The sequence below is a fragment of the Aquarana catesbeiana genome, linkage group LG02 (assembly GCF_042186555.1).
Source record: "Aquarana catesbeiana isolate 2022-GZ linkage group LG02, ASM4218655v1, whole genome shotgun sequence".
Lineage (NCBI taxonomy): Eukaryota > Metazoa > Chordata > Amphibia > Anura > Ranidae > Aquarana > Aquarana catesbeiana.
In genome coordinates, this window is record NC_133325.1 from 671212613 (window position 1) to 671273560 (window position 60948).

General features: G+C 43.9%; 1 protein-coding gene and 2 pseudogenes across 2 annotated transcripts; 2 read left to right on the top strand and 1 right to left on the bottom strand.

Moving 5' to 3' along the window:
- Nucleotides 1-7507: 7507 nt before the first annotated feature.
- Nucleotides 7508-8593, bottom strand: LOC141127658 (galectin-12-like; annotated as a pseudogene).
- A 7536-nt stretch (nucleotides 8594-16129) lies between these two features.
- On the top strand, nucleotides 16130-42913 carry IFT22 (intraflagellar transport 22). 2 transcript variants are annotated; one of them, XM_073616677.1, is made up of 6 exons: nucleotides 16130-16357; nucleotides 24951-25033; nucleotides 33624-33710; nucleotides 37852-37959; nucleotides 38785-38987; nucleotides 42551-42913. In XM_073616677.1, exons 1-6 carry the CDS (start codon nucleotides 16319-16321, stop codon nucleotides 42697-42699), a joined length of 669 nt encoding a protein of 222 aa, XP_073472778.1. In that variant the 5' UTR covers nucleotides 16130-16318; the 3' UTR covers nucleotides 42700-42913. The 2 variants fall into 2 exon arrangements, with proteins under 2 accessions (XP_073472778.1, XP_073472779.1); XM_073616678.1 differs by lacking the exon at nucleotides 37852-37959 and having other exon boundaries at nucleotides 16132-16357; nucleotides 42551-42907.
- LOC141130876 (U2 spliceosomal RNA) lies at nucleotides 25321-25486 on the top strand (annotated as a pseudogene).
- Nucleotides 42914-60948: the final 18035 nt, after the last annotated feature.

Genomic DNA, 60948 nt, shown 5'->3' on the forward strand with positions numbered 1-60948 from the left:
CAGTTAGTCAGTTCCCACCCAGTGTCCGTTAGTGTCAGATTGCCTGCCACACAGCCCCACTATAAGTCACTGATTACCACCATTACTAGTATAAAAATAAATAATAATTTCAGTATATATACACACCACCATTTGTAGACACTATAACTTTCATGCAAACCAATCAATATAAACATTTTTTTACCAAAGAGATGTAGCAGAATATAATTTGGCCTAAATTTATGAAGAAATTCAATTTTTTTTATTTCTTTTTATTGGATATGTTTTATAGCAGAAAGTCAATTTTTTTCAAAATGTTTGGCCTTTTCTGTTGAAATTACCAGTTAAAGTAGTACAGCGGTGAATAGCAAAAATGCGCTGGTCATGAGGGGAGTAAAATCTTCCGGAGGTCAAGTGGTTATACTTGCCCAGAGCAGTCCCAAATCTACTCTACTTGAGACTTCCGCTTGAGCTTCTAGCTCAGAGGTCAGCAACCAGTATATTGCAGCTAGGTGACCGCCATCCCAGAGCATCAAATAACGTGCAATGCAGAGATACTACTTTTAAAGTGTGAGCTGTAGTAAGGAGCTAGAGCTGCATAAGCCAATGCCTTCTCTGTAGTGCTAGCTCCTGTCCCATGCGGAATGATACCAACTGCACTCCACCTCAAATCAAGGCTAGAGGTCTCCAAAGTAGTGCCAGCAGCAAGAAAGAGGAGATCTTCAGGTTGTTGGCAGAGTATTGAAATCATGCGCTGGAAGCTTCTTGTTTGCAGCAATAGCTTTGCTTTGATGGAGAAATAGCAATGCATGTTTTTACAGCATGAGAAACATGAGCAGGAACTAAACACAAACAAGTGCACTGAACTTAGCTAGATGGTACATCCTGTCATATCATAGAATACACACTATAATACTACAGCGCCACCTGCTGCACAGATAAGTATAATGCATACAGTATATAGTTCACAGTACTTTACATTACAAGCTGTTGTTCTTCCAACACCCTTCTCAACAGCATGTGCTTTGTCAAATTACATGCAGATTCTTCTGGATATAACTATAATGTTCCTTCGAGAAAGGCTCGGTGAGTGCATCGGCAGTCGATGTGTTTGGTCCTAGGATTACCCGTTCTGATTGTGTAAGCTTTATGCATCCCTGGTTGTCTTCAAAAAAGGGAATTGGTTTTGACATATCTAACGCAATGTCCACAAAAAGTTGACTAATCCATATTGCTTCTTGACATGCATGCGCTGCTGCACTGTACTCTGCTTCAGTTGAAGATAGAGCGACAGTTATTTGCTTTGGACTAGACCAACTAATGGTTCCTTCCACATACTGGAAGATTAATCCACTTATGGATTTACGGTCTGTGCATTCCCCGGCCCAATCAGAATCCACATACCCGACCAGTTTTGGATATGATGTTGCTGGTAACTGTAACTTCATCTGAATTGTTCCTTTGAGGTACTGCATCACTCTCTTCATCGCGTTCCAGTCACACTGACAGGGAGCTGAGACTTTCCTGCATAGTATGCCCACTGCTGCGGATATGCCTGGTCTTGTCACAGTGGCAACGTATAGCAGCTTACCAATTGCTCTTCAATATGTATCATTGTTGAGTAGAAAGTTTTCTGCTTCATTGCTCTTTAGATAGCCTGGTTCCATAGGAGTTTACACTTCCTTTGTATCTTAAATATGGAATTGTTCCAAGATTTCTGAGATTTTCTGAGATTGGTTGAGAAGATGACTTCCATCTTCTTCTCTCTCGATTTGGATTCCCAGATATTATCTAATGTTCCCTAGCTCTTTGGGCGTGGCTTAAAGGGCTCAAAGTCTGAGATAACTTACATAGTGCAGAATGCAGTAATGTTTAATAGGGAATGTACAGTGCGGAGTGTCCGGCGGTGGGTAGTATGTGCAGGAGAGGAGTGTATGGCGGTGGGTATTATGTGCAGGAGAGGAGTATGGAGTGTATGATGGTAGGTATTATGTGCAGAAGAGGAGTGCAGAGTGTATGTAGGTGGGTATAATGTGCAGGTGAGACGTGTGGAGTGTACAGTGGTAGGTAGTATGTGCAGGATGGTGTCAGTAGGGCAGTGGACGGTGTCAGTAGTTCTTTATTTTTTTTTTTTTTACAATTTATTTTTCAAAATTCTTTTTAGGGGCCAGTGCATGTTGTCAGTAGAGCAGTGGATGGTGTCAGTAGGGCAATGGACAGTGCCAGTGGACAGTGCCAGTAGAGCAATGGACAGTGTCAGAATTTTTAATATTTTTTTACAATTTCATTTTTTTATTTATTTTTACAATTTATTTTTGTATTTTTTGTTTTTCACACTAATTGGGGATGGGGGAGGGGGTAGTGAACAGTGTCAGGAGAGCAGTGGATGGTGTCAGTGTTTTTTTGTTTTTTTATTTTATCTATTCTTTTTTACAGTTTTGTTGTTTATTATTTTTTTTTAATTATTTTTGAAATATTTTTTTTCACAGTGCTTCTGGGGAAGGGGTGGGGTGTATGTGGCAGTGGACGGTGTCAGGAGGGGAGTGGACGGTGTCAGTAGGGCATCGTCAACGATGGTGTCAGTAGTTTTTTATTTTTACGTATTGATTTTTTTACAATTTAATTTGTATTTAAATGTTTTCACAATGCTTTTTAGGGGGAGGAGGTTGGGGCAGTAGACAGTGTTGTTAGGGTAGGGGGGAGTGGTGTCAGTAATTTTTTTTTTAACAATTTAATTTTTTATCATTTTTTTTCAATTTAATATATATATATATATATATATATATATATATATATATATATATATACATGTATATATACACAGTATCTCACAAAAGTGAGTACACCCCTCACATTTTTGTAAATATTTTATTATACCTTTTCATGTGATAACACTGAAGAAATTACACTTTGCTACAATGTAAAGTTGTGAGTGTACAGCTTGTATAGCAGTGTAAATTTGCTGCTTCCTCAGAAAAACTCAACACACAGCCATTAATGTCTAACCAGCTGGCAACAAAATTGAGTACACCCTTAAGTGAAAATGTCCAAATTGGGCCCAGTACTGCCTTAGTTCTGCATGGAGTTCACCAGAGCTTCACAGGTTTCCACTGGTGTCCTCTTCAACTCCTCCATGACGACATAACAGAGCTGGTGGATGTTAGAGACCTTGCGCTCCTCCACCTTCCGTTTGAGGATGCCCCAGAGATGCTTAATAGGGTTTATGTCTGGAGACATGCTTGACCAATCCATCACCTTTACCCTCAGCTTCTTTAGCAAGGCATCATCTTGGAGGTGTGTTTGGGGTTGTTATCATGATGGAATACTGCCCTGCGGCCCAGTCTCCGAAGGGAGGGGATCATTCTCTGCTTCAGTATGTCACAGTACATGTTGGCATTCATGGTTCCCTCAATGAACTGTAGCTCCCCAGTGCCAGAAGCACTCATGCATCCCCAGACCATGATACTCCCACCACCATGCTTGAATGTGGGCACACTTATCTTTGTACTCCTTACCTGGTTGCCGCCCCACAGGCTTGACACCATCTGAACCATCTGAACCAAATAAGTTTATCTTGGTCTCATCCGATCACAGGACATGGTTCCAGTAATCCATGTCCTTAGTCTACTTGTCTTCAGCAAACTGTTTGTGGGCTTTCTTGTGCATCATCTGCAGCCATGTAAACCAATTTGATGCAGTGTGTGGCGTATAGTCTGAGCACTGACAGGCTGACCCCCTACCCTTTCAACCTCTGCAGCAATGCTGGTAGCACTCATATGTCTATTTCCCAAAGACAACCTCTGTATATGTTGCTGAGCAACTTCTTTGGTCGACCATGGCGAGGCCTGTTCTGATTGGAACCTGTCCTGTTAAACTGCTGTATGGTCTTGGCCACCGTGCTGCAGCTCAGTTTCAGGGTCTTGGCAATCTTCTTATAGCCTAGGCCATCTTTATGTAGAGCAACAATTATTTTTTTCAGATCTTTAGAGAGTTCTTTGCCATGAGGTGCCATGTTGAACTTTCAGTGACCAGTATGAGAGAATGAGAGAGATAACACCAAATTTAACACACCTGCTCTCCATTCACACCTGAGACCTTGTAACACTAAACATGACACCGGGGAGGGAAAATGGCTAATTGGGCCCAATTGGGACATTTTTACTTAGGAGTGTACTCACTTTTTGTTGCCAGCGGTTTGGACATTAATGGCTGTGTGTTGAGTTATTTTGAGGGGACAGCAAATTTACACTGTTATACAAGCTGCACACTCACTACTATACATTGTAGCAAAGTGTATTTCTTTAGTGTTGTCACATGAAAAGATATAATAAAATATTTACAAAAATGTGAGGGTTGTACTCACTTTTGCGAGATACTGTATATATATATATATATATATATATATATATATATATATATATATATATATATATATATATATACAGTGGGGACGGAAAGTATTCAGACCCCCTTAAATTTTTCACTCTTTGTTATATTGCTGCCATTTGCTAAAATGAATTAAGTTCATTTTTTTCCTCATTAATGTACACACAGCACCCCATATTGACAGAAAAACACAGAATTGTTGACATTTTTGCAGATTTATTAAAAAAGAAAAACTGAAATATCACATGATCTTAAGTATTCAGACCCTTTGCTGTGACACTCATTTATTTAACTTAGGTGCTGTCCATTTCTTCTGATCATCCTTGAGACGGTTCTACACCTTTATTTGAGTCCAGCTGTGTTTGATTACACTGATTGGACTTGATTAGGAAAACCACACACCTGTCTATATAAGACCTTACAGCTCACAGTGCTGTCAGAGAAAATGAGAATCATGAGGTCAAAGGAACTGCCTGAAGAGCTCAGAGACAGAATTGTGGCAAGGCACAGATCTGGCCAAGGTTACAAACAAATTTCTGCTGCACTCAATGTTGCTAAGAGCACAGTGGCCTCCATAATCCTTAAATGGAAGAGGTTTGGGACGACCAGAACCCTTCCTAGAGCTGGCCGTCCTGCCAAACTGAGCTATTGGGGGAGAAGAGCCTTGGTGAGAGAGGTAAAGAAAAACCCAAATATCACTGTGGCTGAGCTCCAAAGATGCAGTCGGGAGATGGGAGAAAGTTGTAGAAAGTCAACCATCACTGCAGTCCTCCACCAGTCGGGGCTTTATGGCAGAGTGGCCTGACGGAAGCCTCTCCTCAGTGCAAGACACATGAAAGCCGGCATGGAGTTTGCTAAAAAAACACGTCAAGGACTCCAAGATGGTGAGAAATAAGATTCTCTGGTCTGATGAGACCAAGATAGGACTTTTTGGCCTTAATTCTAAGCGGTATGTGTGGAGAAAACCAGGCACTGCTCATCACCTGTCCAATACAGTCCCAACAATGAAGCATGGTGGTGGCAGCATCATGCTGTGGGGGTGTTTTTCAGCTGCAGGGACAGGACGACTGGTTGCAATCGAGGGAAAGATGAATGCGGCCAAGTACAGGGATATCCTGGATGAAAACCTTCTCCAGAGTGCTCAGGACCTCGGACTGGGCCGAAGGTTTACCTTCCAACAAGACAATGACCCTAAGCACACAGCTAAAATAATGAAGGAGTGGCTTCACAACAGCTCTGTGACTGTTCTTGAATGGCCCAGCCAGAGCCCTGACTTAAACCCAATTGAGCATCTCTGGAAAGACCTAAAAATGGCTGTCCACCAACGTTTATCATCCAACCTGACAGAACTGGAGAGGATCTGCAAGGAGGAATGGCAGAGGATCCCCAAATCCAGGTATGAAAAACTTGTTGCATCTTTCCCAAAAAGACTCATGGCTGTATTAGATCAAAAGGGTGCTTCTACTAAATACTGAGCAAAGGGTCTGAATACTTAGGACCATGTGATATTTCAGTTTTTCTTTTTTAATAAATCTGCAAAAATGTCAAAAATCCTGTGTTTTCTGTCAATATGGGGTGCTGTGTGTACATTAATGAGGAAAAAAAAAAAGAACTTAAATGATTTTAGCAAATGGCTGCAATATAACAAAGAGTGAAAAATTGAAGGGGGTCTGAATACTTTCCGTCCCCACTGTATATATATATATATATATATATATTTTTTTTTTTTTTTTTTTTTCAGCCCTGTTGGGGGGTTTTGGTGAGATATCAGGGGTCTAAACAGACCGCTGACATTTCTTTGAGACAAAGAAAGGGGCTGAGGACAGAGATTCCCTAGTCCCTTTCTCAGCATTGAAGATGAATGGATAGGAAACACAGTCTCCTCTCCATTCATAAACTGAGCAGAGTAATCACAGTTTACTTTGCTCAGTTATTACAGGACACAGGAGTGAACGCTCTCTATGTCCAATTCAGAAAAGGAAGGGGCAGGTAAATGACATATTTACTGGTCCCTTGCTCCGATCTTCATCATGACAGATCCCCCCCCCCCTCCGCAGCTGGCAGGAGAGAAGAGGTGGGGAGTCTGCTGCGGGGGGACGAGGGGGGGGGGGGACAGCGGGCCGGAGAACAGAAGGGGGGGTGGAGGACAGCTAGGGCGGGGGAGGAGAATGGAGGGGAACACATGGATGATACCACTGCTGCCCACCAGGATCAGCCCTGCAGCCGGGAGATCACAGGGCACTCCGGGAGCCCGCTACCAAATGCGGGAGACACCCGCATCTCACAGGAGTCTCGGGATGTCTGAAAACTGTACCTGGCCCTTCTATCGTACCCAGTGAATGGCTGTTCATTGAAGCACTCTCCAGTGTTAGTGCATTTGGGTTGTCACTCAAAATGAATGGCACTGCAACAGACTAGTACCATAATGCAAGTTAACCACAAAGCAAAAATGTGCCTTACTGCGCATTACTACAATGTATGTGTGAATGGTCCCTCCAGGGAGACTAGAAGGGACGGTTCACACCAGATGCAGCCCAGTGTGTATTTAATCAGCATCAAAAATGCATGCACAATGTTTCCAAAGAAATAAAAGTGTAGCGCTATATTCCACATCCACAAATGTGTGTATCACAATACATAAGTGCATATATAAGGTGACTACTACCAAAACATGTATGACCATAAATATGGATGATACCAAATGATTAAACAGTGTTGATCACATGGAAGATTAAATAGACGATAATAAAGCTTTGTTATCAGATGTACCAGTTATTAGTAATAAGAAACCCGTGCTGGTCCCATGAACCAAACACCAAAAAATCAAAAAATCATAAAACATAACAGTCCATACTGAGTACATAAAAAATGTGTGGAAAAAATAATGAAGAGAACGTCACCAAAGGTCTATGGGGGTGATGAATGGCCAGATGATGGAAAAAACTCAAATTCACAGATGGATGATTTCACCAGATCTGGCAAGTAGGCAGAAAGAAGACCACAAGTGTGCAAAGATTTTACATCAGTGCCGGGGCCATCACCAGAAGTAGAGGAGGCTTACCGGAACTACATGACCTGAAATGGCGTACGCCAAACAAGTCAGAAAGGCTTAATAACCAACGATTCTGCGGGGTGCGTCTAGTCAGATGTCATCAACATATGGTGGAGAAAGGGGTAACAGCACGGCTTCCAGATTGGCACTGCCAGATTTCAAGGGCGGGCAAAAAGGATATGGAGTCAACGCGTCATGAAAGGGATTACTGCTGAGAAAGGAGATTTCCTTTATGGTGACGTCTCCATAAATTCCTACAGCGTCCACATCTTTCAGAGGAAGTCGATAGGTAAAATCTAGAAAATGTTGTCCACCAATGCTCACCTTGACCTTGTCTGTAAGGAAGAGAAAGAGGAGCACAAATTACTCTCCTTTTCTTAGTGGGGCTCCTGAAAACTTTAATTCATCTAAGCAATGGTCTTTGCGCAGGGTGTTGCAGATTATGTGTGCATCTGAAGAAGAAAAGCGAGGGTTGAAATGAAAAGCTACATCCGACCGTGGACGTGTGCTGCAACCACACTGGAAATCAATCTGAAATCTTGTTGCACAGGTCCCGACACTTCCGTGTATGAGGATCATACGTCCAGGACGGAGACCCCCAAATATCGTGCATGCGTACGGGATAATTGGGTAGAAGACAGGCGGCTGTGGGACCTGTGCAACAAGATTTCAGATTGATTTCCAGTGTGGTTGCAGCACACGTCCACGGTCGGATGTAGCTTTTCATTTCAACCCTCGCTTTTCTTCTTCAGATGCACACATAATCTGCAACACCCTGCGCAAAGACCATTGGTTAGATGAATTAAAGTTTTCAGGAGCCCCACTAAGAAAAGGAGAGTCATTTGTGCTCCTCTTTCTCTTCCTTACAGACAAGGTCAAGGTGAGCATTGGTGGACAACATTTTCTAGATTTTACCTATCGACTTCCTCTGAAAGATGTGGACGCTGTAGGAATTTATGGAGACGTCACCATAAAGGAGATCTCCTTTCTCAGCAGTAATCCCTTTCATGACGCGTTGACTCCATATCCTTTTTGCCCGCCCTTGAAATCTGGCAGTGCCAATCTGGAAGCCGTGCTGTTACCCCTTTCTCCACCATATGTTGATGACATCTGACTAGACGCACCCCTCAGAATCGTTGGTTATTAAGCCTTTCTGACTTGTTTGGCGTACGCCATTTCAGGTCATGTAGTTCCTGTAAGCCTCCACTACTTCTGGTGATGGCCCCAGCACTGATGTAAAATCTTTGCACACTTGTGGTCTTCTTTCTACCCACTTGCCAGATCTGGTGAAACCATCCATCTGTGAATTTGAGTTTTTTCCATCATCTGGCCATTCATAACCCCCATAGACCTTTGGTGACGTTCTCTTCACTATTTTTTCCACACATTTTTTATATACTCAATATGGACTGTTATGTTTTATGATTTTTTGATTTTTTGGTGTTTGGTTCATGGGACCAGCATGGGTTTCTTATTACTAATCACTGGTACATCTGATAACAAAGCATTATTATCGTCTATTTAATCTTCCATGTGATCAACACTGTTTAATCATTTGGTATCATCTATATTTATGGTCATACATGTTTTGGTAGTATTCACCTTATATATGCACTTATGTATTGTGATACACACGTTTGTGGATGTGGAATATAGCGCTACACTTTTATTTCTTTGATGTTATTTTTTGCCTTGAGTCTATAGGTGTGTTGGCTGCTATCCTACCTTTCTTTGGCTTAAATGCAGCGCTGTACTTAACCACTTGCTTACTGGGCACTTAAACCCCCCTCCTGTCCAGACCAATTTTCAGCTTTTAGTGCTGTCGCACTTTGAATGACAATTGCGCGGTCATACAACACAGTACCCAAATGACATTTTTATCATTTTTTTCCCACAAATAGAGCTTTCGTTTGATGGTATTTGATCACCTCTACGGTTTTTATTTTTTGTTAAAAAAAATTTAAAAAGACAGAATTTTTTTTAAAAAATTATATTTTTTTTATATTTTGTTATCAATTTTTGCAAACAGTTAATTTTTCTCCTTCGTTTATGTACGCCGATGAGGCGGCACTGATGGGCACCGATAGGTGGCAGTGATGGGCACTGATGGGTGGCGGTTATGGGCACTGATGGGTGGCAGTGTTGGGCACTGATTGGGCACTGACTGATGGCAGCACTGCTAGGTGGCACTAATAAGTGGCACTTGTGGGCATTGATAGGTGGCACTTGTGGGCTTTAATAGGTGGCACTTGTGGGCTTTAATAGGTGGCACTTGTGGGCTTTAATAGGTGGCACTTGTGGGCACTGTGGGCACTGGCAGATGGCACTTGGAGGCACAGATGAGGCATCTGTGCCTCCTTCCTCTTCGGGACCGATGTCCCTTTGACATGAGCCGGTGATCGGCTTTTTTTTCCTCCTCACGCTGTCAGCGTGAGGAGAAAACGAAACCGATCACCGAGCTTTTGTTTACATCATGTGACCAGCTGTCATTGGCTGACAGCTGATCACATGGTAAGGGGCCGGGACCGGCCCCTTACTGGGATCTGTGATCACCCGAGTCTCCGTGACTCGGTGATCACAGCGCGCACACCTCGCGCCCTGCAGGGTGCGCGCGGTGCGCGTGCATAGGGGAGGACGTCATATGACGTCCTCCCAGAGATTGAGGTCCGCGCTGTAGCCGTCATTCGGCTATGGCCCGGACCTCAAGTGGTTAATTTTTATTTATGCACAATGTTTTCCAATAGCCATAGTTTCCACCAACGCATTGCGTTCCCGTGCAGTCAACAAAAGTAGAACATGCTGCATTTGAACGCAGCCGCAAAGCGGCAAAATGCATAAAAAATGAACCAAAAAGCACATGTCCTGCACTGAGATAAAGAAAAAAAGGGGAAAAACGCACCAACCGCAATTTTTAAAAAAGGTACATGCAGTAGCGCATCCAGAATGCTGAAATTGTGCTGTGAACTGGGCATACCTCCCAACTGTCCCTGATTTCGAGGGACTGTCCCTGATTTGGAGCAATGTCCCTCATTCCTCCTCATTTGTCCCTCATTTTGGTCTGATCTATATAGTTGTATATAAAATGCACTTTTTATCTTTCAAAAAGTGTTTCCTCGTGCTAAACCTTTCATCCAATTTCAAAATTGCTGCATTTGTACATTTTAAAAGCCAATATAAAGGAATAGTAGTGGTAAAAAAAAGCACTTGTGGATTTAATTAACCTTTTTTTGCGTTAATTGTCCTTTAAGTGGGTGTGGCAGGGGGCGTGTCCTATGCCTACATACATTTGCTAGTAGGTGTCCCTCATTCCCATCTCAAAATGTTGGGAGGTATGGAACTGGGTAGGGTCTGGGTAGAGTTCTCTCTTACATCAGGGTCTGTAGAGTCCACACTTACAGTGAAAGAAAACTCTGTGCGTTCAGATGTAAAAGGGGAACTCTGTGGACTCTGATGTAAAGGGGGACTCTTGTGATTAATTTCATATGATATAGAAATTTTATAGCAACATCTATGCATAGTTTATCTATGCATACTATGAAAAAAAATTGCTGCGCGACGCTGAAGTGTTCGGGTTTGACTTGAAGAAAAGGTGGCAACCCTAGAACTGGGTCCGGAGTGTTCTTTTGCCACATATCATGCAATTGAAGATATGATTTATGAGGGGGGCTCACTAGCCAAAGGAAGACATTACCTGACAAAGCACAGAATGAACGCAGATATTTATCTGTATACATTTCTAGAACATTTGTTTTATATTATTAACCACTTCTGGACCGCCGCACGCCAATATACGTCCTTACTTTGAAGGGGGATATTGTTGTTATGGCAGCATCTAGCTGCCATAACCCCAGTATCCTCATGTTCGGTCGGCAGTCCTGTTTATGATAATATTGGTCTCTGCGGTGGATTCGCCGGAAGATCACTTTTAGCAGCAGCGGGAGAGGACCCCCCCTCCTCCCGCCGCGCTCCAGTGCCCTCCGCCGCTTACCAGAGCAGTCAGCAGCGGCGGTGGCGATCGGATCTTCACCCTTGCTGGGCATGGAGACGAGTGAGGGGAAGATGGCCCCCACCCATCTCCATAACAATGCAGGGCGGAAGCGACGTAATAACATCATTTCCACGCATAGCTCTTAACCACTTGCTTACTGGGCACTTAAACCCCCCTCCTGCCCAGACCAATTTTCAGCTTTCAGTGCTGTCACACTTTGAACAACAATTGCGCGGTCATGCTACACTGTACCCAAATTAAATTTTTATCATTTTTTTCATACAAATGGAGCTTTCCTTTGGTGGCATTTAAGCACCACTTGGGTTTTTATTTTTTGCTAAACAAACAAAAAAAGACAGAAATTTTTGAAAAAAGACCCCAAAAAAACATGTTTCATAGTTTGTTATAAAATTTTGCAAACAGGTAATTTTTCTCCTTCATTGATATTCACTGAAGAGGCTGCACTGATGGGCACTGATGGGCTGCACTGATGGGCACAGATAAGGTGACACTGATAGGCACAGATAAGATGACACTGATGGGCACTGATAAGATGGCACTGATGGGCCCTGATGGGTAGCACTGATGAGTGGCACTGATGGGTGGCGCTGATAGGTGGCACTGATGGGCACTGGTAGGTGGCACTGATGGGCACTGGTAGGTGGCACTGGTAGGTGGTATTAATAGGCAGCACTGGTGATGATGCACTGATTGGTGATTTATAGGTGGCACTGTGGGCACTGATAGGTGGCACTGTGGGCACTGATAGGTGGTACTGTGAGCACTGGTAGGTGGCACTGGTGGGCACAGAAGCCTCTGCAGAGGCTCTCCATGATCGGGACCGATGTCCCTCTCTCTCGCAGCCGCCGGTGATCGGCTTTTTTTTTTCAGCGTGAGGAGAAAAAATAGCCGATTACCGGCTCTGTTTACATCACATGATCAGCTGTCATTGGCTGACAGCTGATCACGTGGTAAGGGGTCAGGATCAACCCCTTACTCCGATCTGTGATCAGCCAAGTCTCGTAGACTTGCTGATCACAGAGCGCGCTGTGCAGGCCGCTCATGCACAGGAGGACGTCCATGGATGCCCTCCCGGCAAATTAAGTCCGCGCTGCAGCCGTCTATCGGTTTGACCCTTTGATAAAGTCACGTGAACAGTGACGCAACGCGTCAGCAAGGAGCCAGCTGTCGTCACTTCCAAGTCACAGCCGAGACCGAATGTACTCATTCAGATCGCTGTCATTCTTTTTTTAAATGTATGTTACTACTTGTGCTGGATTAAATACATTTTTTAAATACTACACAATGGAGCCATCCTTCTCTTTTACCATATACCCTTACTGCATCTGCTGAGCTCTGGAGATCGAAGCTGCCTGCCGGATATCATGTGTCCCATTGTGGTGACTACTGGAGGTCGATCGACTGAGGAAATTTGGATCCACTGCTGATCCAAGTTCGACTTGGCCCGCTGCTAGAGGTGAGAGGCTGGGGGAAACAGGTGGCACACTCCGGATTGTGTTTGGATAGAACAGACATCATTTATTTTTACACATCGATCGTTTATTGCACTTTTTTTTATATGAACTGTTGTAAGAAGATTTGACCCCTGTTGCTGGGAGTTCTAGTACATGGTTCACTGGATTTTTTTCTCACGTATCTATTGCACAGTATTGGATTTTTCCTTCCTTTTGGACATTCACTGGATGTATTTACTTAGCTGTGTCACGTATTATTGCACTTAATATTGCACTTTTGAAGATTCATTCACTTAGCAGGATTATTGATTATTGCACTTTTGAAGATTGATTATTTGGATTTATCCACCATTGCACTTTATTATTGAGCTGCTTTATTTATTAATTGATCGATATTAATTTAGTTGTTTATTGATTATTACTATCCATTGATCGGTTCTTGATATTTATGTATTTGGATTATTATATTGCTTCACAGGTTAGTTAGCGCTACATATTATTTTATTTTACATTCAAGTGGTTAAAAGGCCTTTTTTTTTTAATTGCATTTAAGTGTAAATATGACATTTGAGGTCTTTTTGACCCCAGATGTCATATTTAACCTCCCTGACGGTATGATTATTTCAGATTTTTGATGCTGAAAGCGGTACAATTATTTTGCACGGAAATTTGGCGTTTTATATTGTAGGCCTGTAATTCATAGGAATAACTCACGTAAATCTGTCCAAACAAGAGTCTGGTAGACATCCCGGGTATGATAAAGTTTGAAAAAGGAAATCAAAAATTATAATATAATAAATAACTATAAATAATTATAACAAATAATAATATAGTAATAATAAAAAGTATTCAATAATGTAATCAAATCAAAAACACTGAAATTTGCTCAGTTGCAGAATTGTTGCTGTCATTACTTTTAGTGTTTGATGACGAATTTCCCCACAAATCACTGACTCAATTCTGCAAGCGATTCTAATTTATTTCTAGCTGGTCTAAAACCACTTTTGACGTAAACAGACATTTTTTGGTTGCTATGGACAATCTCCAGTTTCCTGGCTGAAAGAACAGTTTTTATAATATAAAACTGCATGCAGGACACTGAAAAAACCACTAGGGACAAAGGGGATGCGTAATTATTTAATACAGTACTGTAATCTGTAAGATTACAGTATACTGTATCTATACTGTTTTTTATTACTTTTTGAATTTGGCGCCAAACTCCGTCCCCATGCGTCGCAACGCTCGCAGGGAACGGAGCTCGGCACTGTGAATCGAGCGAGACACGGCGGCTCGCAGATCACTGCGGGGAGACATTACAGGATCCAGGGGACAAGGTAAGTATCCTCTACATGGATCCTGCGATGCGATTCTGAGTCTGGGTCGGGGTTACCGCTTTTGGTACTGAAAATCCACCCCAAGCCAGACTCGGAAATACCGCCAGGGAGGTTAAGAGGTCCTGTCATGCTTTTTTTCTATTACAAGGGATGTTTACATTTCTTGTAATAGGAATAAAAGTGACACTTTTTTTTTTTTAACCGCTTGCCGACTGTCCGCCGCAGTTATACTGCGGCAGAATGGCACAGGCAGGCAAATCGCCGTCATGGTATGTCAGTACCATAGACAGCCACTAGGGGGCATGTGCGCACACTCCCTGCTCGACCCACGGAGCCGATGCGAGTGCCCGGCGGTCTCGATCACCGCCGGGCTCCCGCGATCGCTCGAGGCACATGGAGAACCGGGATCTGTGTGTGTAATCACACAGTTTCCGGTTCTCTGAGGGGAGAACTGACAGATCCTCTGTTCATACAGAGTATGAACAGGCAGTCTGTTAGTTTCCCTGCACAGTCCATATCCCCCTTCAGTTAGAACACGTACTAGGCCACACTTAACCCCTTCACTGCCCCCTAGTGTTAACCCCTTCACTGCCAGTGACATTTTTACAGTATACAATGCATTTTTAATCGCACTGATCGCTGTATTAATGCCAATGGTCCCAAAAATGTGTCAAAATTGCCCTACGTGTCCGCCATAATGTCGCAGTCATGATAAAAATTGCCGATCGCTGACATTACTAGTAAAAAAAAAATTATTAATAAAAATGCCATATAACTATCTCCTATTTTGTAGACACTATAACTTTTGCGCAAACAAATCAATATACGCTTATTGCGATTTTTTTTTACCAAAAATATGTAGAAGAATATGTATTGGCCTAAACTGAGGGAAAAAAAATTTTTTATATATTTTTTGGGGATATTTATTATAGCAAAAAGTAAAAAATAATGCGTTTTTTTCAAAATTGTTGCTCTTTTTTTGTTTATAGCGCAAAAAATAAAAACAGCAGAGGTGAATAAATACCACCAAAAGAAAGCTCTATTTGTGGGGAAAAAAGGACATTGCTTTTGTTTGGGAGCCAAGTTGCACGACTGCGCAATTGTCAGTTAAAGCGACGCAGTGCCGAATCACAAAAAGTGCTCTGGTCTTTCGCCAGCCAAATGGTCCTGGGCTGAAGCAGTTAAAAACAGTGTAAAATAAAAAAATAAAAGGTAAAATAAATAAGAAAAAAAAAGTTTTTTAAACGCGCCCCATCCCGCCGAGCTTGCGTGCAGAAGCGAACACATACCTGAGTAGTGCCCGCATATAAAAACAGTGTTCAAACCACACATGTGTGGTATCATCGCGATCGGTAGAGCGAGAGCAATAATTCTAGCCCTAGACCTCCTCTGTAACTTAAAACATGCAACCTGTAGAATTTGTTAAACGCCACCTATGGAGATTTTTAATTGTAAAAGTTTGTCGCCATTCCACAAGCGGCCGCAATTTTGAAGCGTGACATGTTGGGTATCAATTTACTCAGCGTAACATTATCTTTCACAATATAAAAAAATGGGCTAACTTTACTGTTGTCTTATTTTTTAATTCAAAAAATTGTATTTTTTGCAAACAAAAAGTGTGCTTGTAAGAGCGCTGCGCAAATACGGTGTGACAGAAAGTATGCAACGACTGCCATTTTATTCCCTAGGGTGTTAGAAAAAAAAAGTATAATGTTTGGGGGTTCTAAGTAATTTTCTAGAAAAAAACAAACTGTTTTTAACTTGTAAACAACAAATCACAAAAAGAGGCTCGGTCCTTAAGTGGTTAAAATTCAGCCTCAATTTAGACACTGACTGCAATACTACAGCCTGGCCGCTCTCAGCTGTGTGTGGAATGTGCGAGTGAGAAGTGAAAGGTTGACTTCACATGCTCTGGAAACTGCTGCGGCCAATCAGCACAGAGAAGCTGTTGTTATGGAAACAAAGAAGACGCCGTGGAAGACATAGGCCTCAGTCAGTGTCGCCTATTCTATGTGTCTCGATCCGGTCCTGGAATAGCGATTAGGGGGCCCCTCATAGAATCCTTATACAATAGAGGGGAGAGCCGCCTGACACCGTCTGAAAGATGCTAAAGGCGAAAGTATTGTTAGTGGGACCCAGCGAGGTGAGGACGAACACCCCATCCCACGGACAGGACATGGCTGGGAAGACCTGTTGCTGCATTTTCTTATTACTGCAGATGTCCCTGATTTACAGACACCTCACCCCCCTTAATGTACTGAAGATCCCACTTCCTGTACGGCAAAGACCCCCCTTCCTGTACTGCAGAGACTTCCCTTCCTGTACTGCAGAGACTTCCCTTCCTGTACTGCAGAGACCCCCCTCCTGTACTGCAGAGACCCTCCCTTCCTGTTCTGCAGAGACCCCCCCTTCCTGTTCTGCAGAGACCCCCCCTTCCTGTTCTGCAGAGACCCCCCCTTCCTGTTCTGCAGAGACCCCCCCTCCTGTACTGCAGAGACCCCCCCTTCCTGTTCTGCAGAAACCCCCCCTTCCTGTACTGCAGAGACCCCCCCTTCCTGTACTGCAGAGACCCCCCTTCCTGTACTGCAGAGACCCCCCCTTCCTGTACTGCAGAGACTTCCCTTCCCGTTCTGCAGAGACCCCCCCTTCCCGTTCTGCAGAGACCCCCCCCTTCCCGTTCTGCAGAGACCCCCCCCCTTCCCGTTCTGCAGAGACCCCCCCCTTCCCGTTCTGCAGAGACCCCCCCTTCCTGTTCTGCAGAGACCCCCCCTTCCTGTTCTGCAGAGACCCCCCCTTCCTGTTCTGCAGAGACCCCCCCTTCCTGTTCTGCAGAGACCCCCCCTTCCTGTTCTGCAGAGACCCCCCCTTCCTGTTCTGCAGAGACCTCTCTTCCTGTACTGCAGAGACCCCCTTCCTGTTCTGCAGACCACCCTTCATGTACTGCAGATCCCCCTTAATGTATAGCAGACCTTGCTGTGCTGCGGACCCACTTCCTGTACTGCAGAGACCTCCCTTCATGTACTGCAGATCCCCCTTAATGTATAGCCGACCCCCCTTTCCTGTACTGCCGACCCCCCCCTTTCCTGTACTGCCGACCCCCCCCTTTCCTGTACTGCCCACCCCCCCTTTTCCTGTACTGCCGACCCCCCCCCTTTTCCTGTGCTGCAGAGACCTCCCTTCCTGTACTGCAGACCCCCCCTTCCTGTACTGCAGACTCCCCTTCCTGTACTGCAGAGACCCCCCTCCTGTACTGCAGAGACCCCCTCCTGTACTGCAGAGACCCCCCTCCTGTACTGCAGAGACCCCCCTCCTGTACTGCAGAGACCCCCCTCCTGTACTGCAGAGACCCCCCTTCCTGTTCTGCAGAGTCCCCCCCTTCCTGTTCTGCAGAGTCCCCCCCTTCCTGTTCTGCAGAGTCCCCCCCTTCCTGTTCTGCAGAGTCCCCCCCTTCCTGTTCTGCAGAGTCCCCCCCTTCCTGTTCTGCAGAGTCCCCCCCTTCCCGTTCTGCAGAGTCCCCCCCTTCCCGTTCTGCAGAGTCCCCCCCTTCCCGTTCTGCAGAGTCCCCCCCTTCCCGTTCTGCAGAGTCCCCCCCTTCCCGTTCTGCAGAGTCCCCCCCTTCCCGTTCTGCAGAGTCCCCCCCTTCCCGTTCTGCAGAGTCCCCCCCTTCCCGTTCTGCAGAGTCCCCCCCTTCCCGTTCTGCAGAGTCCCCCCCTTCCCGTTCTGCAGAGACCCCCCCCTTCCCGTTCTGCAGAGACCCCCCCCTTCCCGTTCTGCAGAGACCCCCCCCTTCCCGTTCTGCAGAGACCCCCCCCCTTCCCGTTCTGCAGAGACCCCCCCCCCTTCCCGTTCTGCAGAGACCCCCCCCTTCCCGTTCTGCAGAGACCCCCCCCCCTTCCCGTTCTGCAGAGACCCCCCCCCTTCCCGTTCTGCAGAGACCCTTCCCTTCCCGTTCTGCAGAGACCCTTCCCTTCCCGTTCTGCAGAGACCCCCCCCTTCCCGTTCTGCAGAGACCCCCCCCCTTCCCGTTCTGCAGAGACCCCCCCCCTTCCCGTTCTGCAGAGACCCCCCCTTCCTGTACTGCAGAGACCCCCCCTTCCTGTACTGCAGAGACCCCCCCTTCCTGTACTGCAGAGACCCCCCCTTCCTGTACTGCAGAGACCCCCCCTTCCTGTACTGCAGAGACCCCCCTTCCTGTACTGCAGAGACTTCCCTTCCTGTACTGCAGACCCCCCCTTCCTGTACTGCAGACCCCCCCTTCCTGTACTGCAGACTCCCCTTCCTGTACTGCAGACTCCCCTTCCTGTACTGCAGACTCCCCTTCCTGTACTGCAGAGACCCCCCTCCCGTACTGCAGAGACCCCCCTCCTGTACTGCAGAGACCCCCCTTCCTGTTCTGCAGAGACCCCCCCCTTCCTGTTCTGCAGAGACCCCCCCCTTCCTGTTCTGCAGAGACCCCCCCCTTCCTGTTCTGCAGAGACCCCCCCCTTCCTGTTCTGCAGAGACCCCCCCCTTCCCGTTCTGCAGAGACCCCCCCTTCCCGTTCTGCAGAGACCCCCCCTTCCCGTTCTGCAGAGACCCCCCCTTCCCGTTCTGCAGAGACCCCCCCTTCCCGTTCTGCAGAGACCCCCCCCCTTCCCGTTCTGCAGAGACCCCCCCCTTCCTGTTCTGCAGAGACCTCTCTTCCTGTACTGCAGAGACCCCCTTCCTGTTCTGCAGACCACCCTTCATGTACTGCAGATCCCCCTTAATGTATAGCAGACCTTGCTGTGCTGCGGACCCACTTCCTGTACTGCAGAGACCTCCCTTCATGTACTGCAGATCCCCCTTAATGTATAGCCGACCCCCCTTTCCTGTGCTGCCGACCCCCCCCTTTCCTGTACTGCCGACCCCCCCCTTTCCTGTACTGCCGACCCCCCCTTTTCCTGTACTGCCGACCCCCCCCTTTTCCTGTGCTGCAGAGACCTCCCTTCCTGTACTGCAGATTCCCCTTTCCTGTACTGCATTTCCCTTCCTGTACTGCAGACCCCCTTCCTCTATATGTGTCTGTCCCGATTTTACAAGCTACTCCTAGATTATATGCTGCTTTCTGGACCAGTACTGCTTCCATAGGGCTCATTCTGTATGGCTGACAATCAAAGTGTATTTCATAATGTAGAAGTTAAAATAGGGCTAAGGGTTTGTTCACACCAGCGCATAGTTGCCAATATTGCAAAAAAAATATGTGGGACACTTATTTGGCTGTAGGCGGAGCTGTACAATAATTAGGGGGCGGGGCATTCATTTTATAGGTGTGGCTTAGCAGAAAAATCACAAGTGCAGTGCGCCGTGGTGAAAAATGGGCGTGGCTTATGTGAAAAGTGGGCGTGGCTTAAATGAGCGTGGCTCAAGAGGGTGTGGTTAGAGTCTGAGATGAATGAGGGAAAGGGGGAGAGGGGAATGACGGGACAGCAGCCCCAGATCCTACACAATAGAAATATGTGTATTCTAGAAAGTTTAACAATCAGCAGATAAAGATACTCCAAACACCTGGTGTTAACGCTTCAATCATCCCGGCACCATGGTTATGGTGTCAGGATGATTGAAGCGCATTATTTCTATTATTACATTGTAATATAAAATTAAATCATTGAACTCACCATAATGCCGAATCAGTGGGATCCCTTGCATCAGGTGCCCCCGGCAGAGTCTGTCCTTGCATCAGGTGCCCCCGGCAGAGTCTGTCCTTGCATCAGGTGCCCCCGGCAGAGTCTGTCCTTGCATCAGGTGCCCCCGGCAGAGTCTGTCCTTGCTTCAGGTGCCCCCGGCAGAGTCTGTACAGACCCCCTCCATCAGTGCAGACCCCCCTCCATCAGTGCAGACCCCCCTCTATTAGTGCAGCCCCCCTCTATTAGTGCAGCCCCCTCAGTGCAGCCCCCCTATTAGTGCAGACCCCCCCTCAATGCAGCCCCCCACTCAGTGCAGGAGCGGCCAGTGTTCTGCCTGCCGAGAAAGTTCCCCTCGGCAAGTATGGACCCCCTGTACTGCGCAGGCGCAGCGCTTGCGCAGTACGGGGCTGGGGAACTTTCGGCAAGACACGGCGGCGCCGTTGTCTTCTGCTTCAGTGGAGAGGGGAGGGGCTGTGCAGCTAAAGAAGCCGCTTCATTGGCTGCACGGATCGAGCCCCCTTCCTCTCTCCACTACTCAACACTGTCACTAGGGGGAAGATCGAGCGGCGGCCGCCATTTTGCTGGTGCCAGCTGCTCCAAAAATTAAAAAAAAAAACATTCCCGATTTTCCTTATAAAAAATCCCGATTCGGGACAGCCTCCAATTGTGACGTGGGTCCCGAAATCGGGATTGTCCCGGGAAAATCGGGACTGTTGGCAACTATGCCAGCGGCTGTGGCACAGTAAGACCCCACAATTCAGCTGCATTTTTATTGCCCCGCAACCGCCACCCCCTTTAGCTGTAGTTCAGCCTGTCATTGATTTTAACAAGCTGCTGATAGCGGGAATGCATCTATGGCCCTTTGCACCCAAAAGTGCCAGGTTTTTACGCTGTACTAGCAAAACCACTCATGAGACCTTTAAAATGCTAGGTGTCAGTAGGAGTAAAAAGTGCCTTGGAGGTCTTGGTGTGTGGATGTCTGTAGCATTCACAAAAGCACCACAAATGTTTGCCATATTTGTTGTAACACGATTATCTCCTATGATCATCAGCTCCATCTAGTGGCCAAAATGTTGTACCTTTTAGCAATTTAAGGGGAAAAGAAACACATGGCCACTAGACAGAGCTGGTGATAATAGGAAATAGTAATGTTGCAAACATGCATGGTTCCTGTTCAAATGCTAAAAGTGGTTGTAAACCCCATTCATGAAATCTGACCTGGGCACATATATCTTTAGTGTTTACTTATCTCTCTCCAAAGCCCTACGTCCCATGCCTTTCTGCTGCTCCGTTCCTCTGTTCTCAGCATGATAACTTCTGACAAGCTCTCCAACACCGGAGATAAAAGCAGCTGGAAATTTGTGTCAGGGAGGGAACTTAGGGACAGATAAGCAGAAAGCTGGAACAGGAAGAAAGATTTGTAACATGATCTGCACTTAAGAGTGTAGAAAGCTGAAGACAGCAGATATACATGTAAAACTTATGTAGGGAGATTTGTTTAATCTCTGTGTATCATCTGAGGCTGTTCACTTCACTGGGTATATGTGATTGTTTACATCCACTTTAAGTTATCCACACAGAGAATGATTTATACATAGACCTCTTGGTAATGGTGGTCAGCAGGACTTCAAAATGATCCAACATTGGTGTCAGTGGGATTAATACCCCAGCCTTGTTATCAGTTGGATTGATAAATTCCCTATTATTGATGTCAGTAGGATTAATAAATGCCCCATCATTGGTGCTAGAGGGAGTAACGAATGCTCCATCATTGGTGTCAGTGATAGTAATAAATGCTCTGTCATTGGTGTCAATGATAGTAATAAATGCCCCGTCATTGGTGTCAGTGGGAGTAATAAATGTCCCATTATTGATATCAGTGGGAGTAATAAACGTCCCATTATTGATATCAGTGGGAGTAATAAATGTCTAATTTTTAATATTAGTGGGCGTAATGCCCCATTAGTGATGTCAGTGGGAGTAATAAATGCCCCATTAGTGGTGTCAGTGGGAGTAATAAATGCCCCATCATTTGCGTCAGTGGGAGTAATAAATGCCAGATTAGGTGGTGTCAGTGGGAGTAGTAAATGCCCCATCATTGGTGTCAGTGGGAGTAATAAATGCCTTATGATTGGTGTCAATGGGAGTAAATCAGCAGCTTCCTCAAGCATGCAATGAATTCTGCATGTGGGTTTTACGATGTCAGTCCCTAATGCGGCACAGACGGCAAAAAAAAAAAAATGGATTTTAACCATTCCCTAAACCTAAAAAGTTCTAGAGACACACTTTAATGTCTTAGTTCTACACATAGTGATTGTTTGTACTGTTACCTCTGTTAAGAAATTCAGACCTCACTAATCATCAATGTATTTTTGGCATAGGAAGAAGGATGGAGGGGTAGGTAGGGATCACAATCAGATTTGTTTTTTTCTGTACTTTTGATCCAGTTAGAATGTCTGCTTAGCATGCTTGATGAAGTGCATTGACTAAGTAAATATATTTTGTGTAACATACACAGTTCTATCACTCTGTGTCCATGCTTTCTCCACAATGACTGAAGTGTAGCTATGCTCCTGCAGTGACACCCTTGGAAAACCCTGGTGATGATGGAGGTCCACGGAGGTCATTTGGTCCTGGCCTCACCTCACAGAGGGCATCAGTTTTGTCCAGAACTGATACCAATAATTGGGCATTTATTACTCCCACTGACACAAGTAATGGGGCATTTATTAATCCCACTGACCCCAAAGATGGGGCATATATTATGCCCACTAACACCAACGATGGGGCATACAATATCTCACAAAAGTGAGTACACCCCTCACATTTTTGTATATTTTATATTTATTATATTTTTTCATGTGACAACACTGAAGAAATGACACTTTGCTACAATGTAAAGTAGTGAGTGTACAGCTTGTATAACAGTGTAAATTTGCTGTCCCCCTCAAAATAACTCAACACACACCCATTAATGTCTAAACCGCTGGCAACAAATGTGAGTACACCCCTAAGTGAAAATGTCCAAATTGCGTCCAATTAGCCATTTTCCCTCCCCAATGTCCTGTGACTCGTTAGTGTTACAAGGTCTCAGGTGTGAATGGGGAGAATGACCACTCTCTCATTCTGGTCACTGGAAGTTCAACATGGCACCTCATGGCAAAGAACTCTGAGGATCTGAAAAAAGAATTGTTGCTCTACATAAAGATGGCCTAGGCTATAAGAAGATTGCTAAGACCCTGAAACTGAGTTGCAGGACGGTGGCCAAGACCATACAGCGTTTTAACTGGACAGGTTCCACAGAGCACAGGCCTCGCCATGGTTGACCAAAGAAGTTGAGCGCAGGTGCTCAGTGTCATATCCAGAGGTTGTCTTTGGGAAATAGACGTATGAGTGCTGTCAGCATTGCTGCAGAGGTTGAAGGGGCGGGGGGTCAGCCTGTCAGTGCTCAGATCATACACCGCACACTGCATTAAATTGGTCTGCATGGCTGTCGCTGCAGAAGGAAGCCTCTTCTAAAGATGATGCACAAGAAGCCCACACACAGTTTGCTGAAGACAAGCAGGCTAAGGACATGGATTACTGGAACCATGTCCTGTGGTCTGATGAGACCAAGATAAACTTATTTGATTCAGATGGTGTCAAGCGTGTGTGGCGGCAACCAGGTGAGGAGTACAAAGACAAGTGTGTCTTTCCTACAGTCAGACATGGTGGTGGGAGTGTCATGGTCTGGGGCTGCATGAGTGCTGCCGGCACTGGGGAGCTACAGTTCATTGAGGGAACCATGAATGCCAACATGTACTGTGACATACTGAAGCAAAGCATAATCCCCTCCCTTCTGAGACTGGGCCGCAGGCCAGTATTCCAACATAACGACCCCAAACACATCTCCAAGACGACCACTGCCTTGCTAAAGAAGCTGAGGGTATAGGTGATGGACTGGCCAAGCATGTCTCCAGACCTAAACCCTATTGAGCATATGTGGGGCATCCTCAAACGGAATGTGGAGGAGCGCAAGTTCTCTAACATCCACCAGTCCCGTGATGTCGTCATAGAGGAGTCAAAGAGGACTCCAGTGGCAACCTGTGAACTCCATGCCCAAGAGGGTTAAGGCAGTGCTGGAAAATAATGGTGGCCACACAAAATATTGACACTTTGGGCCTATTTTGGACATTTTTACTTAGAGGTGTACTCACTTTTGTTGCCAGCGGTTTAGACATTAAAGGGGTTGTAAACCCTTGTGTTTTTTCACCTTAATGCATCCTATGCATTAAGATGAAAAAACTTCTGACCCTTACTGACCCCAAGCCCCCCGTTTTACTCACCTGAGCCCGTTCGTTCCCTCGGCGGAGATCCGCTGTACCTCTCTGCTATGGGTTCTCAACTCCTCGATAGATTGATAGCAGCGCAGCAATTGGCTCCCGCTGCTGTCAATCAAATCCAATGATGCGGGCACTATGATATACACTGTTATAAAAGCTGATTCAGGAGCGCACCCGCAAGGTAACCCCCAGGGTGAGCGCTTTTTCCAGGGGGTTTACTGATGCGAGGAGGAGCCCCGAGCACTGCTGGGGGACCCCAGAAGACGAGGTTCGGGGCCACACTGTGCAAAACTAACAAACATATCCCGCTTACCTCCACTGTGCAGTTATTTAAAAAAAAACAAAGGTTTATAATCATTTTAATGGCTGTGAGTTATTTTGAGGGGACAGCAAATTTACACTGTTATACAAGCTGTACACTCACTACTTTACATTGTAGCAAAGTGTCATTTCTTCAGTGTTGTCACATTAAAAGATATAATAAAATATTTACAAAAATGTGAGGGGTGTACTCACTTTTGTGAGATACTGTATATTACACCCACCATCAGACTGAGCACATCCTGCAGGGAAGTCTCTCAACGGAAGGTGAATATTGCTGTAAAAGCTGGTTTATTTATGCTATCTTTTTATGGACCAATAATTTTTTCTTGTTGTTTTTGCCTAGAGTTTGCTTTAAAACTGCTTTTTTATATTGAATGTTTAAAACCCATAGCAACTTTTCTAAAGATTTTGTTATAATGTGTACCTAAATTAATTTTATTTTCAGAGTGGAAAGAGCATTTTCGCAAACTTTTTAGCTGATGCCACAGAGAACATTGGTGGAGAATACAGCCCAACACAAGGTGTAAGGTAATCTGACAGTATTTATCTGGATTGCTGTTATGCTTTATGAGAAGGTTGGAGCATATTATATACCTGGCAGCCAATCAGAATTCAGTATCCACCAAGTACGAATGAAAAAGAGATTTTTCTTTATGAAAGGTTCACACCATTGATGTGGTGTTTTTTAGGGTTTTTTTTTAGCACTAGTCCCTCCCCTTATATCCATAACATGTGGTTATGGGTGCATTCTGTGATACATAGAGAACTGAATGGGACTGATAACAATGCTTGGGGATTCAGTGCAGCACAGGCAGCTTGCTTTTTTGGCCTGTTGGCCAAGATCAAGTGTAGTATCTGTTCTTATCAGTGTCCAGGAAGCTCTTCCACTACTCTGGCCTTTTGGCAGGAAGGATTCGCTGTATAATGCTCTTACTGGTATAATGGGGGTCCAGAGGGACCTTCCCATGTCAAGAAATCCAAATCAAGAGCCTACTGGGTGAGGTGGGGATTGCGAGTACTTCCCTTGTGTGGAGGGTTTTAAGAGGCCCAGTGCCTTCTGATTTCACTGGTGCTACCTAGTCTGGCTGAGGGCTGGGAAAACGGAGAGCTGGGCAGGGTCATTAGCAGGTCTACAAAAGATCTGGGGCTAGAGCCCATAGCATCGAGGTAAAGAAAGTCACACGCTTGGGCGGGCATACACATGTATATAATATACGTGTATGTGTGTGTGTGTGTATGTGTATATATATATAATTACATCAGGGTCCCCAAAGAGCCTCCCCCTTACATTGGGGTCACCAGAGAGCTTGTCACATTACCTGCCACAAGATGCAGATTGTTACTTGCCACGTCACCTACCACCAGATGCGGATTGTTACATACAGAGAGGCTAGGGTATATAGAAGAGAGGCTGCAGTATACAGAGAGGCTGCAGTATACATATCGGCTAGTGTATATACAGAGAGGCTAGACTATATACAGAGAGGCTAGAGTATATACAGAGAGGCTAGAGTATATACAGAGAGTCTGGGCATATACAGAGAGTCTGGGCATATACAGAGAGTCTGGGCATATACAGAGAGTCTGGGCATATACAGAGAGTCTGGGTATATACAGAGAGGCTGGGTAGTACAGAGTTTCCCCCCTCCCCTGTGGTCTACACTCACCTGCTCAGGAGCTCAGTGTGAGAAACTTTCTCCCGACTCTATGATATGGGCAGAGCAGGCAGGAGACTCGCATTCACACTCATCTCCCTTCTCTGGCTGTCACTGAAGCACGGACGGAGAGCAGACTCAGTGAGAGTGCAGTGACTGTGCAGGAAGTGCTGTGCCAGGCATCCCAGGACACTCTCATGGTAGGACCAGCCCTGGATTTGGGGCTATGGGCCCCAGATTCGGGCACTAGCCTCATTAGCCACCCCCTAGTGACACCACTGGAGCTGGGAGTGGCAACATTGGGGTGCTCATAGTATCACTATGGTTTTAGGAACCATTGTAAGAATGAGCACTAGGCCATGATACCACCTGCTTTTTTCCGCAGATATATATACAAAAACCTAAATGTATTTTATTGGGATTTTATGTGATAGACCAACACAAAGTGGAAGGAAAATGATAATTGGCTTTCAAATTTTGTTTATAAATAAATATCTGAAAAGTGTGGTGTGCATTTGTATTCAGCCCCTTTTACTCTGATACCCCTAACTAAAATCTAGTGGAACCAATTGCCTTCAGAAGTCAACTAATTAGTAAAAAGAGTCCACCTGTGTGTAATCTCAGTATAAATACAGCTGTTCTGGGAAGCCCTCAGAGGTTTGTTAGGGAACTTTAGTGAACAAACCGCATCATGAAGGCCAAGGAACACACCAGGCAGGTCAGGGACAAAGTTGTGGAGAAGTATCTATTTACTCGGCGTAACATCATCTTTCACAATTTGCAAAAAAATTGGGCTCACTTTACTGTCCTCCCTCTTCTTCTTCTTTTTTTTTTTTATTTAAGCATGAAACTTTTTTCCAAAAAAAAGTAATACAAAAATAAAAAGTTGCAATGACCGCCATTGTATTCTCTAGGGTCTCTGCTAAAAAAAACATATATAATGTTTGGGGGTTCTGTGTAATTTTCTAGCAAAAAAATGATGATTTTTACATGTTGGAGAGAAATGTCAGCATTGGCATGGGTGGCAAGTGGTTAAAGCAGGGTTAGGTTATAAAACATATCCAAAGCTTTGAACATCCCACGGATCTCAGAACTATTTAATTCCTCGTCCAAAAATGGAAAGCGTATGGCACAACTGTAACCTACCAAGACACGGCCGTCCACCTAAACTGACAAGCCGGGCAAGGATAGCATTAATCAGAGAAGCAGCCAAGTGGCCCATGGTAACTCTAGAGGAGCTGCCGAGTTCCACAACTCAGGTGGGAGAATCTGTTCACAGGACAACTATTACTCCACACTCCACAAATCTGGCCTTAAAGAGGCACCTAATTTACCACAAAAAACTGGGAAAACCTATTGACTCGAGTATAAGCCTAGGGTGAGAAATGCACAGCTACTGTAAGTGGAAAAGAGGGTCAACAATGCCCATTTGCAGCCTCACTGTGCCCATTTGCATGCCTCGCTGTGCCTATTTGCAGCCATAGGTCCCCAGAACTTCAAACTCGGCAGTTAAGGGTTCCTAGATGCCCCCTAGCTGCAGCCAAAATTTGGGGTCTCTGAACCCAAAGGGTCCCGAAATGACATTGCTGCAGATGGACACAATTGACCGACTTTGGGGCCCCGTATCTCGGGGCCACTTGGTGCTAGAAAATTTGGTGTGCAAACCCAGTGGAACTAGCACTACAACATATCCCCAAAGCTGGGGTTCCTAGCACCAAGTGGCCCTGAGATATGGGGCCCCAAAGTCGGTTCGCAAAATGTCAAGTACTTTTCTGCAGCAGAGAATGACATTTTCCGAACCGACTTTGACAGGGGCCACTTGGTGCTAGGAACCCACCAAATTGGATATGTTATAGTGCTAGTTCCCCTGGGTTTACACACCAAATTTGGGGTTCCTAGCACCAAGAGGCCCTGAGATACGGAGCCCCAAAGTCGGTTCGGAAAATGTCATTACTGCAGAAAAGTGCTTGACTTGAGTATAAGCCGAGGGGAGCATTTTCAGCACAAAAAAATGTGCTAAAAAACTCGGCTTATACTCGAGTATATACGGTATGTGCCACTTTGTGTTGGTCTATCATATGAATACTTTTTCAAGGCACTGTATATACCACATTTCCCTGAAAATAAAACCAGGTCTTATATTAATTTTGGCTACAAAAAACACACTAGGGATTATTTTTAGGGGATTTCTTTTTTATTTACGGTTTGTAAAATAATCTACATTTATTCAAATACTGTCATGTCATCTTCTTCTGGAACATCGTCATAACTCTCCAAACCCCGAATTCCGGCCTGAATTTCTTGCATCTCCATTGCCTTTTGAACCATTGTGCCTAATCTCTCATGTACAGCAATAGAGCTCTCCTTAAATGAGTACTTCTTGTCCATGTAGCTTGTTCGTAGTGCTTTGGCAACACAGCTGTCAGTGATTTTATTGCATGAATTCTTCACCCATGTCATGACCTCTTGCAGGCTTGGCTTCGCAAAGTTTCCACAATGATTTTTCTCCAAGCTATTTTCAGTTTATTCATTGATTTCCTTGCGCAAATGGTCCTTGAATAGCTTGTTTATTTTAATATCAAGAGTCTGGAGATAAGCACTCATTCCAGCGGGAACCATTACTTGATCTATTCCTCTCTCTGCAAGGAAGTTCTTCATGTCTTTTGCATGGTGTGTACTGTCTGAATCCCAAACTAGCAGATCTCTTTGGCCATCTCTCAAAACAAGTGGCAGCATTAAATTGACCCACTTCCTTATAACTGCTTGTGTGCACTAGGCTTTTTCGGTTTCAAGAACATAAATGCCTGAAACATGTTCAAGCCTATCTTTTTTGCCCCTTGCGATGATTAGAGGTGTGGCTTTCTTTACATCCAGACGAATTGCCAAAATAAAGGTAACATGTGCACTTTCATAACCAGTGGGGGGAGCATAGATTGACGAGACTCCCCTCCTGATCAATTGTCGTTTGAGATCCTTGGCCCATAAACACTGCAGTTTTATCCAGAACAATCATGTTGGAGAGTTGGTGGCTTGAATATCAGCCCTGCTACTCTGATCCGCATAACAGCTTCTGTAGGATAGGCCACGTACTCATTCCACTTCGCTTTCTCTCCTGTATTGAAAAAAAGTAGATTCGTTCTTCACCCTGGTCCGACTATGACCCCCTTATTTTTTTCACTTCGCTTACCTGCTCCCCTCGTCCCCCCCCCCCCCCATCATTGGAGACTTAACGAGTCCCCCCCTTACATCTCAAGATTTCCGCCTTGATATACACGCTCACATTCAAATCTTAACAGACAATGTTGGCTCTGTCTCCTCTGCAATTTCACTTTGGGAGGCCCATAAGGTCACTTTGCAAGGCCACCTCATTCAAATCGCGTCAGAACGTAAATGTGAACGAGAGCGGAGGCTTTGAGACCTCAATACTCAATTGGCTGCTGCGGATGCGGCCTGGAAATCCTTCCCTTCGACTGCGACGCGGAAACCTCGAGATGCCCTTGTAGCCGAATTGGACCTTTTGGCTACTGATCAAGCTGAAAAGGCCCTTCACTGTGCAAAACATAAATTCTACTCTTGTGAGAACAAGCCGTGGGCAATGTTGCCTCGGAAGCTGAACGCCTCTGGTCGACCCCATAAACCTATCCGACTCCGATCTGCCGGTGGCGACCTCACCTCAGATCTGGCTAAAATGACAGAGTCTTTCGCAGATTTTCGCTCTCTTTATTCCTCCTTCACCGCGGGGGGCTCGTCTCGCTCCCATCTGTACATCTCCAGATGGGAACGAGACTTGACAGTCTCTATAGATTTAGAGGACTGGAGCAAGGCCTGGTCATCCATCACCAAATGTTCTTCCAATACGATCAACATGGAGGCGACCTATAAGGTTCTCCTCCGCTGGTATTGGGTTCCGGCCCACATAGCTCATTCAAACCCATCGTACAACGATAGATGCTTTAGGGGATGTGGCCAACACGGAGACAAGATTCACAATTGGCGGTCTTGCCCATGATTGGTGGGATTCTGGTCTAGGGTCCATGGCCTCCTTTCAACCTTTTTTTTCATGTACTCTTCCAAAAAGAGGCCCGGCATGCACTTCTCCACTGTCCCCTCCCATGTCTCTTCTCATACCAACAGAAGCTTAGAAGGCCACCTACCTCTTCATTGCCGCAAAACTCACTATAGCTAGAGCCTAGTGGAAGCCCTCGATTGGGTTTGCAGAGGTGAAAAGCATTTTGACTACCCCCATGTTGCATGAGAAGATGACCAGTGTACTTAATGACTCTTGACCATTAGTCTTGACTGTCTCTCCTTCCCTTTCCATGCCTAGTCTTACACCTCCCCCCCCCCTCCCCCCCATTTTTTTTTTTTTGTCCTTCACTTTGTCTCTTTACACCCCCCCTTTTTTTTGGCTTTTCTTGTTTTTTTATTTGTTTGTTTTTCTTTTGTTCTTTTTGTTTTGTTTGTCAGTCTCGCCATGTCTTGGACCTCCAAGTCCAGTTAATCATTTCCACCTCTGGCACTTATGCCGGATGCTTCTACTATTTGCTTTTACATTTTGAAAAAGTGTTTTATTTGTATTTACGTGAAATGTAATGTTTGGTTCCCCTGTGCGGGACTATTTTCCCTTTTTTGTTTTCTTCAGACAAGTACTTTGGCATTGTTTTATTGAATAAAAACGATTGCACCAGAATATTAGCCCTGCGCACAACCAAAGCCTTTGCTGCCTTGTCAGCAATCCATTCACAGATGATGTTTTCCAGCTCAAGATATAATGGCTGCCGACCTGATTCACACTTGCACTTCTTAGCATTTCCCTCGTCCCACCTTTTTGTCTGAGGTTACTGTACACTGCTCGCCATTTTCAGACCATTTGTAAAGCTAACTTTATCTCTTTGCAGAAAGCCATAAGATTCTTGCCTTGGGAGTCCTCTGCGATTCCTTTCTTTTTTAACTCATCTTGTCTGGAGATCAAAATACCGTACCTTTATTAATACCGCATACGCATCAAGTGCACAATAAGTCTCAAGTCTGTCTGGCTGACAATCTTAAAGTGGTTGTAACCCTATATAAAAAAAATATCCTGTTCCTTTAAAGCATGATAGACAGCACAGTGCTTGTGCTGTGTTATTTACCCCTCTCTATTTTCTAAAAAACCTGGAATAAAACAATAAAATATTTTTTAAAAGGTTCCTGTGTCCCCTGTCTTCTACCCCCCGCCCCCCCTTCCCCTTGTGAGGTCAGGAGTCAGTATTTAACATCATTCTAATCCCCCAAAAAATATCCTGGTTAAAAATCCTTATACAATTCTGTGGTCCATCTTATGGGGGATTGTGCTGGGGTAGGGTGCAATGTGTCTCCCTTTGTGGCTGTTTTATGATAAATACCTTTTTTACAGCTCCCCTGGGCGCTCACGTGATCTGCCTGAGCTCTTCTTCTCTGCTCGGAGATCCCAGGTGATGTCAGCCCGCTCCGAGCACTGCAGAGGGAGGGGCCGCATAAGTCAGCCGGGAGGAGAAGAGGGAAGAGCCGAGATCCCTGCTGACTTCAGCCCGCTCCAAGCACAGCAGAGGGAGGGGCCTCAGACGTCACCCTGGAGGAAAAGAGAAGAGGGAAGAGCCAAGATCGCCACTGACGTCGGCCCCCTCCAATCCCTGGAGAGGGAGAGGAGGAGAAGACCTCCGGCAGGTCAGGGGCGGCTATAAATGGGGTATTTTACATGGTGCTGTTGCCGTATACCGTATGGTGCTGTATACCGATGGGATCTCTTTCCAAAACTTTTTTCATGATATATATATATATAATCAGTTTTGACTCACAAAGCTCTCGCTGCCCCTACATGTTTCATCACAGGATCACATGAATTCCTCAGGGGGATCTGATTGGGAGACGTGCCTCTATTCTTTATTTGCATGTAATCCTGATGCCATTTTGTTGGAGGTTCCGCCATATTATTGGAGCCTTTTATCCAAGATGGTTCATTCCTTCATTTGTCTATAGCCTAATACTAGCGCCATTTTATTGTGGACCAGAAATCCTTCATTATTTTATGTGAATATCACCCGATGCATGTGCAAAATCGCAACCAAATAACAAGTTACTGGCGGGATTTTCAAAACAAACATGAGTGGACACATCATGAGTTAGCCTTTTTGGCAGGGATCGGGGTAATTTTTGCTTCCTGGCCGCAAGGCCTACCCATTTTATATCACATTGACACCTATTCATTTTTCTCTCCACGTTTGTATCACTTCACCTTTTTTGCGTGTTTTCATTGCACAGATTAACAAGTGTGGGTTTTCAAGCCTACCCTAAAGTCAAGGGGAAGGATGTGTGGCTATTAGGTTCTTTCCTCTTCTGCAGGACAGCCCTTACCTAGTACTTGGTGGTTGGCTGGTCATGAGTAGAGGGGTCCGTCAGGCTTCTTGGCTAGGTGGACCAGAGTGCCTTGTGCCCATCATGAGTCCTGCACCTGGGGGGTCAGGGAAGAGTCCGTCCTCTTCAGGGGGGACCAGTGGCATGCACAGTGCGCTTTTTGTGTGTGTGGTTCATATGCTTTTTTTTTTTTTTTTACTTGGAGTTTAGTTTTCTGCGCACCCAGCGTGGGTTCAAAGAGTAAACGGGTATACAACACAGGAAGTTAGGATCTTGGGATCTTGCTGGATTTCTGCCAGAATAAACAGGTGTTTTTTTACAGTTTTTCCATTTCTAAACGTCCTTGCCTGTAAACTCCTCTAAATGCCTATGTGTGCATGGACACATAGGCTAACATGCAGGGGCATTTAGAGACAGGAAAAAGAAAAAAGGCAAACACCCCTAGGAGCAGCAGAAAAAACAGTGTGCATGAAGTCTTAAAGCTGAGTTCCATCCAAAAATGGAACTTCCGCTTATCTCATCCCCCCTCCCCCTCCCCCCTCCGGTGCCACATTTGTCACCTTTCGGGGTGGAGGGGGGAGCAGGTACCTGTTTTTGACAGGTACCCTGTCCCCACTTCCGTCGAACCTCGCCACGGCTTCACTGCCAGGTTCTGCTGCTGACTTTTAATTTTTGGAGGGGTGGGGGGGTTGCGGAACCTCAAAATCAGATTATAATTTTTTTTTTTTTTTGATCTGATTGGTTGTTATAGGGCAGTACAATCTACTTCAGGCCTCTTATTTTTTTCAGGTACATTTTTGGCAATTCTACATTTTTATTTGGAGCACATGTTCAGGGTTCTTGCACAGTGCAGATTGCTTCCTCCGCTTGTTTATGATGCACTCCAGTTTCACACAAAGGCTTTGTCTAACAGGCATGCACAGATGTGCGGAGTTTAATGAAATCCCTCATAAAATGTATACCCTGTGGCTTCTTCAGCTGTAACTCCATCAGCTGCAAGATAATAGCCAATTTGTTCAATGATATTCACACAGTGATGTTTGTTAAACATCCATATACCCTTCTAATAACCTGTCTTTTTTTATTTACAGAATATTAGAATTTGAGTGTCCTAATGTAAATGGGAACAAAGGACCTGGATGTGAAGTGGAACTGTGGGACTGTGGAGGCGATCACAAGTAAATAAATATCAACTATTTCCTATGTAAAATAATACCCTAAAGCAATAATCAATGCATTTCATATATAGAATTTGCATGTCTGGGGAACACAGAAAACATCTGCTATCACTGTAAAAAGCTTTTAGACTAGATATATGTCAACAGGCTATCTATGTCATCTTTTAAATTGGAATTCCAGGCAAATAGCCAGATACACAAGCAAAATGAATATATTTGAACTGTTTTCTTATGCATAATTCTGTTTAGCCAGTTTTCTGATTCACACCCTTCTACCACAGAGAACAGTCAGACAAGGGACACCGTTATTTCCAGATACAACTTCCTAATGCCTGGTACACACAATGAGAATATTGGACGAATGATCGTCCATTTTTTTATTTTTTTTTATTTGCATGCTAGTCTCATATCGAAAATAAAGAAGTTACTAAAGTTAACGAAAATTCTCGTAGGACAGAATAAAAATTTGGAGGTGTCATGTATTTGTATAGTATTTATGGATAACAACTGCACTGATTTCACGAAAACTATACGATCTGATATTGTACGAGAAACCTATTCGTGCTTGTCCCATCGGATAAGTTCACATGAATTGTTGTGATCAGCTCTCAAAAACTGTGTACTAACGATGAGATTATTGTACGATCACTTCAAAGCGGTATTTTTCGTACAATTTTCTGTGTACGGGCCTTAAGTCATATTTGTACTCCAAGTCTGCTAATTGATCAATGATTCAGTATCATCGTACCTGTGATTCAGTGGCACAGGAAGCTCTAAAGCTGAACGAGGAAATGATGTGGTCGTCATCTAGTCGGTATAGTTGTGTGAATTACAATAGTAGATAAAAGAAAAGTTTGGCAGGTAAAACCTTTCACATAAGTGCCTTTTAGAGCCCATTCACACAGGGGCAACTTTGGATCCGACTTCAAGTCGCCCCAAGTCGCCCCAAGTCGCCTCAAGTCGCGCTACATGAAAAAATCAATGTAAGTGAATGGATCCGTCTTAATGCACACTACTGCAGTCGCTCCGACTTCAGAAAAGGTTTCTGTACTACTTCAATCTGACTAGAAGGCGACTTGTACCCATTGATTTCAATGGAAGTTGCCTCCAAGTCTGATCACTGTTCATACTGAGGAAACTTTTCAAGAAGCAGAAAGGAAACAGAAAGTAATTTACTCCACTAAACAGCCAGCCCCCTCCTTCTCACTCACAGCTGATAAGCTCTGATTGGCCACTTGCAAAGTTACCTGTCCTGAGGTGACTTCAAGTTGTGTTGTAAGTTGCCCCAAGTCGTGCTGTGATTCATACTCAAGTCGTGTCCAAGTTGCCTCCCAAAGTCGCGCTGAATGTCGTGCTGCCCCTGTGTGAATGGGCTCTTAGGGCTCTTTCACATGGGGCGGATCAGTGATGATCCGCCCCATGAACATCCGCTTGCTCAGCGGGGATCGCTCCGCCGATCCCCGCTAAGCAGGAAGACGACAGGTCCGTCGCTGCACACTGTGCAGCGACGGACCTGTCAGAGAGCCGCTCTCCCCTATGGGGGATCGGGTGATGACGGACCGTAGAGTCCGTCGTCACCCGATCCAATCCGAAAACGGATGGAAAAGTAGGTTTTTCCTCCGTTACACTTTTTCAGGTCGGAGCTGGTCGGATGTCAGCGGACATGTCACCTCCTAACATCCGACGCTCCATAGAGGTCTATGGAGCGTCCGTTCAGGTCGCCTAAAAACTGACAGGCGGACCTGAACGGACAGTCCGTGTGAAAGAGGCCTTAATCTTTGTATTTAGCTATTTGGTGGAAGTTATACTTTAACCACTTACCACACAATCACGTATATATGCGTGAGTGTGTTCAAATGGTTATACCGGGGCCATGGCTGCAGCTGTCAGCCATAACCCCAGTATTAAAATTTTCAGCAAGCAATTCCCTTTCTGCTAAAAGCAATCAGAGCGTCTGATAAGCCTCTGGATCGCTTCTAGAAGCAGTAGGAGGGGTCATACCCCTCCTCTCCTGCTGCTCTCAAGTGTGGCTTTCCGGTTTCGATCATGATCCAATCCGGTGGTTGCAGCCTATTGCGATAGAAGTGGTGGAGGACCAGAATGTCCTCGATTTATCTCTATGGTCTAGGAGACCGAAAGCGACAAGCATTTCATCACTTCCGTTTAGGGAGAATGTAAACAAGGCCTTTTTTTTTTTTGGAAAGCATGAGATCAGTGTTTTTTTTTGTTTGTTTGTTTTTTATCTCATGCTTTCAAGTGTAGAGGAGAGATCTGGGGTCTTATAGAGCCCAGAGGTCTCTATAAAGAGGACCTGTCATGCTTTATTACTATCACAAGGGATATTTACATTTCTTGTGATAGCAATAAAAATGATCAAAAATAAATAAATTAAAGGGACACTGTAAAAATAAAAATGATTAATAAAATTAAATAATAATAAAAAAAATATTTAAAGTGCCTCTGTCCCCCTGTGCTTGCGTGCAGAGGTGAATGCATACAGAGGTCATGTACGCATATGTAAATGGTGTTTGTACCACACATGTGAGGTATCGCCACAAACGTTATAGCGAGAGCAATAATTCTAGCTGTAGACCTCTTTTGTAATTGGTAACTTATAACATTTAAACATTATTAAAGTATCACCATATGGAGATTTTTAAGTGTATATATATAAAATGCTTTTTAAGCATGTTGGCTAAATCCTTTTGTCAGGTGATGCACAGTTTACAGTTTTTTATGCACAAGATGCCAGCCAATGTGAACAGGCTCTTAAAGTGATACTAAAGTGTCGTTTTTATTTTTGCCTAAAAATAACAAACATGTTATACTTTCCTGCCCTTTGCAGTGGGTTTGCAGAGAGCAGCCCAGATCCTCCTCTTCTCGGGTCCCTCTTTGGCTCTCCTGGCCCCTCCCCCCTGACGAGTGCCCCCACAGCAAGCAGCTTGCTATGGGGGCACCCAAGCCGAGCCGCAGATCTGTGTGTCCATTTAGACATAGAGCACTGGTTAGGTCCCGGCCCCACTGTCTCCTCATTGGCTGACTGACTTTGATTGACAGCATTGGGAGCCAATGGCACTGCTGTCTCAGCCAATGAGGAGGAGAGTCTCGGGCAGCCGAGTCTCTTCTGCAACATCGTTTGAGAGAGAGGGGGCTCAGGTAAGTATTAGGGGGGCTGCTGCACACAGAAGGTTTTCTATCCTAATGCAAAGAATGCATTAAAGCGGGATTCCACTCAAATTTTTAACTTAATCTTAGCCCCTTCAGTTAATTGCACAGATGTTCAAATGCCGCACGAAAATTTTTTTTATCGCTGTAATTACCTTTATATTGTACTTTATTGTTGCACTTCCTGTCTCTCCTCCTATGGGAGTAGGCGTGTTTATTGCCTTTCCCCGGCGCCGCACTGTCTCCTGGGAGCTTAGTGTCAGGCTTCCCAAGATTCAGTGCGGAAGCAATGATCATGTGTGTGAACAAGCTGTGAATGAATAGCATTCACCGCATCCAGGAAATCAATGCTTGTGGGCTTCACATGCCCACAAGCAAGATGGAAACAGCCAGCATCACATTTTTTAAGTTATTCTTCAGTACGAAAACAGACAGAGGTGGAAATATTACACCCAAACTGTGAGTATTATTTTGAGATTAGCAAAGTGTCTCAATGACCTAAAAAAAAAAAAAAAAAAAAAAAAAAAAAGATTGGTCGCTGGACTCCCGCTTTAAGATAAAAAAACCTTCCGACTTTACACTCTCACTTTAAGGTCTGGTTTCTCCAAGCTGTCTTCCTGCAAAGTTCAGCATATATATTTTTTTTTTTTTTTTTTTTTGAAGGGAAGGTGGTTTAAACAAATAACAATGATAATATTTGTACCAAGCTGCACTGATTTGAAGGTCTTGTCCAAGGACAGGTCTTAGTAATAGAGGAACAGAGGTGCATTATTGTTTAATCCTGTCAGTTAATATGCAGTTGTCACTTTGCTGCATTTTCTTTCTGCACAATTTAATGACGTTATTTCTTCGTCCTTTGATCTACCTGTTATAGGGGCTACATTAAGAAGGTCACAGTGATATTCTGCTATACTAAATAGTCATACCTGTCACACCAGGATGTAACCTTTTGTTGTTGCCATGGTAACTTACACAGGGTGGAACACAGGAGATCGACACTCTCAGAAGTGTTGGTTTCTGACAGAATTTCAGCTACGATTCCTTTGCACCAGAACTGTGTTTTGTGGCAGAGGGAGAGGGAGAGGTACGTGCTTACTATAATTTTTGCAGGGACATCAGTTATTTAATATTTCATTTTCTACAACTGCTCCAAAATAAGAAATGTGTCATTTTACCTAGGTGCCTTTAACTTTTATTGTCCTGTTATGTCTGAATGCTGGGCCATTCTTGGGCCATTCTTCCCGAAGCAGGATCTCCCAGTTTATGGATAGTGTAGGACCCACTAATCATGGGATACTTTATCGCAGATACATCTGAATATCATCCACATCTACCTATACTTGTGATCGGGGATTAACGAGTTTGGCGGTCCCTGCCTAGTAGGCTGACCAGCCTGAGGTTTCTTCTTGGTATCCATTTGTTTGGCTCCTGACTGGATAAAGGCCCTGGCCGGGTATAGGTCGCAAGCTCTTACAGCTTGCCGTTTGGTAAGCGAGCATTTTGTGTGTTCAGCACTGGTGGTACGGTGGAGGATGAAAAATGAACTTTCAGATCACAGTCCAAGTCTGGTTTAACTGTTTGAGCACTGTTGATTTATGAAGATGGACTTTCTAGTTTAATCCATTCACTTATTCACATACAGTTCACAATTATATTGGTTTGTACTGTATAATTTTGATGGGTTTAGCGCTGCTACTTCTTGGTTTATGTGGGCATAGGAGAGGGCAATGAAAACTGCTGCCGTTACATATAGGCATCTTTACGTGCCTACACTAACGGCCTTTCCTTTTTTTTTTTTTTTTTTTTTTTTTTTTTTTAGGTTATAGAGTCTCTTTACTATAATTTGCTATAACAAAAACACGTTGCTCAACATGCTTTTTTCTATTTATTATTTTTTGTGGTACTATAGGTTTGAAAGCTGCTGGCCTGCCATAATGAAAGATTCCCATGGGGTAATGATCATTTTTAATGCAGACATTCCAAGTCACCTCAAGGAGATTGAAATGTGGCACAGTAACTTCATTCAACAACAAAAGTTGCAAGAAAATCAGTGCCTGCTGATAGCACACCACAAGCCTGGATCAGGGGATGATTCCGAGAAACCAGATTTGTGTAAGCATGTTCTCAAAACATACAGTGAGCCTGCTTGTAACTTATATGTGTAAGGGTTTACTATCTGTAATACTGGTAACTAAAAGTGCCTACAGAGATTAACATTCAAGCTGCCGGATGTTGCCCAAACTCTTCTGTCTCCGATTGGTCCGATTGTAAATCCGATTGTAAATGTTGTAGTGAGCATTGTACAAGTATGCTTTTTTTTTTTTCTATGGAAAGGCACTAACTGTTGACACACCACTCCTGGTCTATCTTGAGGGAAATTTCTACCAGTCAACCAAGAAATATATCCCGTCCAATTAACCACATGGCCAAGAAAGCTCAGCCAGGGCTGTTGGAAGACCTCAATCTGACCATAAACGGCTGGGCAGTACAGTTCAAACACTCTCTTATGTATGCTTAGGTCTGTCAGTTATGTTTAGACCAGAATACCACAACTGATTAGGTTTTAGGAGCTGCTGACTCAGTCCTTAAAGGTGATCTGTAAAGAAGCCAATAGCGTTATATATTTATGAAATGTATTTATTACAGGTAAATTGAAATCACTTACAATTTTCCTCCTGGATTGCTGTCTGTGACCCCCAAACAAACCCACCACCACCTTCTCTAGTTCTACCATGCTCTCTATTTTTCTGTGAGCTGTACTTCTTTGTTTCCTTGAGAGAGTGCATTCTATATATATTGCTATTACAGATCACAGACGCATTATGCTGTCACCAGCCCTCTGGGTCGGGGGGGGCGACGACCCCCGGCTTCTAGGTACAGGCTCTTCTCTCCCCTCCCAGCCTACTCTGCTGTTGTCATCTGCTCAGGACGGAGGCTGGGAGGAGTAGCTGATCAAATTAACATTTCAAGTTAAATTGCCAGTAATTGTTTTCTAGGACAGGGTAGTCCTAAGCAACCAATCACCAGCTTAATATGAAAAGCCACTCTCCCAGCTCCTGCCCCCATCCTCTATCCAGCACTGGGCTGCCTTTCACTCTCTCCTCTGTGTACACATGTAGGACACTGCTTATGTGTGGGAGTGATATTAAGGAAGAAGAGGACACTGCTATGGAACACTGCTATTGGAGGGAAGGGGGGGAGAGGACACTGCTGTGGGGGGAAAGGTGGCGCAGTGGATACCACAGTGTGTGTGCGTGCTGGGGACGAAATGTGAAGGGCAGTAGAAGACCCTACTGTGGGGGGAAATGATGTGAAGGGGCAGAGGACACTGCTATGGGCAGGGCAGGGCCCCCCCATAGAAGTGTCCTCTACTGCCCTTCACATTACTCCCCACAGTGGTGGCCTCTGCCCCCCATAGCAGTGAACACTGAATGACACCATCTGCTGCCCCACTGACACCATCTACTGCCCTACTTACACCATCCACTGCCCTCCTGACACCATCCACTGCCCTACTTACTGACAACATCCACTTTTAATGTAGGCTTGTATTCTTACAGTGACATTTGTTTTATTGTTTATTGTTTTCCTTACTACCTATTGCTAGTTAATTCCTTTAAAAAAAATGTTGCGAACCCCGGTGATCATCGATCCCTTTTATGTTCAGGTAGATCTCCACCTCTCAAAGGTTGCCTACCCCTGCTTTAAAGGATACTAGTTAGGAATATATGGGGAATGCAGGTCAGAAGACAATAATTAGGAAGTACAGTTTAAAGCAGAGCCATATATGTCATAGCAGAGCTGGTGGCCCCAGAGATATCCCTACCAGTATCTTGTCATGGTTTTGATTATTATCCGGACTATACTTTTTCTCTTTCTCTCTCTTTTTTGCTGTGGCCAAGCCATCCAAGATCCTGACTTCCCACATCCTCCATCTTTGCTTGGTGGCTGTTCATGTCTGTTGTACAATTCTTTGTTGGTCCAGTTTCTATTTTTCAACCAACTTCCATCCAAAATCCTCTCTAATCTGCTGTTTGTTCACAGGTCCCCTTTGCAAATGACATGGTCTGCTTTGCATATGTAACAACACATATTGGGACAGGAATAAGATCTTTTGCATCATTTGGGTTGATACGGCTTCCCATTATGATCCTCCAACTGGTCTTTTAGTAGGATTGGGGGGACCTGAGTCTTGAAGTCATGTATCTGGGTTGGATGCACTTTTTCAGGCTACCACATAAATACAAAGTGGAAAAAACTGCTGGAGACCTATTTTACTGTAGATTTAATTTAGAAGCATTTACTTACCAAGAACTAAGGTTACTTACCGCTCACTCAACCTGCCCTAAAAGTCTGACTTCATAGGGTGATTGTGGGAAAATGGCTCTGAATTGATTAAAACAGAAACAAGGCTGTATGTGTGATTGTAAGGTGTGTTTTTAATCTTTTGACACTAGATGGCAGTAGAATATTAGTTTGTGGACACGCTTTAGCTTGCTGCTGTTAAGGCTTTAATGGTTTGGTGAGACTCTCAAACAGCATTTCAGTCCAATAAAGCAAAGTAAATGTGCTGCAAGGCTTGCATAGTAATTTTTTTTTTACATTTTTTATGTGTTCTGTTTGAGTCTGCAAAAATGCACATGCATAGAACACGAAAAAATATTGAGAATTATATAATGTATGTTGAGCCTATGATATAACATGGAATTCATTACTGTTTTTTTGAGCAATCTACCAGAAGTTGAAATTAATCTATTAAGAGTTCATGTACATTATTATTTCAGCTCATTTTGTGTGTGTGTGTGTGTTATGCTCCATATAATGCGTACCTGCTTGTGTGTATTGTGTAGGGGTGGTGCAATGTGTTGTTACAATGCAATCACATTTTTTACTGTTTTTTTTTTTTTTTTTTTAACTGCATTGAAACATCACAAAATTATATTTCATTCATCCCTATGCCCTGCAGCACACTGAGATGTACTGGTTAAAATGCAACCTGTCCTACTTTTTTTTCTGCACGCACCAACGCGTTGCATTGGTGTGAACTAAAACAATATACAACATACCGTAAGTCAAATGACCTTGTCTATACATTGGGCAGCCAAACACATATACTGCGACTGAGCCCTTAATGTACACTATTCATTTAGAGCTAATTTAAAATTCATACATTTTTTCCACGTGTCTCAAAAACACTTCAAAAAGTAATGTGAGAAGCAAGCCACAAATCAGCTCTTGGTCTTACCTGACCTGCATACACTTGTGAAGGACTACAAATCTCCTATGTCCTCTGTATTCTTCAAAGCCAATCTATAATCTTGATCTGTGTCTTTGTTCAAGAAAAATCCCAATCTTTCCTCCTTTGCTACTTAGAAAAATAGATTAGTCAAATATAAATGAATAATATATTATATGAAGGTACTGTAGACTGTTGTACTGTATACTATTACTGTATTGTAACTGTACCGCCTGCCCTTGTTGTAAAGAGCTGCGCAAACTGTTGGTGCTATATAAATCATGTAGTATAATAATAATGATAATAGAAAGATGTATTTAACAAAAAATGTTTCAGCATAGCCCTCTTTTATTTACTGCTGTATTTCACAATTATTGTTGGACACAATTAATATTATTATAATAATATTAATAAACATTTCCTTCTGTTTATTTTACAGCTCCAGCCTTAAGCAAATTAACATTGGTACATTCCAATCTGGAAGAAGATCCTGAGGATGTAAGAATGGAATTTGTTAAATATCTCCGAGGTGTTGTCACTTCATTGTCAGAGAGCAGGGACCGGGAAGAGATGTCAATTATCACATAATATGCACTGTGACGCAAGTAACGTGTCTGTTCCTGATGCGTTTCCTTATGGATAAATGGATTTCACGTGGCACAGTTTATGGAAATACTAGAGCTTGTTCATCAGGACATGTTCACATTTAATTATCACAATATACGTTTACAGACAAAAATATTTATACTTCTTGAATTGTGTAGTGATATTTCAACATTAAATTACTATTATAAAGCGATATTAAATTATTCTTTTTTTTTTTTTAAGCACTTTCAGCAGCTGATTTAATTACTTACTGAGTATGGGACAAAGTACATGTAGCACTTTGTTTCTTGTTGCTGGATGCTTCCTAGGGCAGGCCATAAATTATGAATTTTTCTTTCCACAGGTTGCAGGAGGAAGGAAAACTGCTCAATTCCTTCATCAGCTCAGTCAGTGTTGTTGGGGAAATCCCTCCCAGCAGGATGGGGGGGGGGGGTTGAGCAGCCTCGGCCAAGAGAACACAGTGATTATTGCTAGCGGCTAGAGTTGATGGCAATAATTGCATACAAAAATTAGAGATGCTGGTTGGTCCATCAATGGTATTGGGTACAATTAGCCTACCCATACATGGATCAAATCTCAGTTGGTCCCTGCTGAACTTGCCAAGATTTGAACCATCTATTGCCATCTTAAGTTTAATTATGAGGTCCAACCTGCCCCCTTCTCCTACCGCCGCAGCAAATCCAACAACAGCTAGGAAGTAGATGAGCTCATAACAGTGGTTTGTCCTGGTTCAAAGCACTTTTCAAAGACAAAAGGAATGCACAGAGAGGGGGGACATGTCAGCCCCCTGTCTCTCTGCAGGAGACAGTGACAAGCTGCAGTTATAATGAGTTCCTTGCTTGCTGTTATCGGATTTCCTGTGGAAGAAAGAGAGGGGAATTCAGACCTCATTAATAGACTTCGGAAGCACCTAGCCATTTGTGCTTTGTCCCATGGGTGGCATAAGAGTGTAAAACAAATTGAAAGTTTTGAAGTTAAAATAAATAATAGGTGCTTGTGTTTATATGTGTAAGGCCCTGGTGCCCAACCTGTGGCCTGAGGACCACATACAGCCCTTTAGTGTTTGCAGTGTGGCCCTTAGACCCAGCAGTTAGCAGTGGGAGTTTTGATTTGTAACGGGTCTATAATAGCTGTGTTCACCAGCAGTTTCATGCAACATGTCCCCAGTCTCTGATAACCTGACTTCAGTCACCAACAACTCATGTAGCACAGTCTATGAACATCTCCTCTTGTAAGTCGTCAGTCTTTGACATCCCTTTGTATCAATACATATAATAAATATTGTATACGGCCCTTTGGTGATATCCGGGGGCCCCATATACCTTCTTAATTGACAACCAGTGGTGTAAGGTATGACATATGCAATTTGAAAGTGACCTGTGTTTTACATTTTCTGCTCTACAGCTCTTGAAAGGCCCCAGTTTTAGTCCACATCTATCTACACATTATTTCAATAACCGCCATTTGAAACCCTGGCTCTCTTTGGTACTCTTTTTAATCTTTAAGCCATCTCTTCTGTAGTCTTCCTTCTCTCTTCTGATTTTCCCTCAGTAATATTCTTTCATTCAGGATTTATTGTCCCTGGATTTAGACTATGTGGCAAATCTTTGTTTACAGAAGATGAATGGTCCCAACCTCACTTTTATTAAAGAAACATTTTATTGTTGCCATAAAAATATTACAAAAGCATACAGAAGGATTGCCACATATTTTAATAACTGTGCTTTTCCAACTGTGTCTCCAACTTACAAGCCGACCTCAATGCACTATTTCTTTGGGCAACTATGTGGCAGATGAGGTTTAATGTTGATAAATGTAAAGTTAGGCACTTGGGGGATAAGAATATGCATGCATCATACATACTAGGGGGGTACAACTGGGGGAATCCATAGCAAAGAAGGATCTGGGTGTTCTGGTAGATCATACTCTTAATAATGGCATGCAATGGCAAGCTGCGGTTTCCAAAGCAAGCAAAATCCTTTCTTGTATTAAGAGAGGTATGGACTCCAGAGAGAGAGAGACATCATTTTGCCCCTGTACAAATCATTAGTAAGACCTCATCTGGAATATGCAGTTTAGTTTTGGGCACCAGTTCACAAAAAGGATTTTGGGGAACTGGAGAAAGTGCAGAGAAGAGCAACACATACTGTAGCTGCTGACTTTTAATATTCGGACACTTACCTGTCCTGGAGTCCAGCGATGTCTGCACCGCAGCCGATGTTTCCATAGGCTGTTGGGTGCTGCCGTCGCCATTGCCAGTAAGGGAACCCAGCCATGAAGCCTTGCGGCTTCACAGCCGGGTTCCTACTGCCCATGCACGAAGTGCGTTGCACTCTCCTACTGACCCGACAGCAGGGGAGGGAGGAGGGGGCCGGACTTCTGACGTGCCGCGGCGAGGTCCGACGGAAGTAGGGACAAGGTTCCTGTCAAAAACAGGTACCCGCTACCCGGAAGGTTTCATATGTGACACCAGAGGGGGGAGGAGACAGATAAGCAAATGTTCCACGTTTGGGTGAACTCTGTTTTAAGGTCATCACAGAGGACAAAGGGCACTGTTTACATCTGGAGGAAAAACTTATTAATGTCCAAATACAAAAAAGGTTTCTTCACAGTAATGCCCCGTACACACGATCAGATTTTCCGATTGGAAATGTTCGATGGGACCTTGTTGTCGGAAATGCCGACCGTGTATAGGCTCCATCACACATTTTCCATAGAAATTTCCGTCACACAAAATTTGAGATCTGGATCTCAAATTTTCCGACAACAAAATCCGTTGTCGGAAAATCCAATCGTGTGTACACAATTCCGACGCACAAAGTTCCACGCATGCTCGGAATCAAGCAGAAGAGCTGCACTAGCTATTGAACTTCATTTTTCTCGGCTCGTCCTAAGTGTTGTACGTCACCGCGTTCTTGACGTTTGGAATTTCCGACCAACTTTGTGTGACCGTGTGTATGCAAGACAAGTTTGAGCCAACATCTGTTGGAAAAAATCCATGGATTTTGTTGTCGGAATGTGCGATCGTGTGTACAGGGCATTCGAGCTGTGAAAATGTGGAATAGACTTCCTCAAGAAAGCTTGTTCTGTCCAGTTTAGTAGATTGCTTAAAAAAAGGCCTGGATTATTTCCTAAATGTACATAATCTAACTGGATACTAAAATTTATAGATAAAGTTGATTCAAGGAACATCCGATTGCCTCTTGGGGGATCAGGAAGGACTTTTTTCTCCTGCTGCAGCAAATTGGATCATGCTTTGCTGGGGTTTTTTGCCTACCTCTGGATCAGTGGTCTCCAAACTGCGGCCCTGGGGCCAGATGTGGTTGCCTTTATCCAGCCCTTCAGGCACTATTCCTCCCACTTACATAAACAGTGGGGCACTATTCCTCCCACTGACACCAACGATGGAGTACTGTTAATCCCAGTGACACCAGTGATGGGGTACTATTCCTTCCACTGATACCAATGATGTGGCACTATTCCTCCCAGTGACACCAATGATTGTGCACTATTCCTCTTACTGACACCAATGATGGGACACTATTCCTCTTGCTGACACCAATGAAGGGGCACTATTCCTCTTGCTGACATCAATGAAGGGGCACTATTCCTCCCACTAACACCAATGAAGGGGCACTATTCCTCTCGCTGACACCAGTTATTGGGCACTATTCCTCTCGCTGACACCAATGATGGTGCACTATTCCTCTCACTGACACCAATGATGGGACACTATTCCTCCCACTGACACCAATGAAGGGGCACTATTCCTCTCACTGACACAAATTATGGTGCACTATTTCTTACAGTGACTGAGGAATTGGTGTAGGAAAGAGGCTTTCGGGTTCCTGGAGAACTAGGCTGACTTCTCAGTCAGTTACTGGCTCTTTAGTAAGGACAGGCTGCACCTTAATGGGGATTGTACAACCCTATTGGGAAGAAAGAACGCCACAAAGTTGGAGGGGCTTTTAAACTAGGTATTGGGGTCAGAGGAAGCAATAGCCGGCAGTGAGCAAAGGACAGAGGGTAATAGTGGAGTCTTCTCCTCAGTTTTTACACTGGAAAAGGAGGGGTATACCGACCACGACAGTACTGTTAGTGGCACATCACAGGGCATATCCTTGTGGCTAACAGAGGCCGGAGTGAAGAAAAGACTTAACAAACTTAATACAAATAAATCACCAGGACCAGATGGCTTACACTTGAGAGTCCTCAGAGAACTCAATCAGGTTATAGCCAGACCATTGTTCCTAATCTTGGCTGACAGCAAAGGATTTGTACCAGCTGATTGGAGAAAAACCAATGTGGTACCAATATTCAAAATAGAACAGAGACAAATCGCTGGAAACTACAGGCCAGTCAGCCTAACATCAATCGTTAAATTATTGGAGGGGACAATAAGGGACTATATCCACAAACTATGCTTGAGAGGACATATGATAGTGATTTACAAATACCTCAATGGCGATCCCAGCATAGGAAAAAAAATATACAGTCTCAAGGAGTGTTGGAGGACATGGGCCAACACAATGAGATTTGAGAAGCGGTTCAACCTTAAACTGCGCTGGGGGTTTTTCACTGTCAGGGCAATAAGGATGTGGGACTCTCTTCCACAATTGGTGGTGGCTGCGGGGTGTATTGATATTTTTAAGAGACTCTTGGATGTGCATCTTAAAGAACACAACATACAGGGATATGGGAAATAATTGTAGACACTGACACACCTACACAGCTGGAACTGGATGGGCTGTGGTCTTTATTCAACCTTACCTACTATGAGACTATGAAATTATGAAACTATTCCTCCCGCTGACACCAATGATGGTGCACTATTCCTCTCACTGACACCAATGATGGTGCACTATTCCTCTCACTGACACCAATGATGGTGCACTATTCCTCCCGCTGACGCCAATGATGGTGCACTATTCCTCTCACTGACACCAATGATGGGACACTATACCTCCCACTGACACCAATGAACGGGCACTATTCCTCTCACTGACACCAATGATGAGACACTATTTCTCCCACTGACACCAATGAGGGGGTGCTATTCCTCTAACTGATACCAATGATGGGGCATCGTTACTGATATGACTGATTTCTGATTGGGACTCTAAAAGAAAGTTAATACTGCAGCTGCAGGAACAGATTCACAGGACTCAATCACTGTGTTTAAAATGTCCGTTCAGTGAAAAATTTATTATTACATGTTATTTTATACATAGATAAGAAAGGGGTGGTGTGAGATGTTATTAAAAACTAACAAATAGAAATATGTTATTAAAAGCTAACAAATAGAAATATATTATTAAAAACTAGCGAATAGAACAATTGCAAAAGTAAAACCTTGAAAAGGGAGGGGGGAGTAGAGAGCGTTTAGTAGAAGTGTCTATGTGTTAGGTGAAGGTTACAGAACACATTTCAACAGTGAGAACAAAATGGAGTCTCTTGTGCTTAAATGAACAGCACAATGAATGTCCATGTCATTTCCCCCCTTTTGTTTATTTGACACCATTCTTCTCCGCGTTACATTCAGCCGATTGCTGGTAACTCCTGTTACATTGGCGCAGAGAGACGGTGTCCTGTTCAGCTCTCTCCTAGCTTTCTCACAATAATGGGTTCATCAGGGCTGGTGGTACATTTGTTGGTACAGCGGGTAGTCACACAGAGGCATAGCCTGATGAGGAAGTAAATAACAAACATGAGAAATAGGAACATCACAATGTAAGCGCCTAGTTTCTGTAACCATGTTGCTATGCCATATAAAAAATCACCAAAACCTCCTAAACCCTGAAAGGGGTTTCATCCATCTTTAGCAATATCTCTGGCCTTATTCTGTAGTTCTCTTATCTTAGCAAGATGCCCTTTAATAATGTCCTCATTATCAGAAATGTATATACAACAGTCAGTGCGAAATATCTTACACATCCCACCTTGAGCTGCAGTGAGATAATTTAGCGTTAATCTGTGCTCTAATACTACTTTTTTAAGCTGAGCCATTTCTTCATTTAATAAACCTATATCAGTGGTAGTAAGGTTAATAATCTCATCTACAATTCTAGTGTAATTATTTACTCTTTTCATTGCTTCAATTCCCCATCCTGTCCAGGAAGGGAACCATGACCATGCCATGTCACCTTCAGTGAACAGCTCTCTTTTGAACACTAAAGGGTATTCTAGACTTTGATCTGGTCGCACTGTATCTTTGCGAACAGCCAAAGCAGGTACTAACTTCCCAATATAACATGTACCTGTAACATTAGTAGGAAGCCAGGCGTAAGCTTTATTTCCACATATATAATATAACCCTCTACGTATGGACGGTATGCCTGCTCCTAAAAAACTGGAAGTAATAACATGGAATCTCAGGAAACCGATATTTTCACATATTGGAAACTGTGAGCAATTTGTACTATAAAGGGTTCTATTTAGTTCTGGATCTGGGATATAATAACATTGACCATAGTTTCCTCCATAAACTGTAATTTTTGCTCCAGTGCAATCTGAACTGCCCAACCGTGTACATTTAGTGTTGAACGGGCATGTAATGTTTAAACAAATCTGTGGAGTGTTTATCTGTTTCGAAACCATCAAAGTTACTGATCTGTGCTCATTAGCTGTGGAGACTATGTATGAGCCATTTATTCTGGTCCTGTTCAGATCAGTGAAATTGAGAGGCATTGCTATCATGGATATTGTTCCTGTTTGGGGATGTAAGTGAGAACACACCCAGCAGTTACTAGCGTTGCTATGGGTTGCATACAATTTTAACATTTGGATGAAAGGGTTATTTTTCCATGTCTCAGTTCTCACAAACAACAAAAAGAAAAGAAACATTATCATCTTTTTTTCAAAGGATATCATCACTTCAGGATTTTCTTGCAGTGACTGGCGTGAATCCAGGTGGGCTTTCCTTCCAACTTGACAGCAGAACCGGTTGTCAAAAGCACCAAATGTGGTCCGTCAAATTTTGGTTCTAGTGGCTTTCTGACGTGTCGATTGACCACCACCCAGTCACCTGGTTGGATTCTGTGAATACCAGAAACAGAATCTGGGTCGGGGATAGATTTATAAACACCTTCATGTATTTTATTCAATGTTCTTTGCAAAATCTGAACATATTCTAACAGATTAGAATGAGAAGCCTGCAACTGTTGGGGAAAATATAGCCCTGTTTTGGGTGGCCCTCCAAATAAAATCTCATAGGGGGACAGCCCATGTGGTTGTTTAGGGGTAGTTCGTACAGAATATAGGGCTAATGGCAAAGCTTCCACCCGTCCTTTTCCTGTATCTGCTTTAATTTTTGCACATCTGTTTTTCAAAATTCCATTAAGTCTCTCAACTTCATCAACTACTTTGTGGATGAAAAGGTGTATGGAAAGCTTGCTGTATGTGAAGTGCTTCCATTACCTCTTTCATTACTTCCCCAGTAAAATGGGTTCCTCTGTCACTCTCAATAGTTTCAGGAACTCCATATCTACAAACTATTTCATTCAAAATTTTCTTTGCTGTTGTTTTTGCATTTGCTTTGGCTACTGGCCAGCTCTCGGTCCAACCTGAAAACATGTCAACACACACTAAAGCAAACTCATAGGTGCCTATTCTGGGCATCTGAATGTAGTCTATTTGAATTCTTTGGAAAGGGAAATCTGGCTTTGGAGAATGCCTTTGGGGAACATGAACAGGCCTCCCTGCATTGTACAGAGCACAAGTGAGACATGAAGCACAAAACCTGCTGCAAATGCACTAAATCCAGGTGCTATCCAATAGCAGTCAGTAAGTGCCACCATCGCGCCCTTAGCAAGATGACTGACGCCATGTGCCAGCTGTGCTAAAACTGGGTACAAACTCCTGGGTAGACACCACCTGTTGTCAGCGCTCCACAGGCCCTGCTGATTTTGGGTAGCATTACATTTGATCCACTTATCCTTCTCTTCATCAGGGGCCTGGTTCTGCAACTGAATTAGAGTTTCTACATCCCACTGCTCTTGATGAGGGGAATCTGTCCCCGCTACCTGGGCGACCCCTACAGTGGATGTGACTCCAAATGCCATAAGGGCAGCATCCTTTGCCGCTTGGTCCGATAAAGCATTTCCTCTGGCTGTCATGTCACTTCCCCTTGCATGCCCTTTTACCTTCAAGATGGCAACTTCTGCTGGTTTCTGAAAGGCCTCAAATAGCCGCTCTATGAGTTTTGCATGTTTCACTGGCTTCCCTGCACTAGTCAGAAAGTTCCGTGCTTTCCAGATAGGCCCAAAATCGTGGGCTATTCCAAATGCATATCTGCTGTCAGTGTAGATGTTTCCCCTTTGATTCTCTAGGAGATGACATGCTTTGACTACAGCATACAACTCCGCTTCCTGTGCTGACATCTGGGGTTTCAATGCTTCCTGATGTAAAATGGTGTCTGTACTGGTTACAGCAAACCCTGTGTGTGGCTGACCATCATCAGTGTAAAATCTGGAACCATCTACGAATAAGTGTGTGTCACAATCTGATAAGGGCTCATCTTTTGCTGGTGTGACAGAGGCCCTTTCTACCTCCATAAGAGCCATACAATCATGAGAAAAACTCTCAGGTTCTACATCAGTACCATTTGTTGCATCTTCCTCATCAATTATAGGAAGAAGAGTAGCCGGATTTAAAGTAACACATCGTTTGATTGTTAAATTCGATGGAGCAAAAAGAGAAGACTGGTACTTGTCAAATCTACTGGCAGACACATGTCTAGTATGTACTTGATTCATGATTTCCTGTACTGCATGTGGCACATACAGGATCAGAGCAGAATCTAGTACAAGCTCAGTTACCTTGTCTAGCAGCAAAATGCAGGCTGCTATGGCTCGCATACAACTGGGGGAGCCTTTGATGACAGGGTCTAATGAGGCTGATACATACATCACAGGCCTCTGTTTGTCTCCATGTAGCTGGGTGAGTACACCTGCAGCAAATCCATTGACTTCATGACAGAACAACGAGAAAGTCTTAGTATAGTCAGGAAGTCCAATGGCGGGAGCTTCAGACAAAATTTTAATAAGCTCCTTCATCTGCAATTCATTGTCCCATGTGAGTTTGAAAGGGTTTCTAGTGGTAGCCTCATATAGAGGAGCCATAAGTTCTGATGCATTTGGAATCCAGTCCCTACAATATCCCACTAACCCCAGGAAGGCACGTAGTTGCCGGACATTTCTTGGCTTTTCAAAGTTTTGTAGAGTTTTAACTCGATCTAGGGTTAGGTGACGGATTCCATGTGAAATGCAGTGACCCAGGAAGATCACTTTCTCTTGGCAGTATTGTAGCTTATCTTTGCTAACTTTGTTGTTACTGTTATAGAGAAACATGAGAAGGTTTACTGTTTCTCTGCTACAAATGTCCTTTGTATCAGAACAAATAAGCAAATCGTCTATGTACTGAAGCAAAACTGTGTTTGGGTGTAAGGGGGACCATTGGTCCAATACTTGCTTTAACGCAGTATTATATTCAGAGGGGCTACTCACACAGCCTTGGGGCAATCTTGCCCATGCTAACTTTTGGGCATCATGGGTAAATGAAAAAAGGTGCCAGCAATCTGGGTGCAGGGGCACCGAAAAGAAAGCATTTGCAAGATCAATCACTGTAAAGCAGGTGCTGGAGGCAGGTATTCCACTTAGGGGGGTTGGGCACGATCGGGGTATCTGCCTCTATTATATTGTTAATGGCTCTCAAATCATGCACCATGCGATATGTCACCTGCCCACCCTTCTTGTCTGGCTTCTTTGCAATTGGGAACAGGGGTGTATTGACCTGGGACTTAATTGGTACAACAACCCCTGCTGCTTTCAGTTGAGTGATTTGATCATTTATCCCCTCAGTCTGAGCAATACTCAGTGGGTACTGTTTAATCTGTGGGAGATGGGCTCCTGGTTTAATTTTTATCATGACTGGGGTGCAATCCAGCAGACCTACATCATATTTGCTGGTGGCCCATAATTAAGCGGGAATCGCTTTCAATTCTGGTGGAAATGGCGGAGTGGAGTCCTGGATTAAAAATACTCCACAGGCAGAATTTAAAACTTCTCCTGACAGACTACTGACCACTTGGACTCCTGTAGGAGTGTAGTCTATGTTTGCTAAAATTTGGTTCAAAATGTCAGCTCCCAAAAGATTGGTAGGAACTGTGTCTGAAACTAACACTTTAGTGACAATTTCTGTTTGCTGTCCTAGCCTGAGTTTAAGTGGCTTGGACTCAACCAAATCAGTAGAGGTCCCGGTTAGGCCAACACCAGAGATAACATTTGTAGATAATAATCCTGGAGGTAAGTCCTCTATATTAAAAACACTTCGGCTTGCACCAGTATCAATTAAACAGGTTAATTCTGTTTCTCCTCCAGGATAGGGGAGTTCTTGTAAAAATACTTTTACTATGGCCTCGGGACCATTGTCTCCCCTATTTAACATAATTGATACTGGCATGCCATTTTCCTATGCCTGATCCACTGCTTTTGGCAGAGAGCTGGGATCAGTATGAGGTGCCTCTAAGCTCTTTTCTAGTCTACGGTCAGGAAGATGGCAGAATTTGGCTATGTGTCCTTCCCCATCACAATTGTAGCATATAATTGGTCCCCGATTGCCATGATTTCTGAAATTGCCTTTGCCTCTTCCTCTTCCTTTTCCTCTCTGCTTCCCCATGTATATTACCTTGGGTTTGCTGTCTTTTTGGTTAATCCTGTTTTCTATGGATAACAGGATAGGCAGGACATCTCAAATAGACATATTGCCTGCCTCAGGCCTTGCTGTGAACAACTTTTCTTTCAACTGGGGTATTAAACCATCAAGAAACCTTTGTTTCACCAGTTGTGTAGATGGACTTGCAGTTTCTCCCGCCTTCTCTTCCTCTATTTTAATGCCTGCTTCCTCAGCCATATCACTTAACCGCCTCCAATAAGCCCCTGCTGCTTCCTCTTTCCCTTGCTTAGCATTCATAAATTCAGCATGTCTGGTTTGTCCATATATTTGGGGCAATTTTTCCTTCAATTTCTCACAAACCTCCCGTCCACTAACCATCTTACCTAGATTTTTAACGTCTACACCACATTCTTTAAGTATATAGCCAGACATGTTGCTTCCCACTGCTTTAATAAGAAGCTGATGAATGTCAGTAGCAAAAGCCTCATATGCTTGCTGTGCAGCGCTAAGTTTGTTTGCAAACCCAATTGGATTCTTTCTAGGATCTCCCAATCCCTCTAATATGGCTCTCATATCTTGGGGACTAAAAGGTACATGCCATTTAATTTGAGACTTACTGTCAACAGCATCACCTTCAAAAACTAATTGGGTTCTGACAGGATAAACTGCAACAGATTTCTCTATGCCAGGGGCAGAAGGGCTCGCATCTCCCTTCCTTCTCTCTTCATCTTGCTGCCACAATTTGGAAATTATGGTTTGCTCTGGAAGTTCAGACTCTATCTCTCTTTCTCTGGCCAAAGCCTTAAGTTCAGAGAGATCTAGGTTTGCATATGTGCCTTTTGATTTATGCCAATCATCTGTTTGTAGGATACGAGCCAAATCCCTCTTTGTAGGTTGATATGGGGCTGTTAAACCTCTGCTCTCTACTATATTGCATAGCTCATCTTTTGTGTGTTCCATGTAATCTAATTCTTTTGCTTTTGTGCGTGGACCCCTTAAAGCCAAACTGGCAGCCACATAAGGTGGGGGGTCCTCCTCTACAGAGTCTTCTGGCCAAACGTAGTAAATTTGGGCAGTACTTTTATTAAATATCTCTGTCAAGCCAGTTTGATTTGCTACTTTAGCTTCTGTCTCCCATGTGCAAGCTATTCTCCACGTTCCTTCACTGCACAGTAGTGGGCCATAATCGTGCAGAAAAGTTTGCCATACTTTTAAATCAAAAGTCCCTTCAGATTTTAAAGGTTTAGCTGCTCCCTTTGTCCATTCTACCCATTTATCTAGGGGCTCAGTATAGGCAGAACCGTACCTTCGGTTCATATATTCTCTAGCGCTCATCTTGCGCTGGGCATTTTCTGAAGGCCTCTCTCCCTTCATTCCCTTAATTAATTTAATGCCCATAATGACTGGCCAGTCTTCTCTCTTCTCTACTTGTGCCTATACCCTCTTGCCTCTAAAACAAATAGTACAGCAAATCTGCAGATTTACAAGAATAGTCTCCACTTATCTACGTGGATAGAAGGGGTTTATGACAATAGACAAAACACTCATTAAGAGACCCTCCTCGTCTCTTCTCTTCTCTGTGAGTTTTATCTGACCCTACCATGCGCCTCTGACCCAGGTCGCCCACAAGAAGTCAACGCAGGGAACTGCAGAGGATTTTCCCTATCCACACACAGTCCAACCCATGAAGGGGGACACAAACACATTCACACACACACGTTACCCAACCAGAAAGGTCCGAGAGTGGTCTGGTTTCCTTGAGAACCGACAGATAGGATACATAGGAAAAGGCAAAAATATAGCAAGCTTAAGGGCAGCTTACCTAGCCGGCATTTGAGGTCTGCGTTTCCAGATGATCCCGATCGAAGCGCGGTTCCTTCTGGAGACTCTGCCAAACTCCTGTTATGGCTCGCCAAGACTGATATGACTGATTTCTGATTGGGACTCTAAAACAAAGTTAATACTGCAGCTGCAGGAACAGATTCACAGGACTCAATCACTGTGTTTAAAATGTCCGTTCAGTGAAAAATGTATTATTACATGTTATTTTATACATAGATAAGAAAGGGGTGGTGTGAGATGTTATTAAAAACTAACAAATAGAAATATGTTATTAAAAGCTAACAAATAGAAATATATTATTAAAAACTAGCGAATAGAACAATTGCAAAAGTAAAACCTTGAAAAGGGAGGGGGGAGTAGAGAGCATTTAGTAGAAGTGTCTGTGTGTTAGGTGAAGGTTACAGAACACATTTCAACCGCGAGAACAAAATGGAGTCTCTTGTGCTTAAATGAACAGTACAATGAATGTCCATGTCATTACCATCGCCAGGACATTTGTTCCTCCTTCTGGCTACAGTCCGGCCCCTCTAAAATCTGAAGGATAATAAACTGTTTAGACATTTTGGAGACCCCTGCTCTGGATCAACCGTGGTTATAGGATTGTGTATATAGGTTTGCAAAACATTTTTTTCTTGTTGTTGTTTTCCTCTTTTTATTGGTTGAACTAGATTGAAAAAAGTCCATCAGGCTAACTATGTAACCATGTAAGGTAGATGAAGCTGTGCTTTCCCAAGGTAGATGAACATGTCTTTTATATTGCTATTTATTTATTTTGCAAAATTATTTCCACAAATGTATATTTTTTTTAAATCTTTCTATTCTCTTCCAAATAAAATGCTACAATATTATGTTAACAAACAGTGTTGTAGGGCATAAAGGCCCTTCTTTTGCTTCACACCTACATGTTGCAATTGTGGGTAAAATGCAATGCATGATAACATGCAAAATTACACACATTATTGAATGTGTAGTAACACACTGCAACTGAATGCAAGGTTGTGAACTGGCCCTTACAGCTTCCTTATATTTCAAAGACTTTTTCTTTAAAGGCTCTTAGTTATGTTATCATGCATCTTACCATTTTTTGTCCAATACAGGCAAATTGTATGGGTATGGGAATATTCTTCATTTTTAGTAGAATCCATTTTGGTTCCAGTTTCCCATTCCAGTTTTTTGAATGGTAACTTTGAAAAATGCAATGCATTTAAGAATGCATGGAGATACACAGTGGGGAATGTGAGGTCATTGCCCTGTGCTGTCACAATACTAGCTGAACAGAATTCTAAATCTTTGGCAAGTAAAACGGTTCATATACTGTATGTATTCCAATTGTCTATTTAGCTGTTTCACTTTAAATGTGAAAAACTCTCTACACTTCCAGTTCCCAAGTGCTATTCAGAACTATCCAGTGATTTTGGATGGGTCTACGCTTTGCTCAGTCTATGTAGTTTCCAATGGCTAGTATTTTCCTAAGTATAAACAGAAATCCTTGTGTCACAAGTGGGCCCCCGCAGTTCATGTAAAAAAAGGGGCATGTACACGTGTAGCTGCGGGACAGGAAATGCCTCAGCCACTTATGATTGGCTTTGTGCAGTGACTGCTTCTTAGTAGGATCCAAACATGCCTGTGCTCATCTCTAGTAGTTAGCTGCATTTAAATGGACTTAATCTGTAATATGTTTTGTAACTTATCCAAGCAGCTTCTTCAGTTCTAATCAGTGTCCGGAACATACCCCAGTATCTATGGATATACAGATATACATACAAGGTAGCACAGACACCTTAATATAATCACCATGGAATGTGTAATGTTGATTGTCTAAGAACAAGAAGGGGGAGAGACCCAGTCTGTTTTAAGCTGGCCATAGACAATCTCTTGATTCTCCCATCAACATAGTCAATGTTGATAGGGGAATCCCTCCTGTGGAGCCATTGTGTTCTCCCAGCAGGGGGAGAGGGGGGAGCCGTCCGCGCCAAGAGAACACAGTGATTAGTGCTAAGGGCTTGAATGACTAGCAAGAATTGCATGTTAAATCCAACAGGCTGGTTGTACCCAAGTTGATCGATCACTCAACTTGGGTACATTCAGCCTGCCCATTCATGGTTCAAAACTTGGGTGGTCCCTGCTGAACCAGTCAAGGTTCGAACCGTCTATGGCCAGCTTTAGGTACATAATCCTTAGTATCAGCAGGTTTGCAAAGGTGTGAATCCTTTAATTCGTGAAATAATGATATAAAAAAATACAGATCAGCGTTACTGAATTTTGCACTTTGTAATAATTAAACTTGATGTGAAGGAGATGCGTATGTAATAGCAAATTAAAGCTCAAGAGTTTACCCAAAGCAAAGCTCAGCGTTTCCCCCAATCCTTGAAAAACAGCATTTTTGAGCCAATTTGGGTGTGCAGTCACGGTGAACTTATGACACCAATAAACACATTTTTGAAGTGGAAGACAAGAGAAAGCAGAAAAGGAGATACACAAACCTAGCTTTCAAGAAAGATGTGCTTACAAGCCACAGGTGCACCAAACGTGACCAGGTGCAAATATGCAGCCGTCTGGAGATCAGAGAGCTCGGGTATACTGCTCTGTATCTATGTCTAATTCATAACATTTCTCATTAGCTGCAAAGTATGTCAAATATTTCCTTTCAGATATCAAGACTACCTACAGCTACAGGAATATATTAGCAACGTGATATCATTTCTAAGAGCTGGTCATGCTCATCATTTACAGTACAGTAATATATTTAGTTTGAGATCTGATATCACTAAATAGTATAAAAGAAGTATCTTTGTTTCAACCCTGTTAAGGTTTTTGTTCTCTGTACAGATTATTCCTAGCAGCACAATCAGCTTTAGCTTACAGAAGTATCTCCTTCATGTCAAGTATCATTATTTCAGAACTGCAGGATTTATAATGCATATTGTACATTTTATGCATTTTTTAATGATCTTTTAAAGCAATAAATCATAGAGAGCTATTATACAATTGTCTTTTTACTGCTGTAAGAGATACTTGCATAAGCATTAGCTACTAATTTATTTATTGATATTGATCAGACTTTTAAATATCATGAAAACACAGTATTATATAGCACTACAGTGAACCATTCTCATACGTTTTTGCACAAGAGGAACTTGCAATCTAATGACCCTAGCACAGTTGTACAAGTGTATGCTAAGGCCAGGATAAACATAAAAGTAACATAAGAGAAAAGAAGGGGCTTGGAGTGTACCGCATCATGATTTTTACACTAAACAAAAATTCAAAAACACAAATATTGGCATTTTAAGGCAACCAACAAATAAATGTTAAAAACATATAACTGAATTTTTGTACAACTGATAAAAACATAGTAAAAAGTACAATCAAACTCTGGCAAATCAACTTGAAAAGCACATTGGACTCATCTGAAGGGTGTGTCACACCCCTAATATTTATATACCCATATTAGAAGACTATATACATCCAGTATGAATACTTAGTATAAGAACATCAACACTTATAACATTTTGAACTGGAGGTGGGACTAACCCTTGACTTAACGCATTTCCTGGGATCATGTTCTCTACTTCTTCAGGAGAATGGATGAGAATCTGAGATAAAATAAAAATATTACAATGTAACAACCATTTCATACCATAACTAATATAATGGAACCAATCCCTGCATAGACCACCAAAAGGCCCATAAATGGGGGGAAACTCAATACATACATAATATTCGGTTAACATGCTGGGGTGCTAGGAGCAACTGTCATCAATTGTCTGCTGGGTGAGGCAACAGGAAGGGCACCAACACCCAAAACATGGGTCACAACATCGGCGTGCGCAGCCTATTGGATTAGGGTGTGCACCCCAAAACTCAAACACACGTGTGTGGGTATATATATATATATATATATATATATATATATATATATACCCACACACATACACACATATATACAGACACACACTTTTAAATAAATGTAAACAAACATTTTGAAATGTGTTAAAACAATTTTTATTATTTCAATACATTTTACATCTTATGGCAGAGCTGGTTAGAGGGAGAAAGTGGGGTTGAGAGAGGAGGGAGATGGGATCAGTTGGCAGTGGTGGTGGGGGAAGGGGAATGGGATCAGTGGCATTGCTGGGGGTTTGGAATGAGTGGAAGTGCTGGAGGGCATGGGATCAGTGGCATTGCTGGAGATGGGGGGGTGATCAGTGGCAGTGCTAGGGGGTTGATGGGATCAGTGGCAGTTGTGTTGGGGGGTAATGGGATCAGTGGCAGTACTAGGGTGGGATGAGTGGCAGTGGTGTGGGGGGGGGATCAGTGGCAGTGCTAGGGGATTGATGGGATCAGTGGCAGTGCTGGGGGGATGGAATGAGTGGAAGTGTTGGAAAGTTGATGGGATCAGTGGTGTTGATGGTGGTTGTAGTGGGGGGGGGTAATGTGATCAGTGGCAGTACTGGGGGGAATGGGATGAGTGGCAAGGTTGGGGGGATCATTGGCAGTGCTGGGGGATGATGGGATTAGTGGTGGTGGTGGGGGTTGTGGTGGGGGGGATTCGTGGCTGTACCGGGGGGATGAGTGGCAGTGGAAGGGGGGATGAGTGGCAGTGGAAGGGGGGATCAGTAGCAATGCTGGGGAGGAGATAGGATGAGTGGCAGTGTTGAGGGGCATGAGATCAGTGGCAGCAGTGGTGGAGGGGTGGGATCAGTGACAGTGCTTGGTGGGGGAGATAGGATGAGTGGCAGTGCTGGGGGGCATGGCATCAGCATGGTGGGGGGATGGGATCGGTGGCAATGCTGAGTGCTGGGTTGGATGGGATCGGTGGCAGTGCTGGGTGGGGCGATGGATGGGATCAGTGGCAGTGCTGGGTGGGGGGATGGATGGGATCAGTGGCAGTGCTGGATGGGGGGGATGGATGGGATCAGTGGCAGTGCTGGATGGGGGGGATGGATGGGATCGGTGGCACTCACTTGCTCTCAGTGTGGACTTCATGCTTGCTGTGTCTCCGGCTCCCTCCAGGCTAGCTTCACGTGTCTCCTCACACAGTGGAGACCTCCTCCACTCTTCCTACTTGATCAGCTGGCTCTTCCAGTCCCCCGGACACCATGCTCCCATTTGCCTGCTGCTGTAAATTCAATGAGTGGAGCCGTGGAGAAGCTGGGTGGGCGGTCCTGCAGCAGTTACTTACGAAGGAGTCAGGGGGAGATGGGAGGCATTCAACAGCTGTAGGGCGAAAAAAGCAGAGCATCGGTTGTTCTATATGCCACCTGCTGCCCCTCTCATCCAGGTGTAGATGTCATGGGATAAGGGTGTGCCCAGGCACACCCGGCACCCCCCCTGCGCACGCCTATGGGTCACAATCAATACACGTTTCTATAAGTAGTGCAACAAACACAAGAAAAATCCCATTATTTGAATTACCAACAGGAAAAAAATGGATTTTTAAATACAGCTTACCTGTAAAATCCGTTTCTTGAAGTACATCACGGGACACAGAGCAGCATAATAATGACTAATTGGGTTATACGCTACCTTTAGGTGATTGGACACTGGCAACCAATAGTAAGACGGTTCCTCCCATATAACCCCTCCTATACAGGAAGTACCTCAGTTTTGTAGCAAGCAATGATGATCCCAGAAAAGAGGGGAGGGACCTCTGTGTTCCGTGATGTACTTCAAGAAAAGGATTTTACAGGTAAGCTGTATTTAAAAATCCATTTT

Excerpts from the sequence above, each read along its gene's own strand:
- IFT22 (XM_073616677.1), top strand. The coding sequence starts at position 16,319 with ATGCTAAAGGCGAAAGTATTGTTAGTGGGACCCAGCGAG. Across the intron at positions 16,358-24,950 it reads TGTTAGTGGGACCCAGCGAG|AGTGGAAAGAGCATTTTCGC; the intron begins GTGAGGACGAAC and ends TTTTATTTTCAG. Across the intron at positions 38,988-42,550 it reads TTCCGAGAAACCAGATTTGT|CTCCAGCCTTAAGCAAATTA; the intron begins GTAAGCATGTTC and ends TTTATTTTACAG.